Source organism: Ascaphus truei, chromosome 6, assembly GCF_040206685.1.
Source record: "Ascaphus truei isolate aAscTru1 chromosome 6, aAscTru1.hap1, whole genome shotgun sequence".
Taxonomy (NCBI): domain Eukaryota; kingdom Metazoa; phylum Chordata; class Amphibia; order Anura; family Ascaphidae; genus Ascaphus; species Ascaphus truei.
The window spans coordinates 122,900,305-122,955,678 of record NC_134488.1 but is presented as its reverse complement, the minus strand read 5'-3'; the positions used below and the strand labels follow the sequence as shown (position 1 = coordinate 122,955,678).

Genomic DNA, 55,374 nt, shown 5'->3' with positions numbered 1-55,374 from the left:
GAGCGGGGGGGGGGGAGAAAGGGGAGCGGGGGGGGAGAAAGGGGAGCGGGGGGGAGAAAGGGGAGCGGGGGGGAGAAAGGGGAGCAGGGGGGAGAAAGGGGAGCAGGGGGGGAGAAAGGGGAGCGGGGGGGGAGAAAGGGGAGCGGGGGGGGAGAAAGGGGAGCGGGGGGAGAAAGGGGAGCGGGGGGGAAGAAAGGGGAGCGGGGGGGGAGAAGGGGGAGAAAGGGGAGCGGGGGGGGAGAAAGGGGAGCGGGGGGGGAGAAAGGGGAGTGGGGGGGGGGGAGAAAGGGGAGTGGGGGGGGGGGAGAAAGGGGAGCGGGGGGGGGAGAAAGGGGAGCGGGGGGGGGAGAAAGGGGAGCGGGGGGGGGAGAAAGGGGAGCGGGGGGGGGGAGAAAGGGGAGCGGGGGGGGGAGAAAGGGGAGCGGGGGGGGAGAGCCAGCGTTGGCCGTGAGTTACATTTAGCGCTAGGAAAAGGGGGGAAGAGAGGGGGGGAAAAGGAGGGGAGGGGGACGGGGAAAAAGGAGGGGAGGGGGACGGGGAAAAGGAGGGGGGGGGACAGTGGACAGGAGGGGGGGACAGTGGACAGGAGGGGGGGGGCAGTGGACAGGAGGGGGGGGCAGTGGACAGGAGGGGGGGCAGTGGACAGGAGGGGGGGGCAGTGGACAGGAGGGGGGGGGCAGTGGACAGGAGGGGGGGGGCAGTGGACAGGAGGGGGGGGCAGTGGACAGGAGGGGGGGGCAGTGGACAGGAGGGGGGGGGCAGTGGACAGGAGGGGGGGGGCAGTGGACAGGAGGGGGGGCAGTGGACAGGAGGGGGGGGGCAGTGGACAGGAGGGGGGGGGGCAGTGGACAGGAGGGGGGGGGCAGTGGACAGGAGGGGGGGGCAGTGGACAGGAGGGGGGTTGGTTTGCTTTAAATTGACGGGTCCCTCCTCTCCACTCCCCCTGTATCTTTCTCCGCTCCTGAATCCCCCCCATGTGTAGCTCCGGTCCCCACTCTACAGTGTCTGAGACACAGTGTAACACACACACACACACACACGCACACAGACACACACAGTGTCCCACACACACACTGTCACGCTGTCACGCTGTCACGCTGTCACACACACACACACACACACACACACACACACACACACACACACACACACACACACACACACACACACACTAACTCAGTCACTCACACACACTCACCTCTCCTTCTGGCCGCCGCCATGTTAGTTAGTCCGCGAGGGAGGAAGGGGTCCTTCTGTCCGCCGCCATCTTAGGTGCCGCGTAGCAGCGGTAGGCTGCCCTGGCCAATGCCTGTCCCCGCGCCAGGGAGGTGAGCGGGAGGTGAGCGGGAGGTGAGGGGAGGTGAGCGGGAGGTGAGTGGAGGGAGCGGGAGGTGAGTGGAGGGAGCGGGAGGTGAGTGGAGGCAGCGGCAGGCTGCCCTGCCCACTGCCTGTCCCCGCGCCGGGAGTTGAGCAGGAGGGAGGTGAGTGGAGAGGGAGGTGAGTGGAGCTGGAGGTGGAGGGAGTTGAGCGGGAGGGAGGTGAGTGGAGCGGGAGGTGGAGGGAGGTGAGTGGAGAGGGAGGTGAGTGAGATGGGGGGGGGGGGGAGAGGACAGAGAGAGAGGTGTGTGTGTGCCTGTGTGTGATGGGGGGCGGGGAGAGGACAGAGAGAGGTGTGTGCCTGTGTGTGTCCTTGTGTGTCCTTTGGCCCGTCACTCCGCCTCAGGCCAATGAGAGGTGTGCGGGGGCGGGCGGGCCAAGGGACCAATGAGATTGCCGCTAGGGACGCAGACATACAGTGCTTTCAGAAATATATAGTAGATATAGAACTTTACTATATACTATTTTAATTACACGTTTACACAGTGATTTGAAATAAAGCTAACTATATTAACTACATTCACTCCTGACCGTTTATACTATAAAGGTCTGCGGTGCGCCTACAAAAGGGACTCTTTATGTGTATTTTCTTTGATACCCATCTCTTGTTAATTCAACACATCCCTAGGCAGCACGCTTTCACCAACAAGGGGTTGTTAGAGTGAGGTTTCTCTCTATAGTATCTCTACAGGGTATAGGATCAGTAGGGTGAAGCACGGCATACTGCGGGTTATAATGACAACAGGTCCGAGGGTAAAGGATTGGGCGTTTAGGACGCTCCAGTCTGGCGGGCCACTTGGTGGACATGGTGCAGACTTCTCTAAAACAGATGAAATACAAAAGTGTGTGGGATGGAGACTTGCACATTTTTGACGCAGCAGTGGTGTTGTTTGCCGAGTTTTACGGGCGGACCAGTGGGGTTCGGAACCATAGCAGGAGGAGAGGGTCGATCTCCCCTCCCCCTTTCCTTTTCTAAGACAGCGTGGTACAGTATGCATGGAAATGGCTGAGGGTAGGGGCCATCGACATAACACACATCGGATAACCGGTTCAGGTGTATGTTAACTGTTATGTCTTTTATTCTAGTATGTAGTGGAGAGGTATGTGGGTTTGAATAGCCTTCTGGGTCAGTCACAGGCATTTGGCTCGAATTCCAAATGGAGCAGGTTGACCAAGTAAGTTTGGTGTCGCTCGTATACAAGGGTTGACGGAAATGGTAAGACATACAGATGGGGTGAGCATACATACGTGATGCATTTGGCATAATGCCGGCACCACAGGGTACTGGAAAAATGGAGAATAAACAAGGCCACGGGAAAGGTAGAAAAGGATGGGTGGATATGCAGTGAGGCACTCAGAGTTACAGAAAGAAATACCAGGGTGGTTTTGTTGGGTATCGGCAATGATATAAACAGTATTTAACATAAACATACAGGAGGTCGTAGGGCGGGCTATTGCTATGGTGGTACCCAGGGAAATTTAGGGAGTAAATGTCCTTGGGTGTGGCGGGTGGTGGGCCTGCCAGGCCCGGTGAGACTAAGGGCTGTAACATAGTGCGCACGTGCGCTCCCGTGCGCGAGCACGTCAATGATAATTGGCTGTGTAAGCCAGACATTTGTATACTTGGTGTAAAGTGATAGTGTGTGATACATTTGTATACTTGGCACGAGCGCATGGCCATGAGCGGTGGCGTGGCAGACCAGAGAAAATACAAGAAAATTGTATTTTCTCACTGTTGCCGCTCCACATGACTCTGTCAACCAATCACAGCGCGGCCTAACGCAGTGACGGCAGAGCCACGCCCCTTACCTGCACGTGTCAGAGCTTGCCCTATACAAATGAAATGCCCATGCCACGTGCACACAGAATGCCATGCGTGCACCCACACGCACACCAGCACACTATATAACAAGCCTAAGAGGTATAAGGATACCTCATACAATGACGCCATCATTGGGGCTGGTTGGAATAATTACGTTACACCTCGTATGGTCAGCGCCATAGCGATGCCATTTGTGCTCTGTACTGCAGGTGGGAGTCACAAGCTACAGTTAGGGCGCTGTAGGCTCTGGAGTCATGAGCCACGTATATGCTGTTGGAGCTTTGTACTACAGGTGGGAGCCACGAGCCACTGCAATACCGTTGGGGGCTCTGTACTACAGTCGGCCTGGCAGGTGGTAAAGAAGAGTTGATAAAACTCAGGTTAAAATATAAATAAAGGTGTGGCCTTGTTTATCCCCAAACACAACGTCTGCCATTATTTGGGGGGTTACAGGTGAACTCCTAACGCGCCATGTAATACATGTAAATCAGAATGTAACCATGTGGTTCCTTTTTTGTTACTTTACTTTATGTAGACAATGGGAACATAATACAGCAAGCACATTAGCAAAGAATGTGTTGGCACAGTTAAGGGGTTAAAAGGAATTACACAAAGGATGTCAAACATAGAACAATGCAGCAGTAGTGCTGATCAAGAGGTGTTAGAGGCTTCATTGTATTGTATTATTCTCATCAATCTTGTAATCCACTAACCCAACCCCCCCCCCCAAATTCTGTTGGTAAAACCATGCATACAGGAAGGCAGAGACACGCGAGGTGCTGGAAAAGGTCACAGCATTAATTTATTGTTTTTGATGAACCGCTTATAAATTATTAACCGTAGAGAAGCTTCCCAGACCTTGCCAAATCCATAATGAGCCAAACCTCTTGCCTGAAGGCCCAGGTGGAACATTCAAATTGAAAAACTAGATCAAAACCCAGGGTGAGGATAAACCTCAAGCTCAGCCTTTCAGGTAAGGGTCCTTGGCCAAATCCCCTCCCGAAACCAACCCATCCTACAGTGGTTATTGACCAAGATCGGACAACCTGTCTTACACACATTCTAGCTTCTGTGAGAAATACGTACACTCCCCTTTTTCTTATTAATAATAAATATATAAATGCAATTACATTTATATCTATCTGTACCATAATCCAGAAAGTTTGTTTGTCCGGCTATAAAAATCTACACGCTTAATCCTAGAGCTACCATATATATATATATATATATTGTGACAGAAACCAGGGTATGGTAATAAATTCCATATATAGGGCTCCCAGGATACTGAACAATCTCTATCCTGTTTAGGCTGAAAAGTGCAGCCTCAGAATGCATGCACTCCATCCCACAGTTTGGCAAGTGCTGGAACTGAGGGATCCAGACCAGAGTTTGTCTGCTGCCTGATTTCTGTCACCTGTCCTGCTGATTTCCTGGTTCCTCTTCCCTCTCCCCAAGAGACTGGAGGCAGGAAGGCTGCTGGAAGCAGAGAGGGGAAAAGCCTCTCCCCAAACAGGTTAAATCATTTTGTACCTTTATCAAATTGCAAAGTTCCTTATTTTTGCTTATTGGAAGCGGATAAGCCGCCCCAATCCTAGTCAGGAAAAACCTCAGTTAAGTTATTGCTCAGGTGAGCAGGCTTTTGTTTTGCTTGTTTCTTTGTGCCTGGAACTGAATAAACCAGGCAGTAGCCTGTTTAAAGGAACAGCACGTTACGCCTCGTCATTTAACTTACCCTAAAAGACCGTGTTCTAACAGTCCTGGACAGACGGCGGAGCCCTGGAGTAAGCCGTGTTTCATAATATATATATCCTAGTGCCCCTGGCTACACCCTTTCCATTGGCCTTAACATTTAAAGTCCTGGTAGGAACAGACAGTGTCGGGGTTAAACTCTTGCACAGGGCCTAGTTTGCAGTTGCAGGCTGGATAGATACAATCTTACCCTATCCAGGTGCTGGCCAAATGGCAGTGTCATGCCTGGGAGGGTACTGACTGGATCACATGGCAGTGGTGTGATGCCTGTCAGTACCTGGACCTGCCCTGTTATGGGGCAGGGTTACAAACTCCTCACAGGTATAAAGGATGGCCTTCACTAAATTCTCTGAGGAGTGGGAGCTACTCCACCTTGCCCTATCAGGGGGTAAGGGGGCTAAGGATGGTCTCTTGGGGCCTCAAGCCAGGGAGCAAGGAGGATTTATCAAAGAGAACCCCATTAGAAATCAATGGGGATCTTTTATGTGATAGAAGTGGTACTTTTTTTTATTCCTTATGTTACATGGTTAGTCCGCCCTGCCTCTCCCCCTCCCCCCCCCCCTGTCACCTAAGTCCTTAGCAGTCTAGGCTGTGACAGGCAGTCCTGTGGGCAATTGACTAACCTCATGCTACTCTCTGAGTGACAGATGAGGTGGTGACTCATTGTCTGTGTACACCTATCTGGGTACAGACCTTGAGCCCACCCTTCTGGTTCCTCAGGGAGGCAGAACCTAAAGATAGGAGTCTGCTTCCACCCTTCCTAAGGAGTGGAAGTGTGTGACCTCTCCTCTCGGCTGGGCGTGAGTGGCTCGTCAGCCCCTCATGGGCTGGCTGGGCCAAAGAATCTGAGGCTCCCAAATGCAGAGTACGCACCATCAAGAGGGCTGGGATTCTCTGAGACACCTGAAGCCGGTGTAAGACCCTCTGCTGCAGTGATGCAATAAAGTCCTTTGTTCATTTATACTCCTGCCTGAATTCCAGTCTGTTGGCAGGGATGTATGAGAGTTTGCTTTAATGGGGAATGCCTCAAGAAACCCTAGAATCCACTAAAGCTGGAGGTGCTGAACACCAGAAAGAACATCAGAGGTCACCAAAAGCCTTTCCTGGTCTCCACCCCATCGCAGACAGCTCAGCTCTCCTGGACCCTCACAGCTACGCAGCACCACAACACCTTGTAGCTGAAGCAGTATCTCTCTTAGGTGGTGGAGGTAAATGTGTTACACATATACTGTACTGCAGCCACATACTGTAGCTAGGGGGGACTTGGTTACACTGATTTTATTTGAATATTTCCAATGTATAATATAATAATACTCCTAAAGACATGCTCAGAACGACTCAATTGCACATTGCATGCAGTTTATTTATTTATTTTGATTAAATAAGGTGACACCCAACTAATATTTGTTAAAAAAAATACCCCAAACTTTGGTGCTTGTCCATCAAGTCACACACAGGCAAAGCTAAGGGGCGGAAACCAGGACAGCTGTGGGAAATGGGGGTGTAACCTGTTCTCTGCCCAAGAGGCTCACGGTGCAATAAATTGGTGGTCCCTGTGGCAGGGCCGCAACAGAAATCATGCGGCCCAGGACAAATTAAAGGAGCAGCCCCCCCCCCCTCTCAACCAATAGCGCACCTACCACGGAAAAAAAATGTAGCGCGCAACTTTTACTTAACTGTTTTCTTGTTATTGTTAATACGGAAAAAAACATTACAATGTAATCTGTTTATTTTAATATTTTCAACAAAAGAGAAAGATACTCAATGCTACATCCTATGTGACAAAAGGCCTGGGGGGATTCAGTATGGACCTGAATGGGGATAAATATGGGCCTGGGGGGGGGTTAAATATGGGCCTGGGGGGGTTAAATATGGCCCGGGGGGTAGATATACACACATATATGCAGTGCTTGACAAATCACCCAAAAATCTACTCGCCGAACCAAAAAATCTACTCGCCCCTCCCCATTTAAAAAAAAAATCAATTCCTAATAAGAATTGTGTGTGTGTGTGTGATTGGCTGGGTAGGTGACTGACTGACTGGGTGACTGACTGACTGGGTGACTGACTGGGTGGGTGACTGAATGGCTGGCTGGGTGGGTGGGTGACTGGCTGGCTGGGTGACTGACTGGGTGGGTGACTGAATGGCTGGCTGGGTTGGTGACTGGCTGGCTGGGTGACTGACTGGGTGGGTGACTGACTGAATGAGGGACTGACTGACTGAGTGGGTGACTGACTGACTGAGTGGGTGACTGACTGACTGGGTGGGTGACTGACTGACTGGGTGGGTGACTGACTGACTGGGTGGGTGACTGACTGACTGGGTGGGTGACTGACTGACTGGGTGGGTGACTGACTGACTGGGTGGGTGACTGACTGACTGGGTGGGTGACTGACTGACTGGGTGGGTGACTGACTGACTGGGTGGGTGACTGACTGACTGGGTGGGTGACTGACTGACTGACTGACTGACTGACTGACTGGGTGGGTGACTGACTGACTGACTGACTGACTGGGTGGGTGACTGACTGACTGACTGACTGGGTGGGTGACTGACTGACTGACTGACTGACTGACTGACTGGGTGGGTGACTGACTGGGTGGGTGACTGACTGGGTGGGTGACTGACTGGGTGGGTGACTGACTGGGTGGGTGACTGACTGGGTGGGTGACTGACTGGGTGGGTGACTGACTGGGTGGGTGACTGACTGGGTGGGTGACTGACTGGGTGGGTGACTGCATTGACTGCATGGGTGGGTTGACTGCATTGACTGCCTGGGTGGGTGGGTGACTGACTGGGTGGGTGACTGAAACGCTGGCTGGGTGGGTGACTGACTGACTGGGTGGGTGACTGACTGACTGGGTGGGTGACTGCATTGACTGCCCTTTGACTGCCTGGGTGGGTGGGTGACTGACAGCCTGCTTGGGTGGGTGGGTGACTGCCTGGGTGGGTGGCCCCAATACATTTTAAAAAGACCCCCACCACCCCAATACATATACAAAATACCCCGACCTCCCCAATACATATACAAAATACCCTCACCTCCCCAATACATATACAAAATACCCCCACCTCCCCAATACATATACAAAATACCCCCACCACCCCAATACATATACAAAATACCCCCACCACCCCAATACATATACAAAATACCGCGACCTCCCCAATACATATACAAAATACCGCGACCTCCCCAATACATATACAAAATACCCCGACCTCCCCAATACATATACAAAATACCCCCACCTCCCCAATACATATACAAAATACACCCACCTCCCCAATACATATACAAAGTACCCCGACCTCCCCAATACAGATACAAAATACACCCACCTCCCCAATACATATACAAAATACACCCACCTCCCCAATACATACACAAAATACACCCACCTCCCCAATACATACACAAAATACACCCACCACCCCAATACATATAAAATTTAGACTTACCTTGGGGATGCTGCCAGAAGGGAGGCTAGTGGATGCGGAGGGAGGCTAGGGGATGCGGAGGGAGGCTAGTGGATGCGGAGGGAGTCTAGTGGATGTGGAGGGAGGCTAGTGGATGCGGAGGGGGGCAGTGGATGCAGAGGGGGGCAGTGGATGCGAAGGGGGGGCAGTGGATGTGGAGGGGGGGCAGTGGCACCTAGACCATGGGACCCCAAACATCCCCCCCTCCCCCCGCTCAAAAAGCCACCAGCGGGCAGCAGCGGTAACGGGGGGAGTGCCGGGATAGAACTGCACCTGTTGCACTGCCACTTGGACCCACCTCCCCGATCGAGGAGGAAAGCGCTGAGGAGAGCGGGAAGATCCGCGCATGCCAAGCGGGCCAGAGGGGGACATGCTGGGTCCAGCACCCACCTGCCTACTTTGCCTGCTCCCCTGTGCGCCTTCCTGCCGCCCCCCCCCCCCACGCCTACCTACCGACCCCCACGTGTCTACCTCCCGGCCGGGCAGCAGCCATGGTGATCGGGGGCAGGGGGGGAGGGAAGCGCCAACGCGCCTAACTGAGACAACCGGCAGCAGGGCCTGGATAGAGGTCGGGGGAAATTTGCCACGCCGGCCCCCCATGCCAGCGGGCCCAGGACACCAGCCCCGGCAGACCCCCCCCTCTCTTGGCGGCCCTGCCCTGTGGCACTAAATGGATTAATTCAGGCTTGAAAGCATTTATCACAGAGAGTTAAGTACAGTAGAGGTGCTCAACTCTAGCCCCAAACCTCCAGGTGTTCAGGATATCCCAGCATCAGCACAGGTGGCTCAATCAGTCCCTGTTTCAGCACTGGTGGTACATCTGATTGAGCCACCTGTGCTCAAGCTGCCATATCCTGAAAACCTGACCTGTTTGTGGTCGGGGGGCTTGAGCACTGGATTTGAGCCCCCCGGCAGTACAGCACATATATTTCCCTATTTAATTATTGAGGTTAGCAAATAAAAATATCACTTGTGACTTATGAGCACATTGACATGTCTCAGACAGGTGCACAACCTGGCCTTTCCCCATTATCTCGTAGGCTACAGTGGTTCCACTGCAGCCAGGAATTCTGGGTAATGACATGCAAATGAGCATGCACAGAGTGGATGCCTATACGCTTATGCCTGCAATATGCCACAGCTTTTTCAGCACCGCCAGGGTTAAAGGATTGTGGCTACAAATAGAATTTATTTTTAATTGGCATCAATTGTCCACAATGGTTTTGTGGCAGGTTAGCAATGGATTAGGTCTCTACTAGATAACAGGGATGTCTCTTTGAAGCTTGATATGACCGTTATGTGATGCTTATACCATGAACAGGCGTATTCACAGGACAGCACTTCGTTACAGTTAGTGTGATGCAATTAGAAGCAAACCAGTTACCTCGGAGTGCCAGAGGGACCTGCAACCCCTGACAGAGCTAAACGAGCTATCTTCACTAGATAATGCTATCTCCAATGTGTCCCTTTAATGAGATCAGCATTTCTTTGAAGATATTTTTTCTTAACACAAAGATGAAGAACAATACGTCATGTCCCCATAAAAAGCATGTTTCGAAAACACATCTTTAACGTTCGCTAACATTTATTTATCAGGTCAGCAAATAAAACTATCTCTTGTGTTTACATTCACGTCTCAGGCAGGTCTGCAACCCTTTCCTTCCCGATTGTCTCTTAACATACAGCGCTTCCACTGCAGCCAGGGATTCTGGGAAACTTTTTCACTGCAGCCAGGGATTCTGGGAAACTTTTCCACTGCAGCCAGGGATTCTGGGAAACTTTTTCACTGCAGCCAGGGATTCTGGGAAACTTTTCCACTGCAGATAGGGATTCTGGGAAACTTTACCAAGTCAGAAATATAAAAAAAACGATTTTAAGCTAAAAAAAAAAAATACATCTACATCTACATGAGCTTCCTTTCTTTTTGTAATAATTTTGAAAGATTAGTTGACCAATTATGTGACTCATTTATTTTGCTTTAAAATAGAAGTGAAGACTTATAATGTACTTTATTATAAGGTCAGAGACTGCACCACCAGTGCTGAGGCCGGGCTATCCTGAAAACCTGACCTGTTGGTGTCCCTTGAGGACTGGAGTTGCCCCCCCCATGGCAGATTGTTTGGATGCATAAAAACTGGCGCACAATTTCATCTCCTAATCCGTGCGCCATGTAACTGCTTCCTAACGCCTACTTTTGACACTCGTCAAATTACAAACTGACGTATATGGGGCTTCCACTGGAGCAAAGACCTAAATACATTGGCACAGGACGAAGAAACTCTTTACTCCAACATTGCCTTGAATTATAGCCCGATAAGCCTTACCGCGGCTAACTTTTAGCCCTAGCCATTTGAAGACACACTCCAGCTTTGCACCATTTAGTAATGTTGGCCTACGAAGCTTCTATATGAAAAAGACCCCTCTCTGTAATCGCTACCAGCGCGCCACACCTCTCCTCAGTGGTCGCGACCAAGTCTATGCCGCCGTACGGCCGCAGAGGGAGCCTCCGAAGCAGGCCACTTCGCCAAGGGAAGTTAATTTAGCGGTTAGGGGGTAAAGGATAGGGTTTAGGTTTTTAGGGTAGGGGCTAAATCTTTTTAGGGTCATTTGACGCCTAAAACAAGGTAAGGAGGGGGGCGCGATCAGGGGAGGAGAGCAGGCAGGGGGGAAAGTTTGCACACCCCTGGGGCAAGGGGTTAAGTTTTTTTTAGGGTAGGGGGTAACGTTAGTATTTGGGGTTAAGATGAGGGGTTTTTAGGGTAAAGTTTGGGATTTACCTTGGCGGCGTAGAGGTCCCTGTGGTGAGGGGAACAGCGGCTATACGTCGGTGAAGATTTGGTCGCAGTCGTGTCCTAGACGGAGTTATTAGGCCTTCACTACCCTAAGCTTCCCAGAACCCCCACTATCCTGCATCACCATGCGCCAGAACACTGCCACCCAGTCCTGCAATCTATGGTACTACTAAGAATATCCCGCGTATAACACTCGTCTGCAACCTGCGTGTTACCATTGAGCCTTTGTTTTTTACACGCGGGTGATCCTTTCTACATGTCCCATTGCAAAGTCTAGCGCCATGACATTTAAACATGTTTTTACCGCAGCCTATCCCCTAAACAGGGGTGCGCAAACTTTTCAGTCTGCGTAACCCCCTCCTTACCTCGTCTTCTGCGTCAAAAGACGCCGCAGGATCACGTGACCCCGCAGCGTCATTTGATGCCACGTTGCCATGGCTACGCGTCGCCGAAGACAAGGTAAGGGAAGTTGCAGAGGCCTTAAACGTTCCCCGGCATTTAATTGAAATATTTTGGGGAAGAGAGCGGGGTCTCTGCAACCACCGCGCCCCCCCCGCCTCCCCCTTGAAAATCTTGCACCCTCCCAGTTTGCGCACTCCTGCCCTATAAGATGACACTGGTAACATTGTACTGTTTGAGATACTTTGTATACAGTTAAGGCTTATGATGGGATCCCTCTCGTCGTGCATTCTTTTTGCCTATACTATTACAGGAATGCCTATGCAAGCAGTTTAGATCACCACTCAGCTGTTACATTCTATCATTTTAACCAACCAAAAGATAGTACCAGCACTCTCTGTCTCACAGCTATAGATATAGGCGAATACCAGTGTAGGGACTATGAATAATTTAATGACACTAATAATAAACTGAAAATATAGCAACAATAGCCAATACGCCAATGCAAGAATAAATATTTATTCTTGCATTGGCGTATTGGCTATTGTTGCTATATTTTCAGTTTATTATTAGTGCCATTAAATTATTCATATTCCCTACACTGGTATTCGCCTATATGTATAGCTGTGAGACAGAGAGTGCAGGTACTATCTTTTGGTTTGTTAGTACTTCTGAAGGGAATTAGGGTCCCTTCCTGTTCCGTGCACCCTGCAACCTTGCTGAGTCATTGTGTCACAGTGCTGTCTATTACCCCCCCCCCCCCTTTCTACCATTCTATCATTTTAGTGCTGTAATAAGTACAAGCGAGAATCTACAAATCATTGGAACTTACAGTGATAAAACCTGAGCGCTGATCAGTGCACCTTTGGAATCGCTCCTGCCTCCTCTAGGTCAGGCATACACCCATATCTTGCTGCCCTTAACAACAGCAGTGTGATTGGTGTGTTTGTTATTGTGCGTTCACAGTTCGGATTGCAGGCGTACGTTCGCAACAAGATAAAAGGACGAGCAGTGTAAAATGACCGGGCCTGAGTGCCATCACTGTGCCCCATTATCTTTCAGAGGGGACAAGCCTCTCTGGTAACAAAATAATAATAATAACTTTATTTCACATAGCGCTTTCTCCCAATGGGACTCCAAGCACGTCATAGTTACAGTACAGCACGCGGTACGACGCACATCGGCATTTTACAGACACAGTCCTGCCCCGCAGAGCTTACCATCTATGTGTTTGGTGCCTGAGGCACAGTGAGATAAAGTCACTTGCCCAAGGTCACAAGGAGCTGACGCTGGGATTTGATCCAAGCTCCCCTGATTACAGCTCGGGTGTCATTGTCTTACCGTCAGTGCCTTTATTCACTGAGCCACTCCTGGAAGGAAATGGTTAATGCGCTTCATTACTGATGTCCCAACATCTGTGAAAGAGTTAATGCAGAGTCTTTCATCTGGATACTGCTGGCTTCAGTGTCTGCATTGTGGGTGGAGGAGCCTGGCAGAGCTGGTATGACTTGTTCTCACCTGTGAAGTATGGGGCGGGACAGAGGAGGGAAGATAGGGTGTAGCTAGTCTCAGCTGCACAGAGCTGGACAAACTCATTCTGGCTTTGGTCTTGTCTGCACTGTGCTGCTCTTCTCTGCTCCTGGCTACGCAAACTTTTGTTGGGGTAAGTAACTATTCTGGTTTCTTCCAGCCGCTGGCTTTGTTTTTGTTATTGCTGTGTGTGTGTTTAGACTTGTATTATTTAACAATAAGAATCGCAGCACACAGAGGCACTTTCTCACCATCCGTGCTGTTCCCGGCACTTCTAATATAATTACATCTTCTGTGTTTCTTTAACGTCCAGACACACAAACCAGAAGCTCTTACTACAGTATATATCTGAGAAGAACCCGTGTGAGCTTCCAAAGCTTGTATGCTGTAAATAAGTGGTTTCTAATCTTTATAGGTAAAGGAATCCTATAATTAAATACTGAAATTCTGCGGAACCCCAACCCTCTCTAATAGCGCGCCTGAGATCAGATGCATTGTAAGGAACCCCAAACCCTCTCTAATAGCGCGCCTGAGATCAGATGCATTGTAAGGAACCCCAAACCCTCTCTAATAGCGCGTCTGAGATCAGATGCATTGTAAGGAACCCCAACCCTCTCTAATAGCGCGTCTGAGATCAGATGCATTGTAAGGAACCCCGACCCTCTCTAATAGCGCGTCTGAGATCAGATGCATTGTAAGGAACCCCGACCCTCGATAGCACATCAGAGGTCAGATGCAGTGTAAGGAACCCCAACCCTCTAATAGCGTGCCTGAGGTCAGATGCATTGTAAGGAACCCCAACCCTCTCTAATAGCGCGTCTGAGGTCAGATGCATTGTAAGGAACCCCAACCCTCTCTAATAGCGCGTCTGAGGTCAGATGCATTGTAATGAACCCCGACCCTCTCTAATATCGTGTCTGAGAACAGATGCATTGTAAGGAACCCCAACCCTCTCTAATAGCGCGTCTGAGATCAGATGCATTGTAAATTCTTCTGTATTTAGTGCACTTTGCAAATCACCTGACAATTGCACGGAACCCTTTATGGATGCTAGGAACCCTGGTTGAAAAACAGTGCTGTAAACTATTATTGGTCCAATAAAAAGTATCATAGTTATTTATTTTTCTTCCCCTACATGTGTTTTAGGGCAGGGAGTCGTTTGCTAACCCCTTTGCCGCATGGCTGGCTTCTGTGGCAGTGAAAGGGTTAAAGGTGCTATACCTTCCAAAAAGAGTGAGCTACAATAAAAAGTAGTTGGCAACCCCCTATTATTATTATTATTATTATTATTATTATTAGTAGTAGTATTTCATCTGTTTCCTCAACCAGGGGGTCCCTCAGAGCTGAGCCGTGGTTCCCTGATCTCTTGGTACCCCCTCCTATTCCTGTTCTTGGTACCCCCTCCTATTCCTGTTCTTGGTACCCCCTCCTATTCCTGTTCTTGGTACCCCCTCCTATTCCTGTTCTTGGTACCCCCTCCTGTTCCGGTTTTGTGGTTTAAAACAAAAATACAAACATGGCCACGGGGACCACCCCTAGAAAGCCACAATGTCCTCTCCCGTGAGGTTGTGGCTTTCCAGTGGCCCTGGCCACACAGCCATGTTGTGTCCGGCGGACAATTATTTTTACCTAACGCCAGTGCTGTGGGAACTGTCCGCAGATCAGACCCCGGGCTCCAGGAAGTACAAATACAATGAACAACACGCTGTCTTCATACCTCCTGGCACGGAGCCGTGTTATAGGCACTGACTCATTAGACGTTTTGCAGACTGTAGAAATGAGCCTCTGTTTCAGTTGCAGGAAGTCGCGGCTTTCGTGCCTACGGATTTAATGCATATACAGCAGGGCCCCGGGTATACGGCGCGTTCCGTTCCAGGGGCCCGCCGTATAGTGAAAATCGCCGGAAAGCGGATCCGGCGATTTTCAGTGAATTTGCATGCACAGAATGGCGTTTTCGCCGTTCTGCGCATGTGCGGCCTACGGTCTGCGTGCGCAGACAACGGTCTGCGTGCGCAGACAACGGTCTGCGTGCGCAGACAACGGTCTGCGCCGGGCGCAACCAATGGTCTGCGCCGGGTGCCTCCGCCCATTCTGCGCATTCGCGACCTGGAATCAAAGATGGCGGCCCCCTTCTCGGTGCCGCCGCATAAGCGGATTGCCGAGAAGCAGGGCCCTGCTGTACACTGTGTAACGAGGCATATATTAAAATGATTGTTACGCTAAGTGTTTCAGAGCGGGGAAGGAGTGCGTTCGGAGGCCTGTTGTGTTTGCCTATAACTATATTTTCGTCACACGACCTAGGGTTTCCAGGTGTCCAGTATTGAACAGGACTGTCCTGTATTTGGTCACTGTCCATAAAAAATGAGGAAATACTGGACATGTATGTGTATACCGGTATTACCTCTCTGGACATAGTGACCTGACCGGCTTGGAGGGCTGCGGGATTTCCCTGAGCAGGGCTGTTGCTAGGGGGCTGGACATCTCCCTCCATCCTTATTGACTGCAGTACCCAGCAACAGCCAATCAGGAAGTGGTGGAGCCTGAAGGTGGGGCTAAGGAGAGGATGAAACAGCATGGAGTGGATGAAACGCTTGTTTTCTTGTTTAACCCCATCTCTAAGGCTGAGTCCCCGTGGTCACGGCGGTGCGTGCACCACAGCACAGCCCTCTATGGGGGCGGCCCCAGTGACTGTGTGTGTGTGTGTGTGTGTGTGTGTGTGTGTGCGCGAGCATGCGCAAAGCGATGTGATGTGTACAATAGCAGAGAAGACAAGAATTTTGTCTTCCCATGATGCGGTGACGGGGTTGGCACGCAGCCAATGGCAGGGCAGACATGCCACGCCCCCCGCGCTCCCCTACAGACCGCCAATCGTGGCTGTAGTCTCTGCACGCGCGTCAGTCGCACGTGAAGCAGGGAGGGCTGGGGCAGTAGCCTTAAGGAGAGTTAATCAGGATATCGGGGAATTTCAACCATCATTGTATAATTAACGTTGCAGATCTTTGCATCTGTGTAAGAACCAACACGTGTACAATACGCATTTCTCTCCTATTGTGTGTTTTTCTCACAGTTTTAGATTGTGAGCTCTCGGGGTTCGGGGCACCCCCGTTACATAGAACTTAAAGGCTTGTGATACCTTGTTTGTATTAACCCTGCGTCACCTTTCTATATAATTGTAATGGGTATTCCCCCACCCAATCACAGATTATAGTGTGGGTGCGGAGAACATACGGTGTTACCAGGTGTGTGGTGCGTTACCTGTTGGCTCACAGGAGGACTGAGCTTCCGCCACAGGGAACCTGGGGCAATTATGATACTGTGAGTAACCACTTACTCAGTGCAGCGCCTCCACCTGCGATGGCTCCCACCAGAGGGGGAGTAGTTCCTCGCAGGACAAATACAATAATCACATACACGGTATGTATAATAACCAAGGTCTTTTACTAACATGCAAAGCAAACATGTAACATCAATACCACCATAACCGGTGTCCCTCCGCAGGACGCTTCCCACAACACCAGGTGATCCCACCCAGTGTCCATAGAAACTCCACCCAATGTCCCGCACTCTTGCAGAGAGAGGCAATGGGTGACTGCGCAGTCACTATTATACTAAGGGCCCGTTGGTGCACTTGTTTATGTACCTGCCGAGCACTCTGGTGCTCGGAACTGCAACAGCTTCGCAAAGGATCAGTCGTTCTGGGATCCCGTCTGATCCGGTCCAGTGAATCCTTGCTTGGGGTCCCCCAGGGACGATCCCACCCTGGAGATAGTCTCTTGTCTCTGGGTACCGACTTGAGCCCAAGTCGTCTCTCGTGGAGCGCAGCAGCCGCTGTGTCCCTATCTATCACTGGCACTACGTGACATGGTCCCTAACCTAGGGCCTGTCCCTGTAGAACCACAAGCTGGGGAATGAGGACCTACCTGGAACCTAAAGGGTTAATGGCCTATCCCGTCCCCCTAGCTCTTCCCGGTCCTTACTCTTAACTATCTACTAACACTCGCAGCACTTGTAGTAACGCACTACAACCTACTCGCTACCTGCAGCTAACGTACTGCACTAACACTGTGCCTGCCTGTCAGACCTCACGGCACTGACAGCCGTGACAGCACACTAACGCTAAGGGCCGCGTCCCTATCTTGGGCCTTCCCTGATCAATTACCCACTAATCTGGTGGGGAGTTGGGGCCTACCTGGGGTGTGGGTACCTATATGGGTGCAGGAGCTGCACTCGCTCCCCGCACCCTTCCTTCCCTCACAGCTCCCTGGCTCCAACTGACTGTCCTGCTGCAAGCCCGCGAAAATGTATCTTTCTGCCTGCCTGGAGATCCTAAGCCCTATTGACTCCCTGGTGTCACGTGGGGCGCGCAGAGGCTCCTGGGACTCGTAGTCCCTACCTAGAGCCTCCCCTGGTAGGCTAGGGCTTCGCGGGCTTTTCCTCCACTGTCCTGCGCCTGCGCAAGCTATCTGGGGCTGCCTCAACCTTTCCTGGGCTGTCCCTACGCTTGCGCGACTTCTCCCTAGCTCTAGGACCCTTCCTGCGCATGCGCGATCACTGCGCATGCGCGAGTCACTGGGTAATGGCGGCGCCCTCTTCGCTAGCCGCCGGGACCCTAGCGACGCGACCGCGGCCTTAGCAACGGCCCGATCGCGTCCCCGGCAACCGGCCGCATGCAGGGGAAGACGCTCGGCTCGCTGCTCCGGCCCCCACCCTTGGAAGCAGCCGTCGGGTCCTTCGGCACCCGCGACCACGCTGCGCCAAGAGAGGGAGGTCTCTAGGACCGGATGGAGCCCAGGGCTACATAATGTTTCACTTTATACAGAAGTACCGAGCACACATTCTATGATATAAAAGAATAGATCCATAATGCTACAAGATGGTAACTAGTGCAGCCGCACGACAAAGACTAAGGGGCCTATGCAGAGAGCAGCGCTTTTTTAAATTGGAGAGGGGAATAAAAAGTAGGTTTAATGGAGAGTTTTATTCTCCATATGCAGAAATGGGCGAAATCCGCTATTTTTAGCATTAGTGCATGTGGAGAATTGTAAATGAGGAGATGCGCGCAGCTGAAAGGGAAAAAAAAATCGCGCATTTTTTTTTCCCTATAGCCGGCGAGCTCCTGCTTCTTGCCAACTTTAGTTGGCGGAGAAAATTGAAGAAAATCGCGCCAAAAACAGCCGCTAGATGGCGAGCGCGCCTTTCTGAATTTGGATATTTTTCAGACTGGCGAGATGTAGGTTCTCGCCAGCCACGCGGCGAGATTTTCAAATAGAAGAAAAAAAATGGCGCTTTTTTCCTACCTCGCCATTTTCGGCTGTTTTTAGCGCGATTTTCGCCGGAAAATGGCGAGATTGTAAATAGCGCTGCTCTCTGCATGAGGCCCTAAGAAACCAGATCTCGAGTGTGTTTTGGTACACAACAGCATCCACGCCCATGCTCGTAACAATCCGTTTATTTTGAATGATGGTAACCCAACTTTTGAGTGCCTCATTGCAACAGTTGTCTCACAGGGGAAATCTCAGAGCTTCTAATTAAAGTAAGTGAGCAGAAAAAAGCTGGACTGGACAGTTTCCATGTAACTGATTTTGCTTCTTAATTCACCTTACCTGGTGTCTGCTGTTTTCCCTTTAACATCAGCAGGAATGGAGTTGCCAACACCTGTGGGTGAATGTATGGAGAACAGAGGCCAAAAGTGGTCTCTTAACCCTTCCGCTGCCAAGTAGTGTCCCAGTGTCCTTCCTCCTTATTGGATTTTGTTTGTTCTCTGTTTTTATTAATCCCAGCCGAAGACACTGATAATCGGGTTCTATGTTTGAAAATATTCTATTTTTTTTAGGTTGAGAATAGCCTGCATTCTAAATGGCGGCCATGCTGTTCTATCCCAGGTTGCCAACAACTTAGGCTGCGTCCAGGGTGAATCCAGCCGGGCGGAGGCGCGCTGAGGGAAAGCGGGTGCTTTCCCTGGCCTTAGACAGTGCGCCGTTCGGGGGCGTGTCGGGGGGGGGGGGGGGGCTGTGACGTCACAGAGCTGGTTCACCCTCATTGGGCGAACCGCTCACGTGACCGGCCCTGCGCAGAAACTAAAAATTGTATAAGGCCTCGGGCATGGTCAGCGCTTAGGTGCTGACCCGTGCTGACCCGTGCTGTTGCTCGGCAGTGAGCCCCTGGAGCTGCAATGAGAGCGGCTTTAGCAGGGGCTCGCGGAAGCGTAGGTCTTATACAATTTGTAGTTTCTGCGCTCGCCGGAGCGCAGGGCCGGTCACGTGAGCGGTTCACCCAATGAGGGCGAACCAGCTCCGTGACGTCACAGGCCCCCCCCCCTGACACGCCCCCCGGATGGCATGCGGTCTAAGGCCAGGGACAGCACCCGCTTTCCCTCAGCGCGCCTCCGCCCGGCTGGATTCACCCTGGACGCAGCCTAAGACCTACGCTTCCGCACGCTTGCGGAAGCGTGCGTGAGCCCCTGCTAAAGCCGCTCTCATTGCGGCTGCAGGGGCTCACTGCCGAGCAGCAGCGCGCCTCAGCACGGGTCAGCGCCTAAGCGCTGACCATTCCCGAGGCCTTATGCAGCACTTTAAAAACACTCAGTACCAAATTGAATTAATGACTATGATATGTTCTATAGCTTACAGTTAGATGACCTGGGGGGAGAAAAGCAGAACTTTTAATCTGATCCTGTAAAAGTTGTGTTTTTGTTCACCTTTTTGTTGTATTTTATCCCTGCCACTAAAGGAGTATATTGGAGTAGGGGGCCTAGCTTATATGACACTGTAGTCTCTATGATACTGTACTTTATTTAATAGAACACAGTTTTGCTTTAGACCAGGCTTCCGTGTTATCTGCGCTCCTGAAAGCCAGTGCCTTCCCACAGATCTGTGCTATGTGGGGCTGCCCTTGGTGTACGAGGATGTTTGGTCCCTCATGGGAATAGATCCCAAAGCATGTTTGGAGAGGATCCAGGGATAATTGCAGAGATGTCAAATTCCAAAATACAGAGACCGGTGGCCAAAAAAAATGACATTGAATGGAAAAGTACTGATTCTTATCAGCGAGATTCCATGAAAGTCCAGGGAGCAGCTGATGCTAAACATTAGTGAGAGTGGCGATGAATCAGTGCGGGGTGATATAGCTGTGTATATATAGTCCTGATTGCTGTGTCCCCAGGTAGCTTCACACTGGTTCCCATACACAACAAAGTACAATAACACAGGAGGGAGTAGGTGCTGTGAGTGTTGGTCCAATAAAAGGTATCATACCACCTACTCCCCCTCCTTCTGTTATCTTACTACAGGGAAGAGAGGACCGACCCGGCTCCCCTCCCATCTTTGCCCTACACAGGAAAGTCACCTGAGTTGTGTTTGAGTCCTTTTACTTGGAGCAGGGGTGGCACACTCCAGTCCTCAAGGGCCACCAACAGGTCAGGTTTTAAGCACAGCACAGGTAGCCACTGATTGAGCCATCTGTGCTGAAGCAGGGATATTCTTAAAGCGTGTTGTTAAATCTGGTGCAATTATTTTGCCCTATTATTATTATTATTATTACCCCCCCCCCCCCTTTGTTTGTGCAGACTTTAGTAAATAAGTTTGACTGAGTTGTGGATCAGCCTCCTGTGCCTGGGAAGCCCCATATTCCGTTCCTCTGCAGAGTTGCTGTTGTGTTACTGAGCCGGGTTATTTTCTGTGCTGTGTATTACAAGGGACGGGCTCTGCCGCCTGAGATTTCAGTCCGATGGGTTCTCACACAAGGGTCTGCACTGAGTGAATACACTGTTCCTTTAGCAGTATGATGGGAATCTGCGAGCCAAGCCCATACTTTTCTTAGCTGGGGGTAAGGTGTTTCTCACATCTAGTTCTCAAGGATTGCTTGAGGCCAAGCTTTCATATGCAAATCCCTTCTATTTAGATGTATCTAGGTCACTGCATGCAAACTGAGCCCACAAAGGGATATGCTAAAATCCCGGCCTGTTTGTTAGGTTGAAGGACTTCAAGCTGCTGAGTAAAGAAAACACTGTTACAATATAAAAGGCCAAAAAATGAAATAAAAGAACTTGCCAATGTAATTTGGCGCCTTTTTGTACAGATTTAATTGCTACTCTTAGCTTGGCAGTGAGTAGCAGGTCCTAACGAAGAGTTAAAATCACTTGTTTGTGTCCTCAAAGGTATGAATACTTTTTTTGTATTTTAATGGGAACACTGTAATTCTCTTTCCTGTCTCTTTGTTGTATGTTCTCCCCCTTTATTACTTTTGTGGCACGATATGTTGCTTAGCCCTCTTGCAGCAAATGACTTAATTAGCTCGTCACAAAAGTATGTTGCATTGGTCGTTTACATTTATGATATTTTGAGGCCTTCATTTGCAAAGCCTGTAAACCTCCTTTTAATTATGCCGGTAACAGAACTAGTAACTTGGGTATTAAATGGCTGAGCACTTTCCCCTTCTTACAACTCCAATATATATTGGTACAGGCCAATTGCCTCACTCGGCCAATCAGAAATGGCTCCTCTCTATGTGCTCCTGTTCTCCACACCTTTAGGTCTTCTTTATGGCTGTGAGAGGTAAATTGTCTCAATGGCTGGATATTGAACTGATATCTCATTCCTTCCTTGTTCCTCTTGGCTGCATCCCAGCCAGGGCAGGAATCCAGAGTTTTAGAAAGAGGCTTCAACCTATTGCTGAACTGAGACAGCAGGTGTTCATCATGTATATCTGTTAGCCACTCTTCTGCTGGGCAGTCATGTAAATACATGGTCCCAGGGATGCTGCAAGCACAGTGTACACAGGGTCCACACCTCGGGCTATCACGGAACGTGGCTGATGTCTTGGGCAACTGCCGCAGGGCTGGTTTGCATACAGTATACCCTGGAAATCGGCTTTACTTCGTGCTAATGACTTTGCCCTTTGGTGGAAAATGGCAACCGTGGAAATGCATTTTTAGTCTACTGGCCTGTTGGGAGAAGCAGGAGAGGGGGCTCAGCGCCCACATGGTAAAATCCAAGGGGTCTGCAACATCCTGCAGCCCTATTTCCCACCCTAATGGGTCCACTTGAGTTTCCAGCATTCAGGGGGCTTGAGTTTAGCATGCAAAGCAGCTGTGCATTTTATTAGGGAGCGTACTTGCTGAGAGAGAATGTACTTTCTTATGTTCACTGTGCTATACGTATAATTTTGCAGGCACAGTGAGTGCCTGGGGCACAGGGTGATTTAAAGCGACTTGTACAATTTCACAAGGAGCCAGTCGTGAGATCCAAACTGGATTCACCTGCTTCCAAGCCACTGACCTTGACAATAAGCAACGTCTTAAGCATGTGCTTTATAAAAGGGGGCGTTGTGGGTGGGATGCTTGTAAAAGGGTGGGGGGGCTTGCTGGGTGAGGTGCATTAAAAAGAAAGGGGGGTCTAGGTTGTGTTTTGATCCTGAACACACACACTACTTTTCATTTGAGGAAAACTGCAGCTTTAGGGAGGACTGCACCTTTTTAATGAACATTTAGATGAAACCCTCAAAGTATAAAATATTCCATTTCTAAAATGATTGTGTTTTCAATATGCATGATAAATATGTAATGTAAGCATTCAATCACACAGGCTTCGTTCCTATTACTTCTCAAAGAAGTGGCAAACATTTTTTAAGTGGATGTAATACAGGAGATGGTGATACTATGGAATAACGCTAGATCAAATAAAACAATGCAGTGCACAATGGTGAAACAATTATAAATGTGACAATGTGAACCCGTGAATCACTGTGACATAAAAAGCTGCCTGGATAACCTAATGTGGAGACTATCTCAAATTGTCTCCAAAAACAGACTGATCATACAAATAAAAGGACACAACCCTGGCGCCATAAGGTGAGTGAATAAATAATACCAGTGGTAAATAAGTCCTCAAAGGATATAACCAATGATGAATGAGTCCTAGAAGGTGAAGTGAAGAAGGTCCTCTCCTCTTGAGAATGACAAGGCTGAAAAGAACTTGGTCCCCAATGAAGTGTAAGTTCTTCCTTACTGCAACAGCTGTCCTAATCAAGGAGACAAAAACAGGGACAAAACATTGCGCGGTATCGTACGGCAAAAAATGCCCTCCTATGTTGATATCCCAAAAAATGCCCTCCTATGTTGATATCCCAAAAAATGCCTTCTTGCTAGAAATAGGAAGATAACGTGCAGTGGATAGAAACTGTATGATGAGTCCTCTTGACCAACTCTTCTCCAAGGCAGCACGAACCCTGCATGGGGTCCCTGGTTCAGGTGGATATCGAAAGGCCCTCTTTCACAGGCAGTGTGCTTTCAGGATCTGCTCCAATATTCCTCTCGGGTTCCTATATCTGGATCTCCGTATCATGGGATATAAAAAGAGGAAGAGATTGCGCAATATCGTCTAAACGTTATTGTACACAACCTCACATTAACAGAAACGTACTCACAATGTTTATGTGTGTTTAAAGCAATCAAATGAAGTGCTGCAATAGTCTGAAACCTCCGCACAGTCTCTGACAGTACTTGGTACACCATGTGGTCTGCGTGCGTCCCACATTACCACTGGTATTATTTATTCACTCACCTTATGCGCCAGGGTTGTATCCTTTTATTTGTATTATTAGGATGTACTGCTGCGGCACAGTTTATTCGAGCATTTGCCCGTTCTGTGCCGCAGCAGTAGCCTGGCGCGCGCCCGAGTGTGACGGGCGCGCGCCGAAGCAGCGGAAGAGCGCCCTCCGATCGGGGCGCTCTCCCTACCGCTGCCGGGTCCGCCGGGTCCCCCGGAACCCCGCGATCGCGGGACACCAGGGCTCCCTCGGGGAGCCCCTGGACACGCGTGCAGGGGGCGCACGCTCCCGATGACGCGTGACCACGCGTCTATGACGCGCGGCACGCCGAGGGGCGGCCACTAGCAAGCCGGGAGATTTCCCGGCTTGCGGTACCGACCACACTTCAATAAAGTGTGTCGGTAGTGTAATACAGAGTTGGGCAACACCCACAGGTGGTGCTGAAGCAGTGATATCCTTAAAATTTGACCTGTTGTGGCTCTTGAGGACTGGAGTTGCCCAGCCCTGGCCTAATAGGACTTGCCTGATACTACACTGTTCTATGTACAATCCTGCACTGTCCATGCATCAATCATTTCTGCAGCCCTCATACCCTGCAACATCTCCAAAAGTAGATTGATACGTAGTGCATTCCCTGTCTGCCTTCTTGCCATTTATTCAATTCTGTAGACTTTCCACTTCCTCTGCACTCTTGCCACAAACCTCTTGTGTTCCAATTTTCCTTTTAGCCATTCTTTCAGTGGGATTGGTTTGTTAATCTGCCTTTTTTAAATTGTATTATTTTCTTTCAGGGTTAAGATGCCCACTTGCATGGCTGGTTTCTTGGCCTCCTTTTTAAAGGCCCCAGGACCCCTCCCTCTTCTCCCCAGGCTTACCAAATGGTGGCCTCTATGGCCTTGTTGACAATTTCTTGAGCTCAGAAGCCTCTTTTTGAAGGACCTCCCCTCCTAGCAGCTTCTTCTGCTTTTCCCCCATGTGAAGTTGGCCCCAATCCAAGTGGCTTTTCTTGTTTATTGCTCCTTTTTCGTGGCCAAAACGAGCATCTCTGCTCAGGTTCCGGCTGGAAATGTTGGTTTGCCATGACAACCAGAACTTCTGGTTTCCCACAGCTTTGTTTTGCTGGTCATGACAGGTTGCTATGGAAACTTGACGCTCCTAAAATATGTGGCCGAATGAGCCATTGTGCGTAAAGGCCTGGAATGTCTTGTTCTATTTGATCATTTTTTCTCAGGCTTCTGCCCCGAGTTTTGCTAAGGTACTGAACATTGCGTTCTTAAAATAAACATTAAACTGGTAGAGAACGTTACATTGCTGAGGTTGGTAAATGGCCCTGCACCCTCTAAAAGCGATTTATCAGCAAAATTATTGAATGTAAAATAAAGTAGGAGTTCTGCACCTATATTTCAGGGAGGAAGAAGGACTGGCTGACTGCTTTTTAAGGGTTGGGTAACGAGTACAGCTGAACCCCATTATTATGCGGTCCTCGGGGGACACCCGATCCGACCGTGTTATAACCGGGATCGTGCTAATTTTAAAAAAAATGGCCACTGCGCGCCCGATAAGGAGGCAGGAGTGAGGCGCCGGCAGCCGCTGCAGCCCCACCACGATCCCCAGGCATATTGGGTAGAGGGAGGAGGCAGGAGTGAGGCGCCGGCAGCCGCAGCAGCCACACCACGATGCCCCAGCAGCCCCACCACGATGCCCCAGCACTTCCCCCAGCAGCCCCATTACGATCCCCAGGCATATTGGGTAGAGGGAGGAGGCAGGAGTAAGGCGCCGGCAGCCGCAGCAGCCCCACCACGATGCCCCAGCAGCCCCACCACGATGCCCCAGCAGCCCCACCATGATGCCCCAGCACTTCCCCCAGCAGCCCCACCATGATGCCCCAGCAGCCCCATTACGATCCCCAGGCATATTGGGTAGAGGGAGGAGGCAGGAGTGAGGCGCCGGAAGCCCCAGCACGTTCCCCCAGCACCACCAGGTTAGTGTTTGTGTACTTTGTAACAAGCATGGAGGTGCGAGAAGTTGGATGGATGGAAAGCTGAGAGTGCACATCTGGTTCAGACCTATACATGATAATACTGAGGTCTGTTCTTTGCAAGAAGAGGAATCAAGGGAGCCATGTGCGTGCATGTGCTATTTCTTTAAGGTCTTAATGTGTCATTTGCTAGCCCTGCTTGTATGTTGTGGGAAGCACGTGTAATATACCACATCTTTTATTGTTTTGTCCTTTTGGACCGATCAGTCCCAGCGTGGTTGCTGATTGCATTGTGAAGCTGGTAGGGGTTGCCAACTAGGCACAATCAGGTAAGGGTAAGAAGCGATAAAAACCCTCCACCAAATACAGTACGGAGAATACCCAGGAGTCTTTCACAGGTCCTTAATGAAACCTGCTCCATTCTCCCTGTTGCAGCATTGCCCAGCCTCTTACCTACTGAAAGCGATGTGTGAGCTCCCCTGCATGTTTCATGGTGATTAAGACATTGAATTGAGTGAGCAAAAAGACACACTGGCAGTCCATACATATTCTACTCCGCACCATTAGTGAGCGTTATGAATGAACATGAAGGCGCCTTCCATCCTGCAGTGACCATGCAGGGAGCAGAGGGATTGAAATGATCAGGCTCAGACACATCATCTATACTTGGAAATTCTGCTTGTGGTGGTTTTTTTTGGTCATGTGACATGTTGTCTGAATAGTAAGTTGGCGAGGAGCCAGGAATGCGGGGAGCAGTTTGCGTGTGTGCGCCACTTTTGAGCTGTGAAGGTAAAATTGTCAGACCTGCTGGTAACTTGTGAGGAGGGTGGCCAGATGCAGAACGGTTTCCTAGGCTCTAGGGTTTTTGGTAATGGTGAAATCCCGCATAGCTGGCCACAACACACAACCAATCGAAATGGACTTCCTTATACGAAGGCTGTGTCCACGCTGCCACCAACCGCGCAAATCAATTTAAATCTGTCCGCCCACGCAGCGCCCGTGTGCGTGAACGTACCCTCGCGGGCGCTGGGCACTTGCAGAGACAGGATTAAATTGAGTTTGACCTCCTCAGCCTATCAGCGCCAGTCACTGTTAGGCCACGTCCCCCGCACGCTCACAGAAAAAGTTGCCGGGCACCATGCCCTCGTGCTTGGAAAGTTGGTGACATCACCACTCTCAAGCATGAGCGCGGTCAGCGGCACGGGGACGCAGCCTAAGGCCAGGTCCATAGTGCCTTTACCTGTGCGGAGGCGTGCGTGGCCGTGACGTCACCCGCTTGAAGCCGTCCATGGGCGTGTCTAGGGGCGTGACATCACAGAGCTGGTTCGCCCTCATTGGGCGAACCGCTCACGTGACTGGCCTGTCGCTCCAAGAAATCCGTTTGAACTGATTTATTCCGCCACGCGCGCCCCCTTTCGCTTCCGCACAAGCCCGCGCGCCGCATGGACGTGAACACTGCCTTAAGGCAGTCTGTTCGCTTAGCGTGCGGCGTTCGCACGGACTGCGGTACCATGGCCCCAGCCTAAAGCAGTTGTTGCTTTCTGGAAATTATTTAGAAATGGCATTTTTGGGGGGCGGTCTATGAATGGGGCAGCGTTTCTCAATCAACTGTTTTCTTTTCTTTTGTGCAAAACGGACGCAGCCCGAGGAAATCGAACGCCTCCAACGTTTTCAGCTTGTTGTGTTCGCTTCAATACTTAAAAATTAATTTCTGGTGTCTGGTTTTGATAGAAAAGGCATCAATCACCCGAGTGCAACCTCTTAAAAGATGCCCGCCACTCGTATACTTTGGCCTTGGAGGATTACTCCTTTATCATCACTACCCCTTTCCTGTGGGTGATCTCCGTTACCATTCTCTGTGCTGCTCTCCCTTCTCCATGCAGCAGAAATCCCAAAGCTCCCATAAAGCCAAGTTCCCTGAAGCCTGTGTGGCTGAAAGCTCCTTTGTAATGTATGTAAAAGGAAAGGAGAATGCATTTGGATTATCATGTTACTGTGCATTGAATTCCCCTCTGGCAACCAATGGGTTAAACGTGGCACGGAGAGGCCTTGTGCCGGTGGAAGTCTCCCCCATCTCTACAAGCCCTCTTTCCTGGGATCAGAATGTGACCTTGGATTGGGGTGGGGGAGAAGAGGGTGAACATTTATTTTAATTTTTTCAAAGCCATAACATTGTAACGCTGCATGAGCAATGTTTTCCAGGCCTTTCCAGCCGTTAAAAGGTTAAGAAACATTGTGTTCTAAACTGCGGTGCTTGGGCAGTTTGATAGGTTGGTACTTGCAAGGGGAGTTGTGTGTGCACGAAGTGCAAAATAATACGGCCTCTGGCAAAAACGAGATAAATGAAACCTACACATGCTGGGACTGATCTGTGTCTCCTTCAGTCCCACTTAACAACACATTGTATCTGACAGCAGTTATATAAAACCCTTCAGACTTGTAATTAAAAAATAAAAATCGCTCTCTTGTGACGAAGGATGGGCAGGTTTTTCGCTTTCAAATCCCACGTTTTGGATCTTACCTTTCAAATCGCGCTTTAGGATCCAAGCAAAATGTGAGCCCAAATCATCCTGATTTTTTTGTTTTGCATACCAAAAACAAGAGGAAAACTACAAAGTTCTAGGTTAGCCCATGTTTAAATACAAATTTAAATAGGCCCAAAGCCTGCAGTGTAGTATTCTCACGGTAACTCCCGCTGTGCTATCGTTTCCTTCATTTTACAAGCAAATAGAAAAGAAAAAAAAAATCTCATCGGAAAAATGGTCTGATTATCTTCTACTAATGTTATTAATTGGGAGGGACTTGGCAGTCATATGCCATTTCAATGTCACATAGCCGGCCAGAGAACATCCTGTTGTAAATAGTTGAAGCATAATTAGCTTCACTAAACAGATCTAACCATACCAATAGCAAAGACTTTGCTGCTCTCCAGGTTTACAAACTAACTCAAATATTATGTAAAAATCCTTGTAGGTGTCAGATTTGGGTACAAAATACAATTAAACAAATGCATTAATTACACACGTTATCACTGACATCAGTAAGTTTTTGTCCTGTAGGAGGGACTGCCTCTCTAATTGGGATTTTTGCCTTTTGTTAGGAATAAACTACATTAAGAAAAGCAAGACGCAGTTGGGAGGAAATTAGACATCCTTCTATTGTGCAGAAATATTTCAGATAAATACGCCTGCAGTGGGAACGGCCCCGTTTATTACTTCTGCGCAAGTCTCCGCGTTCCTCAGTAGCAGCAGAACCCTCCTCCCCGCGCCTCCAGGGGAAGCAGAAGAAACCAGTTTTCTTGTAGGGTGGAGTGACTTCATGCTAATCACATTGGTTTGTGAAAGCAGGTGAACTTGGCGGGGATCCCCACGTTTCTCTCATGACGTTGGGCAGGTCACCATCTCCCCGTCCTGCCTCTGACATAAAAAATGTCATTGTAAACTGCTTACGGCAGGGATTTGTCTGACTGCGCAAGCGTGGAAATATGCAGACGCAGTGAGCCTGTCGAGCTGACCGTCTAATTTGTGTGCCTGAGGCACAGGGATATAAAGTGACTTGCCTAATGTCAAAGGGAGCGGACATCGGGATTCAAACCAGGCTCCCCACGCTGTCCGTGTCGCTGTTTCATTCGGTGCGTTTACTGTGCGCCCAACATCCCTCCTCCCCAAGGGTAATTGGCTGACCCAGCTCGCCTGCTTCAAAGACACTAATATATTACCACTATCTCGGGGATCTCATGACTAATAATCCTTGTAATATGAACATTGTGTGCTTTGTATGCAGCGATTCACAAGTTTCACCTTCAGTGCCTCGCTCCCTTGATGTGACTTCTCATTGGGTGAATACTGTGCTTGGTCTAGGTGTGTGGATTGTGTGTGTGTGTTGACTTTGTATTTTGTTTCCCAACAGGGTGTAAACGGCTGATCTGAAGATGCAGGAAGTTACTATGACTGTGTTCCTGATGCTGGCAGGTAAGTGGTAAACGTGAACGCATGTAGCCAACACTGGGGAACTCGGATTGTATTTCTCTTTAATATTTCCAGGTATTATAATTACATGGGGGTCCAACTTTTTTCCTCTCAGATTCTCTCTGGATACTTTTTGTTATTCAAACTTTATAAATCTTTGTGCAGATTGTCTGATAAAGAGGGCAGACTTGGTGGCTGTTAGTGATGTCAAGAAATTGTTCAGCTTTTAAAAAAATATAATTCCATGAATGCATCATTTATAATGGGGAGCTGAATATAACAGAGGACTCTGCATCTGTCTGTTGCTGCCAGGCTGTGTATAATATGTATCACGTCTTGTTTTCTTGTTTCAGCTCTTCCATCTCTCCAAGCCAATGATCCAACAGGTGAGTCAGTACCGCACACGGCCACCCCTTACTGTGGGATGTAGCATTGTACTATGGACAGTTATGTGAGTGTTATCTTTCCTGCTGTGACATGGGGCAGCACTGGCTCTGATCCTTCTACTAGATTACCTAGGTGGGCAACCTATTTTTCAATGTAGCCACAGGTGTGGCGAATGAGAAGTGAAAATAGCCACACCATGTAAAATGTGAGAAATTAGGCTACTTAAACGAACATTTAAAACAACACGCACTGTTTGAACAAGTTCATCCAGAACATATACACTTTGACTACTCAGTTACAGCTGCTTGAGACGCAAATGATGACAGTTCTTCAAATTGAAAATGTAAGACAAGTTAATGTGAAATTTGGCAATCCTTCTTTCTGACAAGTTGCAGAAACATTGGCCGACTATCTGTACTCGATGCACATCTTATCTCCGCCTCCAAATTGACATCAACAATTCGAGAAACAAATCCTGATTTTCTTCCAATCATTGCTGGTGCACCGTCCGTTGTAATAGAAGCGAGTTTTATCAGATACTAGCTGAGAGCCCCGGCGTTGCCCGGGATGTTTGTGGTGTGGGGGTGGCATTTGGGTGGGGAGTGGTCCACGCGGCCCATGGCAGTGTGCGGTGGTACTGCTGCTGTGGCTGTACTGATGGTGATTGTATCGGTGTGCTGATTTGGGAGGGTTTGTTGATGATGTGGGGGTGCGGATGTGGGTGTGCCGATGGGGAGGTGCGAAGGTGCCAATGTGTGGGTGCTGATGGTGTTGATGGGGGCTGGGAATGGTGGGGAGCCGAGAATGCCAGTGTGCTGGGGGGGGGGGGGGGGCATGGGATACCGGTGTGCTGATGTGGTGGTGCTGGGGATAGTGTATGTGTGTGTATACGTGTGTGTGTGTATATATACACACACGTGTGTGTATACATGTGTGTATACATGTTTGTGTGTGTGTGTGTATACATGTTTGTGTGTGTGTGTGTATACATGTTTGTATACATTGTGTATGTGTACGTGTGTGTGTGTATACACGTGTGTGTGTGTATACACGTGTGTGTGTGTGTATACACGTGTGTGTGTGTGTATACACGTGTGTGTGTGTATACACGTGTGTGTGTGTATACACGTGTGTGTGTGTGTATACACGTGTGTGTGTGTGTGTGTATACACATGTGTGTGTGTGTGTATACACATGTGTGTGTGTGTGTATACACGTGTGTGTGTGTATACACGTGTGTGTGTGTATAGACGTGTGTGTGTGTGTATAGACGTGTGTGTGTGTGTGTATACACGTGTGTGTGTGTGTGTATACACGTGTGTGTGTGTGTATACACGTGTGTGTGTGTGTATACACGTGTGTGTGTGTGTATACACGTGTGTGTGTGTGTGTATACACGTGTGTGTGTGTGTATACACGTGTGTGTGTGTGTATACACGTGTGTGTGTGTGTGTATAGACGTGTGTGTGTGTATAGACGTGTGTGTGTATACACGTGTGTGTGTGTGTGTATACACGTGTGTGTGTGTGTACACGTGTGTGTGTGTGTCTACACGTGTGTGTGTGTGTCTACACGTGTGTGTGTGTGTTTACACGTGTGTGTGTACACGTGTGTGTGTGTGTACACGTGTGTGTGTGTACACGTGTGTGTGTGTACACGTGTGTGTGTGTGTGTACACGTGTGTGTGTGTGTGTACACGTGTGTGTGTGTGTACACGTGTGTGTGTGTGTGTGTGTGTACACGTGTGTGTGTGTGTGTGTGTGTACACGTGTGTGTGTGTGTGTACACGTGTGTGTGTGTGTACACGTGTGTGTGTGTGTACACGTGTGTGTGTGTGTACACGTGTGTGTGTACACGTGTGTGTGTACACGTGTGTGTGTACACGTGTGTGTGTACACGTGTGTGTGTACACGTGTGTGTGTACACGTGTGTGTGTGTGTACACGTGTGTGTGTGTGTGTACACGTGTGTGTATGTGTGTGTGTGTGTGTACACGTGTGTGTGTGTGTACACGTGTGTGTGTACACGTGTGTGTGTGTGTACACGTGTGTGTGTGTGTGTGTGTACACGTGTGTGTGTGTGTGTGTGTACACGTGTGTGTGTGTGTGTGTACACGTGTGTACACGTGTGTGTGTGTGTGTGTGTGTACACGTGTGTGTGTACACGTGTGTGTGTACACGTGTGTGTGTACACGTGTGTGTGTACACGTGTGTGTGTACACGTGTGTGTGTACACGTGTGTGTGTACACGTGTGTGTGTACACATGTGTGTGTACACATGTGTGTGTGTGTACACCTGTGTGTGTGTGTGTGTGTGTGTGTGTACACGTGTGTGTGTGTGTGTGTGTGTACACGTGTACGTGTGTGTGTGTGTGTGTACACGTGTGTGTGTGTGTACACGTGTGTGTGTGTACACGTGTGTGTGTGTACACGTGTGTGTGTGTGTGTGTACACACGTGTGTGTGTGTGTGTGTGTGTGTACACGTGTGTGTGTGTGTGTGTACACGTGTGTGTGTGTACACGTGTGTGTGTGTACACGTGTGTGTGTGTACACATGTGTGTGTACACGTGTGTGTGTGTACACGTGTGTGTGTGTGTGTGTGTGTGTACACGTGTGTGTGTGTGTGTGTGTGTGGGGGGAGGGTGAAGGGCAGGGCAGGGGGGGGGGGTGAAGGGCAGGGGGGGGGGTGAAGGGCAGGGCCGGGGGGTGAAGGGCAGTGCCGGGGGGGGGGTGAAGGGCAGGGCCGGGGGGGGGGGGGGTGAAGGGCAGGGCCGGGGGGGGGGGGGGGTGAAGGGCAGGGCCGGGGGGGGGGGGGCAGGGCCGGGGGGGGTGAAGGACAGGGCCGGGGGGGGGGGGTGAAGGGCAGGGCCGGGGGGGGGGGTGAAGGGCAGGGCCGGGGGTGAAGGGCCGGGGGGGGGGTGAAGGGCAGGGGGGGGGGGGTGAAGGGCAGGGGGGGGGTGAAGGGCAGGGCCGGGTGAAGGGCCAGGGCGGGTGAAGGGCCAGGGGGGGGTGAAGGGCCAGGGCGGGGGGGGGGGGGTGAAGGGCCAGGGCGGGGGGGGGGGGGGGTGAAGCGCCGGGCTGGGTGAAGCGCCAGGCCGGGTGGGGTGAAGCGCCGGGTGGGGTGAAGGGCCGGGCCGGGGGTGAAAGATCTCTTCCCGTGCGGTTACTTACCTCGCACCGGGCCGCGCTCCTCCTCGGGTTCCTCGGCGGTTCCCCCCGGCGATGCGGAGCTGAGACGCTCAGGTGAGGGGGGGTGTGGGCCGCGGCCCGTGCAGCTCCCGACAGAGACAGCTAGGCCTGAGAGCCGGAGCAGCGCCCGCGGGGATGGGGAGCTGGGGGCGCGGCCTCTAGGCCTGAAGGTGAGAGCGGCGACAGCGTGCTCTGGGGGGGGGAGCACCGGGAGAGAGGGTGCTCTGGGGGGGGGGGAGGGAGGGTGCTCTGGGGGGGCGGGAGGGGGGGAGCACCGGGGGAGCGGGTGAGCACCGGGAGAGAGGGTGCTCTGGGGGGGGGGGAGGGGGGGAGCACCGGGGGAGAGGGTGCTCCGGGAGAGCGGGTGATGTTGAGGTCCCGCGGAGTGGTGATAGGGGGTAGTTCCGTTGTTGCGGGCCAGCGGCCAGGAAAGGGGGGGGCGGACAGAGGGTGAGGAGGGGGGTGAGGGGCTCCGGAGCAGCATCGTGCTGTGGATGTTCGGGTGAGTGGGGGGGGGTGAGGGGCTCCGGAGCAGCATCGTGCGGTGGATGGTGGGGGGGGGGGGGGGGTGAGGGGCTCCGGAGGAGCATCGTGCGGTGGATGTATGGGTGAGGGGGGTGGGGTAGTTTTGGGTGTGCTCCGGGGATGTTCGGGTGAGGGGGGGGGGGTGTGATGGAGCATCGTGCGTTGTATGTTCAGCAGCGTGCGTTTGCTGTTGGTGTGAGGGGGGGGGGTGATGGAGCATCGTGCGTTGTATGTTTGGGTGAGGGGGGTTGGTGATGGGCTGCAGTAGCGGGAGAGCTGTGGCGTGTGTTTGTAGTGTGCATGAGGTTGGGGGGGGGTGATGGTGGAGGGGGGTGCATGAGGTTGAGGGGGGTGGTGGTGGAGGGGGGTGCATGAGGTTGGGGGGGTGGTGGTGGAGGGGGGTGTTTGTAAGAGGCAGTGCGGTGAGTGTTAGGTGCTTAGAAGCATTCCCAAAGGTCACTGAGGGGTGGGACAATGTGGCAGTGGTGTTGGCCAAAGGCCAATGAGAGTCAGTGAGGGGTGGGACAGTGGGGTGAGGGGTGGGACAGTGTGGCAGTGGTGTTGGCCGAAGGCCAATGAGAGTCAGTGAGGGGTGGGACAGTGTGGTGAGGGGTGGGACAGTGTTGAGGTGGAGTGACAGGCCAAAGGTGCAATGCGATTGGCCCTAGGGACACAGGGCATGCAGACAAACATACAGACATTTCAGAAATATATAGTAGCTATACACACCACACATATATATATATATATATATATATATATATATATATATATATATATATATATATATATATATATATATATATATATATATATATATATATATATATATATATATATATATATACACACCACACATACACACACATATATACATATATACACACACACACCACACATATATACACACACACCACACATATATACACACACACACACACACCCTGCAGCCCGTTTTTCTCACACACACACACACACACACACACACACACACACACACACCCTGCAGCCCGTTTTTCACACACACACACACACACACACACACACACACACACACACACACACACACACCCTGCAGCCCGTTTTTCACACACACCCTGCAGCCCGTTTTTCACACACACACACACCCTGCAGCCCGTTTTTCACACACACACACACACACACACACACACACACACACACACACACACACCCTGCAGCCCGTTTTTCACACACACACACACACACACACACACACACACACACACACACACACACACACACACACACACACACACACACACACACACACACACACACACACACACACACACACACACACACACACACACACACACACACCGTGGTGCTGTCTGGTGGCTCTGCAGTTGCAATGCCAGGCAGGCTGCAGCCCCATTGGATGGGAGTGGTCACGTGACCGCTCCTCTGCTTCCCCTCAGAGGTTTTTTTTTTTTTTTTTTAAATGAGCTAGCAGCCCTTGTTTCCCGCTGCTGGCGGCCCTGATCGCGGCGCCCCTCTAGCCAAGCCGCGGCGCACAGTTTGGGAAACACTGCTGTACCTGATTCGGCAGTCTGTGGTAGCAGACGTGAAGGTTTTGATAGCTGTGAAGCGTGGCCCCAGAGCGTTCCCAAAACTCAGTGAGGGGTGGGACAGTGTGGAAGTATTAGGGCATTGGTGTTGGACGCAGGCCAATGAAGGTGTGCGGGGGCGGGCATTGGACGCAGGCCAATGAGAGTCAGTGAGGGGTGGGACGCAGGCCAATGAGAGGTGTGGGGGGCGGGCATTGGACGCAGGCCAATGAGAGTCAGTGAGGGGTGGGACAGTGTGGCATTGGTGTTGGACGTAGGCCAATGAGAGGTGTGCGGGGGCGGGCATGGCCTGAGCAGGAGTGACAGGCCCAAGGTCCAATGCGATTGACCCTTGGGACGCAGACATACAGTGATTTCACAAATATATAGTAGATATATCACATTTTTTTTTTAAGCTTTTTTTTGGCAAACTTCAATTAGCCCCACTTTGATGGCCAATTAGCCACTTGTGGCTATTGGCTACAGGGTTGCCAAACTCGGTACTAGAAGGTGGTGTATTAGTCGATCATCTGAGAGCTTCAGATGAACCTAAGCGTGTTTGTTTGTTTTCTGTACGCGAGTTTGGTGTTTATCTGCTGTTCTGTTTTTAACTGTGGGTTTTGCTTTCTCATTTCAGAGAACAGCCAATTCTACTACGGTAAGTCTTTCATTGTGATATGCGCTTGATATACTGTAAATAGCGGCAAGTTGTGTCCACTAAATAAAGGCGACACAACTGGGGTTACAATCACTTGGAAATTGCTTGTATCCGGCAGCTGTTGTGATTTAGTTTTCAGACTGTATTGTAAGGTTACAAAGTCTCCAAATTGTCTGGTTTTGTCTGTTTGTATCCACATGTCTTATAGTAAAAACCGCTTAATTTAGCACTGATCTAAGCCCCCCACATCCCATCACGCCTAGCGCAGTGTTACATGTCTGAACATCAAAATAGTACTGTAAAAATTATTAAACGGAGCATAAGCATATGTCAAGTGGTCACTTTTGGCTTCCTGGCCACCTCACAAAGGTCTACACCGGGGGGGGTCACTCCAGTCCTCAAGGGCCACCAATAGGTCAGGTTTTCAGGATATCCCTGTTTCAGCACAGGTGGCTCACTGAGCCACCTGTGCTGAAGCAGGGATATTTTGAAAACCTAATCTATATTTCCCATATTGCTATTGGAAACCGCGTGTAGTAAAGTAATGCGGGAGGAGCAGGTAGTGCTGAAGATAGTTGATCAGTTACAGGCTTTTGCACCTCTCTGAGTTCTTCATCAGATGTGGCAGCTGTACACAAAAGGTATTTGGAGAAGACAAATTGCTCAGCCCACTGGTTCTGGCTGCTGGAGGATCGTGCAGAACTTCATACTAATGTCCATGTTTTATAATCCTATTCACAGGGCCACTGGTTCTGTGATGTGAACACACAAAACAATGGGGTTTTATTCCCCTGTATAGCTTGTTTGTACTATAGGTGTATATGTGGACCCCTGCACGAAGTGCTCACATAGTTCCTGTCAGTGGTGTGGACACTCGTGAACGTTTGTTACTGGATAATTCTGTATGGGATCTAAGCTTGAAATACAATCTCTATAAATAAATATTTTCCTTTTTCTAGATTATGAATCCCTGAAAATCGGGGGTCTTATTGTTGCTGGGGTGCTGTGTGCCATGGGCATCATCATATTGATGAGTAAGTTATCATCCTGACATTGAATGTCTCTCTCTGTTTGCTTGCTTTGTATTAAATGGGACAGACTAGTTGGGCTACATAGTTCCTTTCTCTCTGCTATTGGATGGGACAGTGGTCCTTTCTGTCCGTAACTGTCAAGAGGAACATACTTGATGGGCGATAATACCTGCTTGTTCCTCTGTCAAGCTGTTAGCTGGGTGCAGTAAGCCCAAACCCCAATGAATAATGCAGCCTGTGTATGAATGAGACAGACTGGGAAGATCATGTCCCATCTGTCACTGCTAGGAAGGGACTGGCTGGACAATCGTTTCCTCTGTAGCTGTTGGATAGGCCATAGCTTTGCCAGTCTCTGTGTCAATATGTGTGGGGTTATATTTACTGTTACATTCTTGGGCTCATCCTAGTTCACAGCACACGTGCGTCTAATAGACTCCTAAGAAGACCGTTCCTTAATGGTGTCAAATGAGGTTTCCTTTTTTTTTTTCTTCCAAGTATGTATCTAATATGTAATATTTCCCTTTCAGGTGGAAAATGCCGATGCAAATTCAACCAGAAGAACGAGTAAGTGATGAATCGTCTATATGTATTCTGCTGAATATATTTATATTTTCTGTTTGTTCTTGTATAGCGCTGCTAGTTTTATGTAGCGCTTTACAGAGACATTTTGCAGGCACAGGTCCCTGCCCCATTGAGCTAACAATCTATGTTTTTGGTGCCTGAGGCACAGGGAGATAAAGTGACTTGCCCAAGGTCGCAAGAAGTCGACACCAGGAATTGAACCATGTTCCCTTGCTTCAAACTCAGTGCCAGAGTCAGTGTCTTTACTCACGGAGCCGCTCCTTCTCCAACTGTTCATTCTCCATGGGTTCATACCGCTTCATCCCTCGTGGTAACACAGACATCTTTTTTCCCCTCATTTAGACGCAGGAATCAAGCACAGGAACAGAGCCTCATTACTCCAGGTACAGTCCGAGACCTTTTCTCGATTGGCAAGGGGTGTTTTTTTCCTTTTTTGTATCCTGAAGAACAATGGGATTAGGTGTTGCTAGGACTCATTAGAAGCTCTCGCTATTTTGCAGTGTTCTAACCTAATAAAGGGAACAGTGATGGTTACAGGCACACAATTTAAGGTGGTAATGAGGGCAATTTGCCGGTGCACATAGAGATGGGGAGATCCTGTAATGCCCCAAGGAGGTCACGGAGCAGGAAAGAAGCGACCAGGCACATGGACTTGCAGAAAGTTAATGTATTAGCAAATCCAGTTCCAACATTTCGAAGCAGCCTTTATCAAGGGGAGGGCCTGTGCTCCTTTCCTGCTTCCTGACCTAATTACGGTTCAGTCCTGTTCAGCTTCCAAAAAAACCTAACCAGGTAGGAGACCGCATGGCAATTTGCCGTCAGTCTCAACAGTACCAGGGAGTCCAAGAAAGTGAATCCATTTCGTCCATCTATAATGTTTCCCAAACAGCTGTAAAAATAACGGTTAGAGGCTCTTGTACCGCCGGTTTGAGTGAAGGTTACTGATGCAAGAGACAAAATATCAATATAGAAAGCACTTATTGCAGGTATACTGTATAACTATACTAACTCTGTATAACTTGCAGTGAGGGTTTTATATTGTTTGTATGGAGACTTTTTAAAGCTTCAGTCCCAGCTGCCGCCCCCCCCCCCCCTTTAATAGGTGCATCAATACAATGCACACCGTGATGAGTAATTGGCTAAGTTGCCCATAGATCCGTTCTCCTGTGATCGATCAGCGAAGATTCGGCTCGAGGGTTTATTAATGGCTGCAGAGGAGTATTGACTCAGTATCTGTGACTTTGTAAATGGTTGCTATAGAAACAAAAAAAGGCTTGTTACATTATAATACATTAAACATTTCATTCAGAGTGGTTAAAAAAAAAAGCTACATGTATTTTCTCATAGTACAGAACTGATTTATTTAATTTTTTTTATATATAGTTAGTTATAGGTTTGAAGCATGAGGTCTATGGCACTGAATTGCATTTATTTCAACTCCAGAAAACCCCTTCATCAATCCTATAACTAAATAAATGAACTGCAACTTGTTGCTTTTAGTATTATCGGACAGATCTGTTTCTGGGGTGTAATTTACCCTCTTTCTCTTTCAGGGAGCGCCAGCAAGTGCTGAACATGCAGCTGATTATGCTTCATTTTCCTAATCCCGTTGCAGTAACATCTCAATTGTGACTTCATGACATCCATCCTCTTATCTCCCACTCTTTGTGTAAACTATTTTCTTTTTAACTTTTTTTTTTTTTTTTTGGCTTGTAATTCAATAAAAGTTTTTTTTGTTTTGTTTTCTCGCAGCGTGAGTTGTGACATTCTCAAACTGTCCCAGATAATGTTCGTAGAGTTACGTCCTTCAGGAATTGCAGGAAAGGGGACATGGGGAGCAGAACAGGGAGTTCCTTTCTTCAATATAATGAGGTCAAGTACAAGCTGTTGTTGTGTGGTAGGAAGCAAAGCCGCTCTGTACTCGCTGTGCTCTCCCCCCCAAAGCATTTAAACGAAATCCTGGGGGAGCGCGCAAGGCATCTGTAACTCGCTCACCGTGTCTTCGGCGGCTTCTGACGGCGCAGCGTCAAATAAGTGAAGCTCGTGACAAACTCCAAACTTGTTCTGCACATTTGCTGCATGTTTAGCCAACAAGGGGAAGGCTGTGGTGGTACTGGGTGCCTCTATGATCTAGAAGAGGGGTGCTCAACGCCAGTTCTCATGCCCGCCCCCCTCCCCAACAGATCAGGTTATCCCTGCTGCAGCACAAGTGGCTGTGTTCGGCTGAGCCTCTGATTGAACCACGTGTGCTGAAACTGGCGTATCCTGACAACGTGACCTGTTAGTGGCCCTTGAGGACTGTAGTTGAGCCCCCCTGGTCTGGAACACCGCTTCTGTATGTTACTGTGCTCACACCCAATGTTCTCTTTCCTTAGCTCCTGTGCTTTGGGAAGGGCTGGCAATGCCACTAAAGTGGTCCCAAAAGACCCCACTAATATAAAAAACAAAAAAAAAAAAAAAAAACACCGGCTGTGTGGTAAGTATGTGAGTATGTACAACGGGCTGTAGGGCTAATTACCTGATTAGGCTAATTAGGAGTACATCCTCACATACTTACCATACAGCCGGTATGTTCTTTCCAATGGGATTTTATTTACATTGCATTTTAAATTCACATTGTGTTTGTTACCTTCCCAGCATATATGTTAATAAAATGTTGTTATTTTTTTTATATTAGTGGGGTCTTTTGGGACCACTTTAGTCTGCAGTCATCCTTGATGTTTTGAGTATTCTACTCGGCAGTTCTACATTGCCACCATTATCATAATTAGGTAGAGTGCATTAATGTAGGGATTCTTTTCGTGAGTACCCTTAGGGGTCTCACCAAGCGTTGTGTTCTAGTTGGATTCCATCCCTGATGCACCAACTATTTTTCATCAACATAGATGTTCATCGTTATATATTAGGTGGGCGGCAGATTGTGTTTGTTTGGTGTGTTGGCCCCATATACCAGACTGCACAGCTGCATCACATGCACTTTACCATTGCAAACAGATCTGTGGCCCATCTCACACTGGGTTTTGTCAGACCGCACTACCTGTATATGCAATAATTCGACTTGCATTTGTCCGGAAGTGGTGCACAGGGAATGGGACCTCCCCTTGTATCCTCGTACCTTAACATCATGCAAAATGTTGCCAGCATTCAAAAGCACGCGGCATATACGTGGTTTATCAGAAAATGATTTTTTTTTTTTTTTTTTTTATTCAAAAGCTGTGCCAAATATTCATACAAAGGTTTTAAGATCATGTGTTCAATATGCAAACAGTATCGCAAAGCACAAAGTGTGACTAAGGCCTAGTTCAGGGTGCTGGCTTCGGAGGGAGGGCGTGCTGCCGTGCGAGCTGCCGTGGGACACAATGTATTCAAATTGAATACTGGTTGTCAGGGTAGCAGCTGCCCTGTCTCCGAGTTGACGCTGGCTACAGTTTCAATAAACAACCCAAGTTGTTTTTTGAAGCTGCAGCAGCGTCACTGGGACCTCGGCAGCCAATGAAATCATTCTTGAGAATGATTTCAAGACTGCAACTTCGATCCCTAACCTCAGGTCTGTAGCCCCGCCCCCTCCCTGCCTCCTCAACTCCTGAGAAAGTCTGCTGGGGAGGATGAACACACATCGCCCAGCAGACTGCCGCCTGCTCTCGCGAACACCCGCCCTCCAACTCCTGCCTCTGGCACCCTGAACGAGGCCTTAGGCCTGGGACCCGCTGCGCTCGTTGGCGCGGGCGGCAATGTAGCGAGTTCCCCACCAGCAGGGGAATCCTCGCGAGCCGGTCCCGGGCCCCCCTGGCGCACAGCTGACTACACGCTGTGGCGCGTCAGCCGCTAGGAGACACAACAGAATAGTGTTTCCTAGCTTCGACGCGTCACGTGGTGTGGCTGTGAGCCAATGGGGAGGGGAGGCTGCGGGAGGAGGAGAGGCTTCGGGGAGCGGGGAGGAGTGTGGAGTGAAAGCAGCGTGAGTGCCTGTCTGTGTATGTGTGTGCCTGAGTGCGTGCGTGCCTGTCTCTGTCTGTGTGTGTGTGTGTGTCTCTGTCTGTGTGTGTGTGTGTGTGTATGAGTGCGTGAGTGCCTGCCTGTGTGTGTGTGTGTGTGTATGTATGAGTGCCTGCGCGTGTGTGTTTTTTTTTACTTACCTGCAGCCCGTGGCAGCCCGTGGAGGGAGGGGGGGGAAGAGTAGCGGGTCCCTCCGCTCAAGCCACGCCCCCCCCTCCCTGTCAATCCTCCCACTCCCGCCCACCTCCCGCTCCGGCCCCCTACGTTATGGCCGCGCCCCCTGACGTCATGGCCGCACCCCCCCGACCCGTTTGGCCACGCCCCCCCCCGCTACTACTGAAGTTTCCTGTAGACCGCAGATCGCGGTACAGCGAGTTGCACGCGCCGCCGGCAAGCAAGCCAGCCGTGCGGACGCGTGCAACGGGACCTTAGCCTTAGAATGGATCAAGTATACTATAGCAAATTATACTGCATGGTAATCTAGTTGTTTACAGTGGTGACCCATCCCCATGCTAGATCATCGTTGGTTGTTTGCTGTGCAAGGAAGTCCTCAATAGTTGGAGCAGCGTCTGCCAGTTTGTACTGTGAGAAATGCTTCACATTTATACACCGCTGTGACGCACAGGATTTCACAACATTTAATAATCTAGCAGTGCATGTGAGCATGGCGTCAGGAGCAGTACATTCTCATGTAGTGTCAGGAGAATTATTCCTATAGAGCAGTGTGTGCCAATCCCACTCTTAAGTATTTTTTTTTCTCAAGTTTCGCAATAAAATGCCAACGTTACAAAGATATAACTATAGCAGAGCCCCCCTCCTTACCTCCGGTGAGGGGGAGTCGGATGCTGCTGGAGTTCTGCGGCGGTCCCGGTAGACGGGGATGCCATCTTGAATCTCGCGCATGCACGATTGAAGCCATGCGCAGATAGGCAGTTAGTGTGGTGGCCATTACAGACGGCCCCGCAAGGGATTACAAGTCCCAGGATCCTCCAGGGGAGGAGGAGAAGGGATCCACACAGGCAGTCAGAGCCAATAGGGCTCTGAGCAGAGAAGGAAGGGAGATAGATTGGCGTGAAGAGAGCCGCGCAGGGACAGTGAGGAAGCAGGTAGTGTCCGGGTGCCAGTGGTTCCAGGACTAGGCCAGACTTCCCCCACAGGTCCCAGGCCCAGATGGTATCTTTAATCCTGTCTTCAACTCACCTTTTGCTGTGTGCGTAATTTCTTCTGCTAACACCTGGGTATGGGAACTGTCTGATTACTCAATAATGAGGGGGAGAGAGAGAAATATCCTTTGGCAAGGTGCACTCCTAATTAGACCCAAATGAGCCGGTGTACAGTGAGATGCGGTGCTACTGATTGTACCTGTTGGAATCACTCATGATGCAAATAGAGCCTATGTCCTGAGATATACAAATGGATAATAGATAGGAACAAATGCCTTGATGTATAGGGTTGTAATACAGTTTCCCCCCCCCCCCCAAGTCCACCCATCCACCCATCCACCCAAGTGTCTCAAAAGTCCCCACAACCCCACCCAAGTGTGGAACAGTGCTGCCCACTAATATGAGGTGTGTAGTTGGTGCACTTTGTGACTTTATGGTACCTGCCGGGTGTGTCCACACCCGGGCGTGCAGATGCTGTACTTGGCTGATGGATCCGAAAGCGGGATCCACGATGCTTCCGCTCTTGATGCGTGGGGTGGCGTCCCGCCAGACAATCCCACCAGGAAGATAGTCTCTATCTTGAGTGATGTCTGCGTCCAGACCCAATTGTCAGGGTCTCGCAGCACTGCAGCTGTGTCCCTGAACTTAACAAATAACTAATGGGGCAGAGCACCTACCTAGGGGGGTAACCTGGCCTAGTATGCAAGGGCTACTGCTCCCTAGACACTCCCTTCCCTAACCTGCTCCCAGCTCTGACTCTCTCATGTCCTTCACTGTCTGCTTCCTGACTGCACACAACAATGTATCCAATTCCCTGCTGCAGAGAATCTGTAAGTCTTAGTGGCTGGAATGCAGCATGTGATCTGGGTGAAAGTGCAGTCCCCAGAGGCTGCTGGGAATTGTAGTCCACTCAGGACCTCTTTAACATTGGGGCCGCGCGCTCTATGTGTAATGGCCGCTGCAAGCTCTATCTGCGCCTGTGTGAACCTGTAATGGCCGCCGCTCTCTCTGGCACTCATGCGCAAAGCCCTTACTTGGCGGCCTGCCTTCTGCACATGCATGCGCAACTTAAAATGGCGGCCCCCGCTACCCGGATGCGCCGCGGAGCCTCCCGAGCATCGGAGCGCTCTCTGCTCTGGCCCCCACCTTTGCGGACACCCTGTGGCTGACTCCAGCGGTACCCGCGACCGCGCTCAAGGCAAGAAGGGGGGGTCTCTGGGAGCCCAAGGGGACCGGGGCTACAGGGTATTTGTAGAATCGACCTAAGTAGTTTTAAAATAAACTTTAATACACCATAATATAAATAAATGACACTCAAATTTGTCAAAACAATAAATGGATTCTGCCCCCCGCTGACACCTGTCCCGGTGGCCCCCACCAAACCCCCCACCCACCTGGGGGGGCCCTGCTTGTGAGCACATTCATATGTCTCAGACAGGTCTGCAAGCTTGCTTTCACCGTTATCTCCAAGCATACAATGCCTCCACTGCAGCAAGGGATTCTGGGAATTGACATGCAAATGAGCACAATACTCACAGGACTGTGCATTGTTGAATTCACACCACTTCTGGCTGCCTCAAGCGTCTACTACCCAATCAGCAAAAATAAAAATATGATTTCATGTTGTTGTCCTCTGTAAAGCTCTTGATTTTGGTCAGTGATGCCCCTATCTGCTCAGGACTGGTTCTGTCCTGTCCGCTCTGTTTTCTGTTTATATTTCTGGTAACACTCAGCTGATAAAAGCAACAGAATAGAAAGGAGGACAACACAAGTGACAGTTTTGCTTCTGGTGTCCCTCACAACCTGCTGATCATCCGACGGGCACCATGATACGTGCGGTAAGAGACCTCTTTCATTCTCTCCAGGGCGTTCCATTCACATGCAGCCCGACTATGAATAAACATAATGCATAGAGAGAGGAAAAACGCAACTTGATGTTTGGTCCAATGGTTTTCTCAATTAACTGCCCCCGCCCCGGAGATCTTCATCTGTCTCACATTTTACTCTGGTCTGTAACTGTTACATACGCCCGTAACATATATTATCTCTAACTGTTCATGCAATGTCTTTGTATATAGTGTATAACCCTGTTCCTTTAATGTAACTATGTATCTGTCACCACAACTCTGTGCCCAGGACATACTTGAGAACGAGAGGTGACTCCCAATGTATTACTTCCTGGTAAAACATTTTATAAATACATCTTCCCCCGCCGCAGGGCATTCAAACCAATGAACCGAACCGGAGGAATTAAAACAAAACCTTTTAAAGTGGCAATCTTGCAAAAAAAAAAATTTTTTTTTTTATATCATAACAAACTGTTAAGATGTTTATATATATATATATATATATATATATATATATATATATATATATATATATATAAAATCACAAACAAGACAAGAAATAGTCTCAGTAACGAGCACTCAGAATAGCAACTAGAGAAATAAACAAACTTTAATGTCTTCGCTTATAACATGTTAAAAACATATAAAACCAAACCGGGGGGGGGGGGGGGGGGAGGGATGGACCCTAAATAAACACAGTGTACAAATAGATCAAAACTAACAGGCTAGGTTTACTGCACCATTATCCTAAATAGGAGTTGGTGCTAGAGATATATTATGCAGACCACGCACGACCGGCCGGTCAGTACTGTAATAAACAGACCTAAGGACATAATCCAACTACCAATTTATCAACACATATCCATCATGCATAACATAAAGAGATGTGAATCACACAGAAAGTGAATCTCCCCGGATATAAGAGAGACAAAAACAGTGGCAATTGCAAAGGATCAGGGGAATTCCCTAACTTGCTATAAAGCAGAGAATACGGTGCAATTGTATCCAATGAATCCAGAGCTTGGGCAGAACTTCATGGTGTAATTAGGGGAAAAAGAGAAACAATGTTCAACCCCACTGGGAAGTCTGGAGTACACAGGAGAACGAGAGTTGTGCAGTATCTCCATATATACTTATCTTATACTTACTTCAAAAAGTCCTCAGGTCCGCACACCAATATAGCTCTGGATAAAGTGTCTGGGTCACCGCAGTAAGCCCCCGTATATTATGGTCAGTGGGAGAGATTAGAACAACATTTTTATTACACAAAATATAATTAAATGTTTACACCGACCTGATGGAGATCCCTGTGAAAACACACACACGCGCGCGCGCACACACACACACACACACACACACACACACACACACACACACACACACAAACACACACACACACACACACACACACACACACACACTTCCCTCTATTGCCAGATATACACGTGTAAATAGAGCCATGTGCAGTATGTATGTTTATATAGCACTCCTGTACAAACAAACTGCATGAGGAACAAAGGGCTCCTGACTGGGGGATTACATTCCCTCTGTTTTGTTTCAGATGTGCCATGGTTGCATGCTTGCTGTGTTTTGGGCCCTGGCTCTTTGTACAGGTGAGAATCCGTATGAACGGGGGGGGGGGGGGGGGGGAGCGTCTCCACCCCTTACCACTCATCCCTTTCTGTTCTACCTTGGCTGCGGGACAATGCATTTCTGGTCTGAAAACATCACGTAATCGGATGGCAGGTTGACGGTTTGTCGTGGGGCAGATACTTGCTTGGTTTGGCAATACCTGTCATTTGGAGATTAAGTGGATTATCTCATCATGAACCCTTTTGCTGCCAAGCATCTGCAGAGCATCACTCTATTAGTTTTCCATTGATGATACCTGCAGAGTATTGCTACTTGCATAGATCAAGCATCCCAGATGAGCCATCCTCCATCAGTCCATTTACATCTCAACAAACGCTCTTGTGTTCAGTGGCGGGTTTGTCTTGTAGCAATCTCTATTACAGCGGTCCAAATCTTTTATTTTACATTGTGTACCCACAGTTACAAAATATTTGTTCCACAAACCCCTAATTAATCGTATTTCCTACTTGTCGGACGCTTGGTAACAAACCCGTTGGACCGGTCGCAGGCAGTATAGTGTCCTGAGCTAGGGGGGAACACGCTTAATACGGCCCCAAACTGCACCTCAGTGTGTGCAGACAGCATGGGGGGGTGTAGCTGTCATTTACTGCGAGAGCTTCCAAAGTCATGCCCCACAATGCCTTGCTGTGATGCAAAGCATTGTGGGGAGCGACTTTGGAAGCTCCTGTTGTAATTGACAGCTACCTGTACCACCCACGCTAAGGTGCAGTTTGGGGCCTTAGTAAGTGCGCAGTCCCCACACGGACTCAGGAACCCGCTACACTGCCTGGGATCCGCCATTACATATATTCTTTGGGGAACCCCTTTGGAGACACCTCCCGAACCCCCTGTTGAGAATCACTGCTCTATTATATGATTAACCCACTGCCAGAAGAACCTGCAGATGCAGAAGATGGTGTCATTACTGTTATGCGTCAGTGTTGTACAAATAACACGATAAGAGATGCGTGCCCTAAGGAAATGGCGCACGCATTACCATTCATTCCAACTGAGCTGCGTAAAACCTCACATTAAAGCGATCCAAGCAATATTCTACAGGTACGTTTTTTTAAATAAATCAGTTCTGCGGTATTAGATAATACTTACTACCTTTTTTTTAAATTCAACTCTTAATACCATTTTGAATGAGTTTTAATATACTGAGCATCCTTTGAATTCTATAGCAGGTTTATCCCACCTCCCAAGCAGTGCAAGATCTCTGTAACCCTTTCCTGTTTGGGATCATTTGTTGTCAATGTTCCCAGCAGTTTGAGCTGCAAACTGTAACAATAGATAATGTTACATTAGTAATATAAGAAAACATACTAGCTGCTGAGTTACACTGACTGAAGGATTGATTTAAACTGAAAGGCAGCCATTTAGTGAACCCCTGGGAAGCTGGATCTTTGCTGATCGATCACGGGAGAACCAAACGATCCGCAGGGTAGCGTTTTCAATTAAAGGCAACCAAAGGCTGCACATACTGTATTAAAACATACAAAAAGCTTTAAAAAAAATGTTTTTATGCGGCTTGGATTGCCTTTTAAAACATCACACAGGCGTTGACGCTGCATCCCGTTAACAGGAGCGATAACGTTGCTACATCCCTACATGCATCGCTGCTGCAGGTGGCTGTGGTAGTGAAGTGGAAAATAACTCTAGCGACACAGGGGACCTCTTGCAATGCTCTTCCCCTGTGGGGATCACACAGATGCTCACAGAATAATAACCTCCCTCCCCCTCAGTTTCCCTACCTCTGCTCAGTATGGGGAGTTAAAGGAGCAGTTCCCCCTGCAAGCTTATTACTTCTTTTGTAAAGATGTCTTTTACTGTACGATGCCCTGTCTGTGTTCACTATTCTGCTGCTAATCCCCTCTCATTTAGGGATATTAGAGCAGGCCTGGCAGAACTTTGGCTGTAACCCTATAAAGAATATGTTTGCCATGCTGCGCCCTTTTTCTTTCTTTTGGGGTGTTTCTTGTTGGAGGGTTGGTTATCCTGACACTTGGGGCTCCAGCCACACCTCAAACAGCTGGACTTTCTCATACAGAGAACTAGACACTAAATTGGTCATTAACACTCAAGTGCTGTTCCAGGCCCCTACGTTTTGGAGTTTGGTCCTTGACCTGCTCCTGAAGCATATCTATTTACTTAGTGGTTCATGTCATTTAGCACTGGAATCTATTGTTTGACACGGTTTAGGATTGTGCTTACGCACACGCAGGTACTTGTATCTACATTGTTGGGTGAGGCAGGAGGAGGTTTCTACTTATAAACACCTCACCCCACTGTCTTCCTTATTGATTCTCCCCTCTCCCACCCCCACATTCCCTCCCGCCTGTTCCTCACACTTCCAAGGGAACTACTAGAGCTCCGTCAGAAGGGAGACGTCCAAAGTGGTTCCATACCAGGGCGCTGCTAGCTCAGCGTATGTCAGTCTATTGCTCACACTTGTTTTACACGTAGGATATTGCTTGGATTACTCGTTTAAAGGACACCCCATTAACGCTTTCAAAATAGGTCACATTATGGGGAACTGTTCCTTTAAGTGATATTTCCGCATACACATTTCTCTGTCACTGTAAACGCAAAAAGAGTGACTTTTCTGGGGCTGTGTGTCGATTGCTTCTGGTTATTCTTCTGAATCTCTCTTTCTCTTTCCAGAATCTGCGGCCACACACAACCCCTTTCATTACGGTGAGTAGAGTGTGTGCGTAACTGCCAGCGTCCATTCCCCGGGCTTTCCAATCCGTTCCACCGCGTGACATCCGTCGGCAGATTGTTACGGTTTCATCCCAAAGCCGCCACTGGATGCATCCCGCCGGGGGATTGTAAGAATCCATTCCGCGGATTACAACATCCACTTGCGGAGCTGAACTCCCTGGACTGGATTGTTACAACCCCCCAGCAGATTGCGGAATCCGCGGGTTGGATTGTCGGTGATGATAAAAAAAAATCTGGACATTTTTGAGACAGATTCGCGGAAAATCCGCAGACCAAAGGAACCGGCCGATCCAAATCCCCCGCCTCCCCCCCCACCAGAAAATGTGCCCACCTGTAATGGTGAGTATGTATACATCACATGAGAGGGAAGTGAATGTGTGCGGAGGCTGGGGCAGCTTCTCTCTGCCCTGGTGATCAGTAGTGGGGTGGCCAGTGCAGGATGTGTCTGGGACTCTGACAGTACCCCCGCTCGGGTCTCTTGTGTAGTCAGCGGCAGAACCAGATTCTTGAGTGCTCTTCAATCACCAGTCACGTCTAAAAAGCCACTGGATTGTTCAATTAAATGGGGCTCTTTTTATTTAAGTCTTGTTGTCCCCGCACTGGAGGCCCCTTCGTCAAATACTACAGCATGCATCCTGACGTTGCTGCGTCACGTGATGGCGCGTTGCCATGGCAACACATCACTGCGCGCTGTCACAGCGTCACATGATGCTGGGACGTCGATGGAGGGCTGCTCTCTCACATAGGCCCTGCTCTCTCCCCCCGGCAATCAGTTTTATTGCCGTGGGGAAGAGCGCAGGGCCCCTTCGTGTGCCTCTCCTGAGCTGGGCCCGCCATTACATTCCCGGTTGGTAGTTACGTCCCTGCTTGTCTGTTACCCACGTTTGCATGACACATTAGGAGCTGAGCAAAGACTGGGATTATTGTCGTGCGCTGCTGGAGTTAGTTGGTATTCTAGATCAACTCCCGCCCTTCAGGTCCACCAACAGGTCCGGATTTAAGGAAATCCCTGCTTCAGCACAGGTCGCTTAATCAGTGGCTCAGTTTTATCCGGGTGTTGTGTTATTTGCATTTAACATGTACTGCAGAAGTAGCCAACTCCAGTCCTCAAGGGCCACCAACAGGTCAGGTTTTCAGGATATCCCAGCCTCATCACAGGTGGTGCTGTCTCTGCAGTCTCTGATTGAACCACTGATTGAGTCACCTGTGCTGAAGCAGGGATATGCTTACAACCTAACCATTTGGTGGCTCATAAGCACTGGAGTTGGCCACCCCTGTACTACAATATTTAAAGTCCAAGACCCAATATATATACAATGTACACAAATTACCAATTAACCCTGTCACTGCCAGCAAGGCCTATCTGGTAACCTTAATACTCATGAAAGGTTTAGACTTTACTGCAATAAACTGGCAGACTTTTATTTGGGGGAGGTCGGCACTGCCACTGTTTTTCCTACATATGGATAGTTGGGAGAACATTTTGCATGTGTCTGTCTCTTTAGATTACCCTTCTCTTCGTGTCGGGGGCCTGATCTTCGCTGGAGTGATGTTGGCTATAGGGCTACTTGTGCTTCTCAGTAAGTCCTTTTTCTCATAGCGTCAATCCTGCAGCCAGTTACAAAAATGACATAGTGACACAGAGACAGAAGGGACCTATTGTCCACTCAATCTGCCACACGACATTTGTAGGTGTGTATATATATATATATATGTGTGTGTGTGTGTGTGTGTATTTATATGGCATTTACCATATCTGCAGAATTTTATAGAAATAAAATGTAATAAAATCAAATTTTAAAAGTCCACATTAGAAGGAAAAATCTCCTCTCCAAAAAGCTTACAAACCATGGGGCAGATTAACAAAGGTCAGATGCGGGGGTATCGCACCCTGGTCCGGTGTTAAATGCCATTAAAGTCAATGGCCGGTCATGCTGCATCGTGGTGCGATTCCCCCGCGTTGGATATTCAGGAGTCCCAGCGAATGTGGTATGCGGAGATACTTTTTTCCGAGATAGTAGGAGCAGATTGTTGTGCGTTTAATACAGTGCGCCTAAGAAGTAGGGGTGCCAGGTGTCCAGTATTAAACCGGACTGTCCTGTATTTGGACACTGTCCAGTAAACATGAGAGGTAATACTGGACATGTATATGTTTACCGGTATTACCTCTCTGGACATAGTGACCTGACTGGCTTGGGGAGGCCGCGGGATTTCCCCGAGCAGAGAGAGAGAGCAGGGCTGTTGCTAGGGAGCTGGGCAGCTTCCTCCATCCTGATTGGCTTCTGCTGGGTAATGCAGCCAATTAAGAGGAGGTGTCAGGTGCCTGGGGGTGGGGCCAAGGAGAGGAGGAAACAGCACGGAGTGAAGAGAGGTGAATGTGCCGCACCTTTCACCATTGTGTCCAGTATTTTTGGAGAAACCACCTGGCCACCCTACCCAAGAGGGAAAGTAAGTGTGTTTGCAGTAAGACAATACATTACAGAGCTATTGAAATGTTTCTTGAAAAACAACAAGTTTTCATACAGTTCTTTGGGCTACAAGTCATACAAATAGGCCCGATTTACACCTGGCTTACGACAGCCGAGCTGTGACCCGAACGCTTTCCGTGGCGCAGATGTCCGGCTTGCGTCTTGTACAAATAAGACCCCAATTTAGAGTTGTCCAAAAAGACGTGCAAATTACAGTTTGCGTGGGGGGTCGTTAACATAATGAGTCAACAGGTGGAGTGGACGTGCGTCTGTTCCTAATTTATTTAAATTAGCTCAACATGAGCAGACACATTAAACAGCACGTCTTGTATTGGCATCCAATTTATAGTTGTATTGAAGACTATAATGTTCCTATAGGGACCAGGCGTTAATCAGACTACGTTATAAGATCCCTGCATTTACAGCATACAATCACTGGAGCCGTGGCTGCAAATGCTGCTCTGTTGATGTGACAGAAATAGCTAATATACTTGAGATTAGACCAAGACCCCGGAAAAGAAAAAAAAGAGGAAAAATCTATAGGGCAAGCACTCGTGGATTTGGCATACCTCCCTCCTCCCCAGCACTGTCTGTGCATCCTACTCCTGGCATTCAGTCTATTTGGAAGGTGTGAATGCCAAGTCACTGGGAAGGCCTCCTCCAGCCTCTGCTGGTTGTTCTCTCAGCCTGCGCCTGTGGTCACGCCATCTCTTCTTCAGCTACTCCATAGCATTCAACCTTCTACAGGCAGCATTGCAGACTTCTCTTCCCCTGAGGAGGCCTTTCACTGCAGCTTGTCTTCTTGTCCCGGAATGCATGAAGGCGCTATCCAAGCGGACGAGTTTAAAAAAAAATATGTAAACATAGGATTGAAGCAGGAGGTCTGCTGAGCTGAACACCATTCATTTCACTTCTGGGGACCACCCGCTTCCTGAGACACAGACCTCTGAAGGGGGTGCCGGTATTTCCTGCAAGTTTAAGGCTGCGGCCAGGGTGGCGCTGAGCGTGCAGGCGCTCGTGCGCGGCAAATTCTAATTTTCTTGCTTGGCAAGCAGCTAAGTGCTGCGCATGCTCGGGTGCTCGCTCACGCTGGCCACACACATTGCTGCAATGTGTTACATCGCGGCTAGAGTGAGCGCGCCCGCCCGCTCAGCGCCACCCTGGCCGAGGCCTAAAGCTCACGCGGACCTGTAGGAAGACGCACTGGATGATGTCACGGCTTCCTATTGGCCCGCAGGAGCTTTGAGAAGTGGCCATTATGTGAAGCCGGAGCGGCACCCACTACGGAGGTCTGTATCTCCGGAATCTGGGGTCCTAGGAGCTGAAATGAATGGGGTGCAGCCCTGAAGACCCCCTGCTTCAATTGTGTGTAAAAAAACAAAATCGATAAAAAAGGGGGGAAAACCGCCAGCTTGAATTTGCCGCTTTAAAGAAAGCTCAATCCTTATCCTCAATTCCTTGGTTTAATTCCTTCTCTGCAGACTTAGACCCCCCTACTAGATATGCTTTAAAGTGGGACTAAAATCTTCTCCGCCACGGGGAAGACGGTTTCCAAGCAAATTGAACCGAGGACCTAGTTACCCACCAGATGAATTGCCTTTAGCTTTTGATTTACGATCATCTGAACAGACAACAAGTAAAACTGGATCACTGTTTTCCCTTACAGCTGATTGTAATCTCTCGGGGCGCAGTAAGAGGCCCAGCGCAGAGGTAAGAAGGCAGCTTTCATTACACCTGCAATACAATAGGGGAGTCATTGTCTGGCCTAATCGCCTCCGCCATCACTTGAAATGAAAAACATTTATTACATTTTTGTGCACATTTGACTTCTAATACACGATGCAACAGGTCACCGTCAACCTATTAGTTGCCGTGGTCACCTTGAACCCATTTGCACCACCTGGGGTTGACCTTGGATACAGTAACGTGTCTGTGTCTTGTTCCTTCTAGACTAGAGGTTTGAATGTCTGCCAGTGATCTGATTCTGTTCTGATTATATCACTGCATGGTGAGGCCCCTGGAGCTCTACTGACACCCTGTGGGCACTGAATGAATTGCAGTGTTCTCAGCTCTGCCGTCACTTTGTCACAGAAGCCCATATTGCCTAAGGCCCTCGGCCAGGGTGGCTCACGCTGGCCGCTATGAAACACATTGAGGCAATGTGTGTGGCCAGCGTGAGCAAGCGCCTGCTCGGTGCTTGGCTGCTTGCAGAGCAAGCAAATTTGAATTTGTCGTCCACAAGTGCGTCACGTGAGCGGTTCGCTCAATGAGGGCGAACCAGCTACGTGACGTCATGGCCGCGCCCCCCCCGAATCGCCCCCCCCCCCACCCGCGCGCGCACCTAGCCGGCCACAAATCTCCCGGCCGAGCAGTGAGCGTAACGTCACCGCGCATGAGCACCAGCGCGCTCGCTTCCTGCCTGGCCGCAGCCTTATAAAGGGTTCTAAGTGTCTTAACAGTCTCCTATTCATTTGAATAAGAGTTAGTTTGTGCTAAAGGCTTTTGTGAGTATGGGCCAGAGTGAGATATTTGAATTGACGCTTTGCAGTGTTTTCTGTCTTTACCACTTTTACCTTTATTCTACCCACCATATCTGTGCTGTCTGACTGAGCCTGTTTACAGCCTTACAGTGAGAACCCTGGTTAACCACGTCACATCGTCTCCCCTTGCGTAGGATGCGGTCTGTGCATTTATTGTAGCTCAGACTTGGATGTGTTAGGCTGTGTAAGTGCAATAAGCTAAAGTGCAATCCCTGTATTAGGAAGAACGATGTAAAAAGTGGCATTTACTGTGCTCATTTGCACATACCATCCCAGGGGATCTAAATGGCTCATGAAATACTTCGAAGTCTATGTATCACAGCAATTTTGGAGCAAAACTGGGGCATTTGAACTTTGCACCTCTGTATGAAAGCATTGCACCTTGGGAAGTGTCAGTAGGAGTTCACATTCTGCGTCTCTTTGGGCCATTCTTGTTGCCTTTTATTTGCCCCAAAATCCCTCACATCTGTAGTGGTGTATGTCTGACATACTGCATCAGGTGTCAGAAACTATTCTTGCATATGCCACCGCTCTGCTCAGTGCCCAAAGCACACTTTTCTCTGTGTTGAAAGACCCCTTCATGAATGATTGATTGAGAAGTTTGGGGACCCTGTGTGATGTGTGGACTGACTGCTATGGGATTGTTTTTGTCTTTACATGACCTTACTGCCTGTGCTGCTTCATGAGCATGAGATACATTGAGATGCACAGTGTAGAGTAGACTGTAGGTTTATGTGCTGTGTGTATGTACAGTATGTTTTCCACTTTCTCACTCTATGTGTATTTATTTATATTTTCTTTTCTTTTACTAGGGCAAGAAATAGAGCAAGTTGGAACATGAGGCAACACAACAAATCTTTAACCGTACTCTAGCTGCCCTTGGGGGTTCCAGCAGGCCTACAGGAGCTCCACCATAGTGGACATTGCAGAGCAGAAATACCGGAAGACGCTCAGGATGTGTTCTAGTGTCAGTGGTGTACCATACTGGAGAGGCGGCAGCGCAGGAGAGGAAGCTGGGTTATCAGAACCCCACAGATTCCTGATCGTCTGACACATTACATTATAGTACAATGTGTTATCTGGGTGTCTTAAAACTTGGAGCTATGAATAAATATATGTCCATTTCACTCTATATCCTTTACCGACTCACCTACCACTTTCCATCTTTTGCCCTTTCTACTCCTAAAGCGAATACGCTATATATATATATATGTGTCTCATAAAAAGCTTCTAGCCCTATCAGTAGTAGCGTTATCCTGTGAGGGATGACTGGGGCTCATAGGAAGTGGGAGCATTGTGGAGAGCCCTTACTTTGATAAAGCTCCACTGAGCGAAACATGTCAGTGCGACCTCCCGTTTTTGTGGATTAAATAGTTTTTTTTATATTCACCCTCGTTTACTGTCTTCTTATTTTGTGGTGCGGC

At 49.3% G+C, this 55,374-nt stretch overlaps 2 protein-coding genes across 2 annotated transcripts; both read left to right on the top strand.

Annotated features, from left to right (window-relative positions):
- The first annotated feature begins 13,127 nt into the window (after window positions 1-13,127).
- FXYD3 (FXYD domain containing ion transport regulator 3) lies at window positions 13,128-39,321 on the top strand. The gene is made up of 8 exons (XM_075606169.1): window positions 13,128-13,283; window positions 29,583-29,644; window positions 29,995-30,027; window positions 35,947-35,967; window positions 36,927-37,001; window positions 37,526-37,562; window positions 37,923-37,963; window positions 39,134-39,321. Exons 2-8 carry the CDS (start codon window positions 29,605-29,607, stop codon window positions 39,151-39,153), a joined length of 267 nt encoding a protein of 88 aa, XP_075462284.1. The 5' UTR covers window positions 13,128-13,283; window positions 29,583-29,604; the 3' UTR covers window positions 39,154-39,321.
- Window positions 39,322-44,378: 5,057 nt separating this feature from the next.
- On the top strand, window positions 44,379-55,167 carry LOC142497820 (sodium/potassium-transporting ATPase subunit gamma-like). Its single transcript, XM_075606168.1, has 6 exons — window positions 44,379-44,577; window positions 46,148-46,199; window positions 48,883-48,915; window positions 50,448-50,522; window positions 53,077-53,120; window positions 54,763-55,167. The coding sequence occupies exons 1-6, from the start codon at window positions 44,566-44,568 to the stop codon at window positions 54,772-54,774; spliced, it is 228 nt and encodes a 75-aa protein (XP_075462283.1). The 5' UTR covers window positions 44,379-44,565; the 3' UTR covers window positions 54,775-55,167.
- The last annotated feature ends 207 nt before the right edge of the window (window positions 55,168-55,374 follow it).

Bases quoted from the DNA above. Each gene is read 5' to 3' on its own strand.
- FXYD3 (XM_075606169.1), top strand. From the start codon at position 29,605: ATGCAGGAAGTTACTATGACTGTGTTCCTGATGCTGGCAG. The intron at 29,645-29,994 runs GTAAGTGGTAAA...TTCTTGTTTCAG, and splicing joins TGTGTTCCTGATGCTGGCAG to CTCTTCCATCTCTCCAAGCC. The intron at 37,964-39,133 runs GTACAGTCCGAG...TTTCTCTTTCAG, and splicing joins ACAGAGCCTCATTACTCCAG to GGAGCGCCAGCAAGTGCTGA.
- LOC142497820 (XM_075606168.1), top strand. The intron at 48,916-50,447 runs GTGAGTAGAGTG...CTGTCTCTTTAG, and splicing joins ACACAACCCCTTTCATTACG to ATTACCCTTCTCTTCGTGTC. The intron at 50,523-53,076 runs GTAAGTCCTTTT...TTTCCCTTACAG, and splicing joins AGGGCTACTTGTGCTTCTCA to CTGATTGTAATCTCTCGGGG.